The following is a 72,089-nucleotide window of genomic DNA, read 5'->3' on the forward strand; positions in this document are numbered from 1 at the left end:
AGATCTGTGCACCCGACCTCTGACTCGGGTCACTTCACGATGGTGGTCTCCTTTGCCTGGCACTCCTTTTGTCTGGATGAAGATAATGTTGGCCTCGCTCTTGAATCTGCCATTGGTGGTTATTGCTCTCACCTCAAGGTATCACACCTCAATGATCGGGTTTTTTCTTTCACGGTTTCCTGCAAACAAGTGGGGTTTTTCATTCTACATCAACGTAGCTTTGTTTGCAATCATTTCAAGTGCTACTTTCATCTCTGGGGCCATGGCGGTCCAGATTGGGAAAAAGAATTTCGTCTCTGGCAGGTTGAATGCCAGCAGGAATGGACCTTAGTTAGTCCAACCAAACGTAGGGTTTTGCTTGGGATGCAGGCCATGAAACATGTTCCTATTAAACCTTCATTGCGTTCTAGTTCTACCTCTGGCCACCCAAAGAAAAAACTCCATTTTGCTACATTCATCAATTATCCTGCTCGTAAGGAGTATAGTTATCATCCCACGCCCTCTGACGTGTTGACGGTCCGTGAGGCTGGTTATCATGTGTCATCCCAAGAAGCCTCAGGCACCTCATCTCCGGTGATGGCCACGGCCAGCTCGCCGCCTCCGGCGATCCTTTTTGGATCAATCCAACTATCCCCGGATTCTCCACTGTCTGTTGGCGGCAACCCCGGATCTCCTGCTGGTTTGAAGTTTATTGGGACGGATTTTGTGGATATTCCGGATTCTCCACCGTTGGAAGTTCTTGGGCCCACACCTCAGCCCACTTCATCCTCCTCTCAGCCCATTGAAATTTCTGATGATGAAGAGGACAGCTTGGCTCACCGCGACTCCACAGTTTTCGAGCAACTCTCTCCATCGCCACAGGATGTTGTCAGGCATTTACAGAGCTTTGACGAGTTGATGGAAGATTTGGCTGCCACGTTTTGGGACTATCAAAATTGCTTGGGTATGGGCCACCGGACATAGGCTTATTCTAATAGGATTCGGTGTAGAAATTGTTTCCGGTTTGGTCACATTAAACGGGACTGCACCGGCCAACCACCTGATTCTTCCCTCTGGGTGCCAAAAGTCCCATCCAAAGGCTTTGGAGCCCGCGCCAAGATAGACAACTCTCCAGCCTCTTCGGTTTCCCCAAACCAGACACCTTCACCCCCAAAAAAAACCAATCGTCCGCCTCCCACCCATCGCCGCCAAGCTTACGATCTTCACCAGCCGCTCCGGTTCCCACTGCCCCCACAGCAGCATCGCCGTCATCTCCAATGGCAGTCTATGCGATTGACCCGCACCGCTTTGTTCCGGCCGGATATGATATCGTCGGCGGTGGTGAAGATCGGCTCCCAAGGACCTTCTAAACGCCTGCAATCACCCCCCCCTGCAACCATGAGCAATACATGGTGGCCATCGTCGAGCCTCTACCACCAGCCCACTTGGTTGCTATTCGTTGGCAACAGGTTCTTGATTTTCTTAGACAGACCCTGCATATTCCGATGCTTTCTGCTCAGACATGGTTCCAAGGAGTAGGGCTCTTTGAGATGGAAGATCCTGTTGTGCGTGGTTCGTTTACTCAGCATCCCCCTTTCCCCTTGGACTGGACGAAGATGGAGAGGAATTTTTTGTCAGGTTTATTCCACACAACCAGGGGAGGGTTTCAGGGCTATTCATGGCCATCGAACTGGCTGGCTCATGTTTATTGGAGTGCCTCTTGACTATCGCAACACGCAGTGCTTGGCAGAGGTTGTTGGAACTTTTGGTTAGTTTCACTACTGGAACCAAACAGATCGTCGCCTTGTTAGATCCCTGGTTAGAGCCTCTTTTCTAGATAATGCTTTGGTGCCACGCTCTGTGGTTTTTCGGGATTTTGCAAACTGGGGAGGTGCTGTTGTATCTTGGACAGCTGGTTGCTTCATCCTGACTGGAGAATTTGCGGATGCTATGATACCTGCCGATGAAGATCCATTGCCTTTAGACGGCAACCCACATCCTATGACAGGAGTCAACCCACCGCAGCCCTTCTGGGCTATGCCACCGTACCCTGCGCTTGGTTGGAATGCTGTGCCACCTCACCATAATCCGCACCAGGGCAACAACATGGGTGGCTGGGGTGTGGATGCCAACGAGGTCAACAATGTCATCGATGTTGGATGGGGTCCTTGGGAGGAGCAGGTCCAGCACCCACAGCACCAGCATGAGGATGCACCTGATCAACATCAGGATATTGTTCAAGAGCATAATTCCATGGTCCTCAACCCTTCTTTGGATTCTGACAATGACATGGATTTAGAGGAGGTTCAGCAGCCCATCCATCACATTGTGGTGCAGCACCCAGTGGCTCCTTTGGATCCAATTCAGCTTGGAATTGTTCGTGTTGTCTATGGTCCTGTGCTTCCTCCCAATCTTATCTGGGAAAGGTCTTTCCGTTCATTACTGCCTGAATTTTTCATCAGAAAAGTGCATGTTCTGCTGTCAGCACATCATCAATGGCAGTCTCAACTCACCACTTGTGTTTTGTCCGAGCACTGTGGGGTCACTTTTGGAGTTCTGATGCAGCCCAATAATCCATCCATGCCTCACTCGTCTGTTGTTATTGAAGAGATCCTTTCAGATCATGTGGAGCCTGAAGTATCTGACCATGAGCAGGTTGACCCTGTGCATCCTGCTGACGCCGATTCCTCACGGCACCATGATGAATTCATGTTCATGTCTGCTATTCCTCCGGTGCTTGGCAAGCATGGACGTGAGGTCAGGCGAGGCCGTAAGTCGTTAGCTGCAGTTGCTCCAACTCCGGATTTCTCCGTCAGACGCATGACGCGCAGCGCTGCCAAGGCCACTGGTTACAAACCAACTTCAGCCATTCCCACCAAGACCTCTGTGTTGCGCCGCCCGAGGGCCAAGAAGGCCAAGTCATCATCTGACGACTCAGAAGTCCTTGAAGATGCAGTGCAGGCGATACCTCCACCAACACCTATCTCTGATTTACAGGTAGTCGGCGCTCGTCTGGGTATCTCTGCAGAACATCTGACTCTGGAGAAGCTTACGGCTCCTCCGAAGAAATCTTCCTCTGATCCAGTGTCCGATGATGAGTAAACCTAGGTTTCAGGATTGGCGCCAGAGGGGTCTTGCCTGGCATAGTTTTTGCTTCATTAGTGACTATATTTTATCTGAACTTGTTTCTCTGTTTGCTCTTTTGGGTCGTGTGGCTATGGACTATGAAACTGCTAGGTTATGCTTAGCAGTCCTTATTTTATCGTTGCGAGTTCTTTATGGATAGTACAAATTATCGTAATTGGCGTGCACTCTGTTGGAATGTTCGTGGCCTGAATTCAGATGCTCGTCAGCGTGATGTGAGAGCAAATATTGAGGAGAGCCAATGCTCCATTGTTTGCTTGCAAGAAACAAAGTGTGCGGATTTTGGTATTAGGAAAATTAGAACTTTCTGTCCCCGACACTTTGATACTTTCGTGTTTTCCCCGGCCGTTGGTGCTTCTGGGGGCATCCTAGTTGTTTGGAACTCGTCCATCTTCCATGGGACCCTCATCCAAATTCAGAGCTTTGGCATTGTGGTTTCTTTTCAGTCAGTTCATAATGCTGAGAAGTGGACCCTTGTGTCCGTTTATGGGCCCTGTGATGGCCCTCCTCGGGATAACTTTGTTAGTTTGCTTTACCACCTTAATATCCCAACGGATGAGAACTGGTTGCTTCTAGGAGATTTCAACTTCATTCGTTCCATTGATAATAGAAACAGACCAGGAGGTGATGTCAACAACATTTTCCTCTTTAATGAGATCATTGGTCATTTGGGTTTGCTGGAATTGCCTTTAAAGGGTAGGAGTTTCACTTGGTCCAATATGCAAGAGCAGCCATTGCTTGAACAGCTAGATTGGTTTTTTACCACGTCAGATTGGATTTCTATCTATCCCAACACTGTTGTTTTACCCCTGGCAAAAACGTCGTCAGATCATGTCCCCTGCGTGGTTTCAATTGACACCAATATACCTAAATCCAGAGTTTTCAGGTTTGAGAACTACTGGGTTGACATGCCAGGGTTTTTGGACTGTGTCAAGCTTTCTTGGAACCAGCCAGTGTTTGCTGATTTGTCTCCTGCTGCGGTCCTGGCAACCAAGTTTAAGCGCCTGCGTTCTGCCCTCAAAGCTTGGAGCAAGAACCTGTCGTTCATAAAACGACTGACAATGGATTGTTCTCGAGTAATCTTATTCTTTGATAACTTGGAGGAGTTGAGGCCTCTCACCACACCTGAATTTAACTTCGAACAATTGTTAAATTACACCATGAGAATCTGCTTAGAATACACTATATTTATTGGAAGCAGAGGTGTACCATCCGTTATATTAAGGTGGGGGAGGAGAATTCTAAGTTTTTTCATACAATGGCTTCTGAACGTCTGCGCAGGAATACGATTGCAAGTCTCTCTGTTGCAGGTGCTGACCCAGTTTCTGATCATTCCCAAATGGCGGGAATCCTTTGGTCATCTTTTAAAACAGAATGGGACAGGCCCAAGGTATTAATATGGGCTTTGATCTGCACACTCTTATTCAACCTGTTGATGGCTTGAGCAGTCTGTCTGAACCGTTTTCTGCTGAGGAAATCAACACTGTCCTTAAAGATTTACCAACTGATCAAGCTCTTGGGCTAGATGGTTTTAATGGTCTATTTGTTAAGAAGTGTTGGCCTGTCATTGAGAAGGATTTTTTGGCTCTCATTCAGGGGTTTTATGATGGGAGGCTATCTTTGGAGAGTATTAATGGATCCCTTATCACCCTCATACCAAAGATGTTGTCTCCTGAAGGACCTGAGGATTTTAGACCAATCTCTCTTACTAACACATGTCTCAAGTTCCCCACTAAGCTCCTGGCAAATAGGCTTCAAAAGGTCATTCTGTAATGCATCCATAAGAATCAATATGGGTTTTTGAGAAGCAGAGCCATTCAGGACTGTCTGGCTTGGGATTTTGAATATATACATCAATGCAATCAATCAAAATGGCCAATCATCATTTTGAAATTGGATTTTGCCAAAGCTTTCGACACTGTGGAGCATGATCTCATCTTGCAAATTCTCTAGCACAAAGGTTTTGATGCCAAATGGATTTCTTGGATTAAAGAGATTCTTTCCTCGGGATCATCATCCGTTTTGCTTAATGGGGTGCCTGGAAAACAGTTCAAATGCAAATGTGGGGTTAGGCAGGGGGATCCTCTATCCCCACTTTTATTTGTCATAGTTGCTGATCTGCTTCAAACAGTGGTCAATGACATGCTGGATAAGGGAGTTCTAACACTTCCAATCCCATCTCAGGACCCTGACTTTCCTATCATTCAGTATGCAGATGACACAATAATCATCCTTTCTGCAGTTGAAGAACAGTTGGTGGCTCTCAAGAACATGCTCCATATTTTCCAACAGTCTACTTATCTAAAGGTAAATTTTGGAAAGTCTTCAATGGTGACCCTAAATGTTGACCCCATAGAGGCACAGAGGTTGTCTTCCATCCTGGGATGTAAGCTGGAGCAGTTGCCTTTCACATATCTGGGTTTGCCACTTGGCACAACAAGACCTCGAATCATTGATTTCATGCCTCTAGTGGATAGTGTTGAAAGAAGACTATCTGTTAGCTCTGCCATGCTCAACCAAGGATCCAGGTTGCAATTGCTCACATCTATGCTTACTTCAATGCCCATATACTTTCTATTGAGTTTTCATATTCCACCTGGTATTATCAAGCAGTTGGATAGGATTTACAGGCAGTGTTTGTGCAGAGGAAACTCTGATGTGCCAAAGCAATCCTTAGCTGCCTGGGATTTAGTTTGCGGACCAAAGGATAAGGGAGGCCTTGGCATTCTTAACCTCAATGTTCAAAATCAAGGCCTGCTTCTCAAACAAATGCATAAGTTTTACAACAAGCAGCAGGTTCCTTGGGTCCAGTTGATTTGGGATAGTTATTATGATGGAGTTGTGCCCCATGCAACAGTTCTTACTGGCTCCTTGAAAGGACCGATATGGTTGACTAGAGGGGGGGTGAATAGGCAACTACCAATTTTAACTTTTCTTAATCAAATTAAACTTTGCATCAAAGTAGGTTGTCTAGATGTGCAACTAGGTGAGCAACCTATATGATGCAATACCAACAAGCATACAAGCAAACAAGAGAAGTAACACTAAAGAGCTTGCACAAGGTAAGAGATAACCAAGAGTGGATCCGGTGAAGACGAGGATGTGTTACCGAAGTTCCTTCCCTTTAAAGGGAAGTACGTCTCCGTTGGAGCGGTGTGGAGGCACGATGCTCCCCAAGAAGCCACTAGGGCCACCGTATTCTCCTCACGCCCTCACACAATGCGAGATGTCGTGATTCCACTATTGGTGCCCTTGAAGGCGGCGACCGAACCTTTACAAACAAGGTTGGGGCAATCTCCACAACTTCATCGGAGGCTCCCAACAAAACCACGAAGCTTCACCACAATGGACTATGGCTCCGTGGTGACCTCAACCGTCTAGGCTGCTCAAACACCCAAGAGTAACAAGATCCGCTAGGGATGAGTGGGGGAATCAAAAAACCCTTGGTGGAAGTGTAGATCGGGGCCTTCTCAACCACTCCCGAGCAAATCAACAAGTTTGATTGGCTAGAGAGATAGATCGGGCGAAAATGGAGCTTGGAGCATTTAATGGAGCTTGAGCAATAAATGGAGCTTGGGGGAGGAAGAGGTAGGTCAAAGAGAAGAAGGGGACTCCCTTTTATAGTGGGGGCAACAATCCAACCGTTGCCCCTCACCAACCAGCCCTGCACAGGGCGGTACTACCACCAGGTCAACGGTACTGCCGCGCCAGCCAGCGGCACTGCCGCACAGAGGAGATTAGTAGGGAATAGGACCCAACGCGGTACTACCGCGGTGGTAGGGGCGGTACTACCGCTCCTGGAACGGTACTACCGCCTCTACAACCACAACTAGTGCCGCAAAACCCGACACGAGAAAAAGACCCCTCGAGTCGAGGCCGTACGAGCCACACAGCCCAGCGGCACTACGGCAGCGGGGTCACGGGCGGTACTACCGCCGTGGAGCGGTACTGCCGCTTATGACCCTTCGGTCGTACTACCACTGGTAGTGTGGTACTACCACTGGGGCACAGAAGAGAGAGAGAGAGAGAATCTCTCCAAGGAGGCTGAGGACGAGGCGGAGGTGTCAGGCACCCCAGCGGTACTACTGCTGTGGAGCCACGGGCGGTACTACCGCTGTGGAGCGGTACTGCCGCTTGTGGCTCCTCAGCGGTACTACCGCTGGGTTGCGCGGTACTACCGCTTGGACCCAGACAAGACAAGGAAGAGAGGAGAGATCTCTACAATGGAATGGAAAAGCTCGGAGGGTGAGAAGCTGATGTGTACGTGTTGATTCCACCCATGCAATACCCCAACGGACCCCCTCTTGATAGTACAGTGCCCTCTACGCAACTAGTCCACCGAGAAAGAAACGAAAGAGCTACACCGTCTTGAAATACACTCCGAGGGGAAGGAAACGTCTCGTGCCAGGGGAGAATCTGTGAATTATTCAAAGCACAAGATTAGTCCGCAAACATGTTGTCATCAATCACCAAAACTACCTTGAGAGAGATATGCCGTAACAATCTCCCCCTTTTTGGTGGATTGATGATAACTAGGGATTCGCGCAAGGAAAAGAAATAAAAGAAGAAAAACTCTGAACTACAAAATATAGACGGGCTCCCCCAGAATGTGTGCACCTAGATAGTGGAGCATTCGGAGCAAGACACACACATTCGGATCAACACTCCCCCTATATTTTATAGTCCAACAATACTAAGCACAAGATATAAGAGAGAAGAGAATAAAATAGGACAAGCATGCATCTCATAATAAAGTACAGTACTGAATAGACATAAGTAATAAGGTAGCGATAGGGAGCATATGTCTCACACCATATGTCTAGAACTTAGGTCTCACAGGCACCAAACCAAACCAAATAAAGACACCAAGAGAACACACAAGAAACCACAAGACGACTCAAAGCACGGCAATAACACAAATCCCTACACTCTCTCCCCCTTTGGCAGCGAGACACCAAAAAGGGAAAAGAGTGACGCTACGACTCCAGGTGATGGGAAGATGAAGATCTCGAACATCACATCTCTGCATCTTCATCGTGGATCGAAAACTGCTCGGCATCGGAGTCGGTCCAATGGCAATGCTGATGAATCCAGTCCTCCTCTTCAGTGATCTGACCCTCAGACCCACTGGCAACTGTCGCTCCCATCTGACGCATGAGATCCTTGTGGCGCATCCTGGCATGCTTTTCCGCCACATGAGTCATGTACTGACCATGAGACTCCATGCAGAAAAGCTTCTTCATCTTGCGTTTAAGCTTCTGTGCCCACGACGGTTCTGTACTAGGGGACCCAAAGTCCTCCTCATGATCATCAGTAGCAGCCCCACCCTCGGTCCCCATGGCAGCAACAGTAGCAGACGGATCCCCCATGGTAGCAGTAGACGGACCCCCTGTGTGAGGCGCTGGGGTGGCCCAATTGTCCTTCTTCCTCAGACGCTTGATCTCATGAGAAACCAAGTCTCCAGTTTCTAGCAACACTCTGGGATAAGTCTGTGCCCAGGCCCTCTCAATGAGCCTCATGATGAATGGACCATATATAGGGCACTTGCGCTCAGACATGGCAGAGAGAAGTTCAGACCACATGACATGAGAAATATCCAGGCTCTCTCCAGTGCTTGCTTCCTTCTCATGCTGACAGAAAAGGAGCATGTCCACGAGGTAAGAGTGGACCATATCCATATTCCCGATCCGAGGGAAGAGAGTCTCACGGAAGATGCGATGAAGAATGTCCAGATACGGAGACAGCTCATAGGTCTTCTTCTCAGTTACTGGGTGAACTTTCACAGTGCAGTAGGGCCAAAGGGCTTGCTTGTGGGTGGACGTAGCATTGCGGTGAGGGCGGAAACCGACAGGAGTCTCAAGCCCGTTATCCACCACATCAAGTAACTCCATGAAAGCCTTCCACTTGACGGAAAGCAGCTTGCCATTGGTCATCCATGTCAGAGTCCTGTCGACATCCGTCCCAAGATGGACGGTGGCATGGAATTGAGCCACCAAATCCGCATCGAAATCCTTGTTGAATTGCATGATCCTGAGAATGTTTAGCTGAGTGCACATCTAAAGGGCTTCGCCAAAGTACTCCGGGTCCTTCTCCATAGCATCAGTGTCAATGGAGCGAACATCAACAAAGAGATTCTTCTTGGCCTTAATCACATCAAAGTAGATGGCAAACTGAAAACGGTTCCAGAACGGGCGGTTGACCAAAGTGGGTTCTTGTTCCACCGCATAGGGGTTGCGGCGCCGCTTCTCCCAAAACTCCTTGTTGGTCATCTCAGTCACAGTCTTCCCTTTTGGCTTGTTGGCAGATCTCTTCGTGTGCTGAGGAGGTGCAGGAACACTTGCAGAAGTGCTTGCTGGAGGCGGTTGGGTGCTCGAGGAACCACCGGCTGGCTTAGAGGTGCGGTAGAGTTTTGATGTTGCACGCCCGGGGTTGATACGGCGAGCTTGATGCTCAGAAGGGTCATCACCTGGAGCCAAACACAAGAACACGCAAAACAACCAGAAAGAACGAGCATAAGCCAACAAACACAACAAAAAAGATCAAGGTAAAGCAGGAATATGATGGAATTTGACATGCAGCGGTAGTACCGTGACATGCCCGCGGTAGTACCGCCTCAAGCGGTAGTACCACCCCAAAGAGAGCGGTAGTACCGCTCGAGGTCAAGCGGTAGTACCGCTCCATCGAGAGCGGTAGTACTGCTTGAGGCGAAGAAACAACAGTTTCCTACCGCACGAGGCGGAGAAACAGCGGTTTCCTACTACCGTGGTCAGATCCTGCACTACCGGCCTACCAAATTCAAAAATATTCCTACCAAACTCTAATCGAGATAGTCTAGTTGCCTTCTCCAACCAACTCAAGCCTAGATTTAGCCAAAAATCTAGAGATGCAACCACCATTGCCCCTAAGAAACAAGATCTGAAAACGAGACAAAAGGAAAGAAGGAACGGGGGCAATACCGGCATCCATGGCAAGAGAATGAGGTGGGGATCGACTCCACCAAAGGAGATGGAGAGGGACGCCCCGAAGACGGAGATCCGCCGGAGCCCTCCCGCGGCGAGTGGAGGCTGGAGAGAGGAAGAGGAAAGAGGGGGCGAAGTGAATGGGTATGGGGGAGAAGAAACGCCCCCCTGCCCCGACTGACCCCCCTGGTCCCGTCCCTCAGCGGTAGTACCATGCTGGGGGCCGGTAGTACCGCTTATGAGCGGTAGTACCGCGCACCACCAGTGGTAGTACCGCCCAGCACGCCACGGCAACCAAACAAACAATGCTTTTGCTCGAAGGAAAGACAACAACAGCAAGAAAAAGAGCACACCAGCAAACGACCAAGACACACCTCTTCAAAAGAGGGCGGTGGCCGAGGCCACCTATGTTTGAGTCAAAAAGGTATGGCGCCGTGAAGATTTTAACCTTGGGCCCATGACCAAAACTCATCTTTGAAGCACAAGTACCATCAACAATGGCTAAAGTGAAAGACTTGATCAATTTATGCATAATGGGGGGAGGGAGAGTTCATTGAGAGAACAACACTCCCCCTATGTCCATGCCTACACCTAAACTAGACAACAAAATGAGCGTGGTGGGGTGTGCAAGGGTTCAAGCCACATTGCTCGAATCAATGATATTTAGCTCATGCCTTAACTCGTGAAATCTTGCTTCATCCAAGGGCTTCGTGAAAATATCTGCAAGGTTGTCATGAGTGTTGACATAGTTGAGCTCGATCTCTCCTCGCCTAATGTGATCCCGGATGAAGTGATACCGAATCTCAATATGCTTCGTCTTGAAGTGTTGCACCAGGTTGAGAGAGATCTTGATGGCACTTTCATTGTCACACCAAAGAGGCACTTTGTCACAAGTGACATCGTAATCCTTTAAAGTTTGCCACATCCATAGGAGTTGTGCACAACAACTACTGGCGGCAACATACTCCGCCTTAGTGGACGAGAGAGACACACAACTTTGCTTTTTGGAAGACCAACTTACCAAAGAGCAACCAATGAATTGGCACCCTCCAGAAGTGGACTTCCTATCCACTTTGTCTCCCGCCCAATCGGAATCCGAGTACCCTACAAGCTTGAAGTTTGATCCTCTTGGGTACCATAAGCCAAAGTTTGGGGTATGAGCCGAATATCGAAAGATTTGTTTGACCGCCACATAGTGACTTTCCTTAGGTGCGGCTTGAAACCGTGCACAAATTCCCACACTCAACATGATGTCCGGTCTAGATGCACAAAGGTAAAGCAGGGATCCAATCATGGAACGATATACACCTTTTGATCCACCACTTTACCATTGGGATCTAAGTCAAGTTGGCACTTGGTGGGCATTGGAGTGGAAGCCGGCTTGACGTCACTTAGCTTGAATCTCTTGAGCATGTCTTGAGTGTATTTGGATTGATTAATGAAGGTTCCTTCTCTTCTTTGCTTCACTTTGAACCCTAGAAAGAACTTCAACTCTCCCATGGAGGACATCTCGAACTTTGAGGTCATGAGAGCGGCAAATTCCTCATTGAAAGCTTTGTTAGGAGAACCAAAGATAATATCATCAACATATAATTGGCACACAAACAACTCCCCTTTGACCTTCTTAGTAAAAAAAGAGTGGGGTCGATTAGCCCAACTTCAAAACCACGGTCTTGTAACAACTCGGTAAGGTGGTCATACCATGCACGTGGGGCTTGTTTAAGGCCATAGAGTGCCTTATCGAGTTGATACACATGATCGGGAAAGTAGGGATCCTCGAACCCGGGGGGTTGCTTGATGTAAACCAATTCATTAATAGGACCATTAAGAAAAGCACTCTTCACACCCATTTGTTGTAACTTAAAGTTATGATGAGAAGCATATGCAATCAACATGCGAATGGATTCAAGACGAGCAACGGGAGCAAAGGTTTCACCGTAGTCGATACCCTCGACTTCGGAGTAGCCTTGTGCTACCAAACGAGCCTTGTTGTGAATGATAATCCCATGGGCATCTTGCTTGTTCTTAAATATCCACTTGGTTCCTATGACATTGTGATTCCCGGTTGGTCTTGGCACCAATCTCCACACTTTTTTGCGCTCGAAGTTGATGAGTTCTTCATGCATGGCATTGAGCCAATCCGGATCTTCTAGCGATTCATAGACCTTGTGGGGTTCCACACAAGAGACAAACGCGTGGTGCTCACAATAATTTGTTAATTGTCTACAAGTGCTTAGCCCCTTTCTTAAGCTTCCAAGCACATTCGTCATGAGATGATCCTTGGTGGAGAGCTTGGAAGCAACCTTGGCGGCACGACGCTCTAATTCCTCCTCGGGGGTGAGACGAGGAGTGGTCACTTGATCATCTTGAGCGTCGTCTTGGGCTTGTTCTTGTTCTTGAACTTGCTCGGAGGATAGAACTTGACCTTGGGCATCACTTGATGTGTCAACACCGTCTTGAGCGTGATCTTGCCCTTGGTCATGTTCTTGAAGATGAGGGCCTTCATGTTGAACTTCGGAAGTGTGTGGGCCTTGGGTTGGTGATGGCTCCACTTGAGTGGAGCTTTGTCCTTCTCCTTCAGCCAAAAGGGGTTCCTCAATGGGTAGGATAAAGCCAACACCCATTCTTCTTATGGCTTGGGGAGGAATTTCATCACCTACATCACAAGTGCCACTTTGCTCCACTTGGGAGCCGTTATTCTCATCAAACTCCACGTTAGACGTCTCCTCAATAAGTCCCGTGGATTTATTGAGGACACGGTAAGCATGAGAGTTTGTAGCATAGCCAACAAATATGCCCTCATAAGATCTAGCCTCAAATTTAGACAACCGAACACCTTTCTTGAGAATGAAACACTTACACCCGAATACCCGGAAGTACTTAAGGTTGGGCTTGTTACCGGTGAGTATCTCGTATGGAGTCTTGTTCAAGCCCTTGAGGAGGTAGAGCCGATTGGGTGCATGACATGCGGTGTTGATGGCTTCGGCCCAAAAGTTGTACGGAGACTTGAACTTCGCCATCATGGTCCTTGCCGCATCCATCAACGTCCGGTTCTTCCTCTCTGCAACACTGTTTTGTTGAGGGGTGTAGGGTGCAAAATATTTATGCTTGATTCCCTCATCACTAAGAAACTCATCCAAGGTGTAGTTCTTGAACTCGGTGCCGTTGTCACTTCTTATTGTCAAGATCTTTGCATTGTGTTGACGTTGTGCTTCATTCGCAAAGTCAATGATGGTTTGTTCGGTCTCGCTCTTCCTCTTGAAGAAATACACCCACGTGTACCTTGAGTAGTCATCCACAATCACCAAGCAATACTTCCTTCCTCCAAGACTATCGAAGGATGGAGGCCCAAAGAGATCCATGTGAAGGAGCTCCAAAGGCCTCTTTGAATAAATTATAGTCGTGGGAGGGTGAGCCTTCTCATGTAGCTTTCCTTCGATACAGGCACTGCAAGCACGATCTTTAGCAAAACTAACATTCGTTAGTCCACGTACATGGTCCCCCTTGAGGAGACTTTGCAAAGATCTCATATTGACATGGGCTAAACGGCGATGCCAAAGCCATCCCACATCAACTTTAGCCATTAGGCATGTCGCGGTCTTAGTGGGTCGCTCCGAAAAGTTAATCACATATAGACCGTTCTCGACATGCCCAACAAAAGCTACTTTAAGAGTCTTGCTCCACAAGAGGGCCACGGTATCGATATCAAAGAAAGTGGCAAAGCCCATGATTGCAAGTTGACGAACGGAAAGTAAATTGTATGCAAGGGACTCAACAAGCATGACCTTCTCGATCGTGAGATCATGAGAGATGACCACCTTGCCAAGTCCCAATACCTTAGAAGATGAGGCGTCACCCCACTCGACATTGGTGGGCATAGATGGAACCTTGTGCACGTCCACCACCAAGTCCTTGCTTCCGGTCATATGATTTGTAGCTCCGCTATCGAGCAACCATGATCCCCCAGCGGAAGCAAACACCTACAAGAGATCAATGCTTGGTTTTAGGTACCCATTTTGTAATGGGTCCTTTGATGTTAGTAACAAGGGTTTTTGGAACCCAAATAGACCATTCAATGTATTCATGAGGAGAACCAACAAATTTGGCATAAACATGCCCATCACTAGCACGGCATAACACATAAGGATTAAAATCGCTGGCTTTGTTGGGAGGGGTGACATTGTTCTTCTTCTTCTCCTCGGAGGCACTCTCTCCCTCCTTCACAAAGGTTTGCATGAGAGGAGGAGGTCGTTTGGTCTTGTCATTCTTCTTCTTGTTCTTGGAGTCGGGCACGTACCCAACCCCTTCCTTAGCCACAACTCCCTTTTGGTTGATGAAGATATCGTTGAGGTTCTTCTTGCCTTGTATGCAAGTTGCAAGACCTCTCTCAAGTTGCCCCTTTAGCTTAGCGTTCTCCTCAACGATATGCACATGCTCACAACACATGTTAGTAGCATTTGCATTATCAATTAACATCATACGAGGGAAAGTGGCTTTTTCCTTGGTTAGCTTTACTTGAAGTTGATCATGAGACTCTTTGAGGCTAGCATGAGCACCCTTCAAGACCTTGTGAGACTTGTCAAGTAGATCAAACTCCTCTTTGAGTCTAGCAAGATCAACCTAAAGTTCGGCCTTCTCGGAGTTTAGCACATGAGAAACTATGAGGACATGATCATAATCTTTCTTTAACTTAGCATGATCGACGTTGTGTGACTCCTCAAGAGCCAAACGAAGACCACGCTCTTCCTCAAGAGCATTGGAAAGATCCGAAATCTCATCGGCATAGTCACGACTATGCCCTTCCATCTTAGTGATGGTGTCTTCGTGAGCCTCGATCATGTCATTGGCTTCACCAAGTTGTTCCAAGAGAGCAACAAAGTGCTTCTTGGATTTTCCCTTGAGTTTGCCCATAAAGGCCTCAAACTCGTTAGCCTCCACATTAGCTCCCTCAAGTTCATTAATGCTATCCGTCGGAGAAGGATGATTAATGATGGTAGTTTTGATATTGGGGGTTACCTTGTGGGTGGCTTTAGCCATGAGGCACTTGGCTATGATGCTCTAATTGGGTTAGTCGAAGAGAGACACCCGTGAAGTCATCGCAATGGCAACGGAGGCCATGGCAACCGACTCATCATCTTCATCATCGTCATCATCCTCATTGTACTCTTCTTGCACAACCAATGCCTTGGGAGGAGTCTTCTTGGCGAAGTTGTTCTTGTTGGGGAACGACTTGGCCTTGTCCTTTCGGATGAGCTTGCCACCATTGTCTTCCCTCTTCTCATACGGGCATTCCGTAACAAAATGACTCACGTTGCCGCAATTGTAGCAAGTCCTCACATGTTGCTTGCCCCTCGTGCCACTCGAGTTGTTTTTGCTAAAGTTTGGCCTTGAGTTTTTCTTGCTCCAAAATTGCCTTGAAGCAAGTGCCATGTGTTCATGATATGCATACTTCGTGTCTTCAGGGTTGCTCTCCTCTTCTTCCTCTTCTTCTTCTTCAACGGTGAGCTTGGCCTTCAATGCAAGGGTAGGCTTCTTTGCCCGTTGAGAACGGAGCACCGCATTGTCGGCGGTATTTTCCAAAATGTTCATGGCCACAAACTCATCCAACACTTTGCTTGAGGTCAAAGTGTGGAAGTCCGGTCTTTGACAAATGATGGAGGACATGGCCTTGTGATAGGGCATCATTGCCTTGAGGAATTTGCGCTTGATCCAATTGTCATCCGTGTCCTTGCTCCTGTGATCTCGTAGTGAGACCGCGAGTTTGGTTACTCGCCGATAAAGCTCACGAGGTTCTTCATCTTCTTTCATTGCAAACTCATCGGCCTCATCTTGTACCACTTCATAGTTGGAGCGTTGAATGCTTGTGCTTCCCCAGTAGAGAGAGACAACACAATGCCATGCATCTTTGGCCAAGGCGAAGGGACGAAGATGAGGTAGGTCTTCGGGTGGAATTGCATCTTGAATGATGAAGAGAGCATTCTCATTGAATTGATTGTCCGTGGCTTCTCGAGGAGTGAAGTTGCTTGGATCATGTGGATAGAAACCTTCTTCAATGATTCTCCAAAGGTTAGTGTTCACATGATTTAAGTTACGTTTAAAGCGGTAAACCCAAGAATCAAAATCCTCATTTTTCACAATCTTAGGGGGAGGACCGGCATGATTCAAATGAGTGGAAGGAACCGGTCCACCATAAACAAGTGGTGGTTCCACATGGGCAAAGATGTCGGTGCCATTCTTACCACTAGAAGAAGGAGCCTTTTCACTACTAGCTTCCCCCTTGTCGGGGATAGCATCCGTCACCTTGTTGGCGGGGTCACCCACTTTCAACGGTGCGGTGGATAGTTTAAGCCCCTCAAGAAATTTAGTAAACATGCTTTCAACTTCGGTCGTCATGGAGGTTTTCAATGTCTCCAAGGCCACATTGAACTCCTCACGAGAGACCGAGGTTCCCCCATCTCCCTTAGACGAGATCGGATTCACACTGGAGTGTTCCTCCACACCGTCTACGGTATCAACCATACTCTTTGGACGATAAAGTCCTTAATAAAGAGACGAGGCTCTGATACCAATTGAAAGGATCGATATGGTTGACTAGAGGGGGGTGAATAGGCAACTACCAATTTTTAACTTTTCTTAATCAAATTAAACTTTGCATCGAAGTAGGTTGTCTAGATGTTCAACTAGGTGAGCAACCTATATGATGCAATACCAACAAGCATACAAGCAAACAAGAGAAGTAACACTAAAGAGCTTGCACAAGTAAAGGTAAGAGATAACCAAGAGTGGATCCGGTGAAGACGAGGATGTGTTACCGAAGTTCCTTCCCTTTGAAGGGAAGTACGTCTCCGTTGGAGCGGTGTGGAGGCACGATGCTCCCCAAGAAGCCACTAGGGCCACCGTATTCTCCTCACGCCCTCACACAATGCGAGATGCCGTGATTCCACTATTGGTGCCCTTCAAGGCGGCGACCGAACCTTTACAAACAAGGTTGGGGCAATCTCCACAACTTCATTGGAGGCTCCCAACAAAACCACGAAGCTTCACCACAATGGACTATGGCTCCGTGGTGACCTCAACCATCTAGGGTGCTCAAACACCCAAGAGTAACAAGATCCTCTAGGGATGAGTGGGGGAATCGAAAAACCCTTGGTGGAAGTGTAGATCGGGGCCTTCTCAACCGCTCCCGAGCAAATCAACAAGTTTGATTGGCTAGAGAGATAGATCGGGCGAAAATGGAGCTTGGAGCATTTAATGGAGCTTGAGCAATAAATGGAGCTTGGGGAGGAAGAGGTAGGTCAAAGAGAAGAAGGGGACTCCCTTTTATAGTGGGGGCAACAATCCAACCGTTGCCTCTCACCAACCAGCCCCGCACAGGGCGGTACTACCGCTGAGAGGGAGCGGTACTACCGCCAGGTCAGCGGTACTGCCACGCCAGCCAGCGGCACTGCCGCGCAGAGGAGACTAGTAGGGAATAGGACCCAACGCGGTACTACCGCGGTGGTAGGGGCGGTACTACCGCTCCTGGAACGGTACTACCGCCTCTACAACCGCAACTAGTGCCGCAAAACCCGACACGAGAAAATGACCCCTCGAGTCGAGGCGGTAGGAGCCACACAGCCCAGCGGTACTACGGCAACGGGGTAACGGGCGGTACTACCGCCGTGGAGCGGTACTGCCGCTTATGACCCTTCGGTCGTACTACCGCTGGTAGTGCGGTACTACCGCTGGGGCACGGAAGAGAGAGAGAGAGAGAGAGAGAGAGAGAGAATCTCTCCAAGGAGGCTGAGGATGAGGCGGAGGTGCCAGGCACCCCAGCGGTACTACTGCTGTGGAGCCACGGGCGGTACTACCGCTGTGGAGCGGTACTGCCGCTTGTGGCTCCTCAGAGGTACTACCGCTGGGTTGCGTGGTACTACCGCTTGGACCCAGACAGGACAAGGAAGAGAGGAGAGATCTCTACAATGGAATGGAAAAGCTCGGAGGGTGAGAAGCAGATGTGTATGTGTTGATTCCACCCATGCAATACCCCAACGGACCCCCTCTTGATAGTACGGTGCCCTCTACGCAACTATTCCATCGAGAAAGAAACGAAAGAGCTACACCGTCTTGAAATACTCACCGAGGGGAAGGAAACGTCTCGTGCCAGGGGAGAATATGTGAATTATTCAAAGCACAAGATTAGTCCGCAAACATGTTGTCATCAATCACCAAAACTATCTTGAGATAGATATGCCGTAACACTCCTTTTGGTGGAAGTACATTCTCAAGCTTGCTGACACTTATAGGTCAATTGCTTCAGTGCAAGTTAATATGGGTGATTCTGCTCTTTTCTGGTTGGATGCTTGGCATATAGGTGGCTCTTCAAGGCCACTAAACCTCATATTACCAAGGCTTTTCTCTTTTGTTTTGGATGATAAGGTTTCTGTCAGAGAGTTTATGAAAACTCAGGACTTGTACTCAATGTTCCACCTGCCAATTTCTCAGCACACGGCAACAGAATTGCAAACCTGGGAAGGATGGTTTTTCTATCTTCAGAGAGATCCAACATTGCCTGATGTTTGGACTTGGCCTGGCAAATCTGGACAATTTACAGCAAAGAGCTTCTATGACATCATGCATACACACCTCCCAACTATTCAACCCTGCAGGTGGCTATGGCAGAGCAGATGTACTATGAAAATTAAGGTTTTTGGCTGGCTCCTCTTTTTTGACAGGCTCAACACAAAGGACATGCTGGTACGCAGGCACTGGAGGCCTGCTACGGCTGATAATCTATGTGTCATCTGTAATGCCTTTGTTTTGGAGGACAGGGCCCATCTTTTCTTTGAATGTAATTTCAATGCCAGGGTTTGGAACTACCTGCAGATCGATTGGTCACATGGTTCTAATATTCAGCAATGTATATCTCAAGCAAGGCAGAGATTTGGGCATCCTTTCTTCTTTGAAGTTATGCTAACAGCTTCTTGGAATATATGGATTTTGAGAAATGGGAGAACTTTCAGGGGGGGTACAGGCTACTTTTGCTGCCTGGAGGGGCAGCTTTGTACATGATATTCTCCTTCTGTCTCATAGGCTTAAGGATAGCTCTAAGTCTAGACTTGTAGATTGGGTTAACTCCCTCATGTAACTGTAAGTTCTTCTTTTGTTTTAGTTTAGGGCTGTAATCCTTTTCTTTCCCTGTACAGTTTGTTTTTGAGACTGCAATAAAGGGCTGTGGGGTTTTTACCCTACAGTAAATATTCAAAAAATATTTGTTGAGAACTTCTCAAAGATTGCTAGGCCTCTTTCCAACCTCCTCCAAAAGCACGTCAAGTACTCCTGGACTCCTGAGTGTGACATTGCTTTCAACAATCTCAAAGATAAACTCGTCACAGCTCCAGTCCTAACTCCTCCTGATGAGTCCAAACCCTTCGAAGTTTTCTGTGATGCCTCGTTGCAAGGTCTCGGTGTTGTGTTAATGCAAGAGAAGAAAGTTGTGTCCTATACTTCTTGTCAGTTGAAGCCAAATGAAAGGAACTGCCCCACTCAAGATCTTGAGTTGGCAGCAGTTTTCCATGCTAATAACATGGAGACACCTCTTGTTGGGAAGGCAAGTGGACATCTTCACCGATCACAAGACCCTCAAATATATCTTCACTCAACGCAACCTCCACCTCCAGCAGACTCGATGGGTCGAAATGATTCAAGAGTACAATCCAAGCATTGAATACACTCTAGGTGTCAACTTACTCAAATGAAGTCTACGATATAAAGATAGAGGCATAACACTAACACCGGCTCCAAGATCACATAAAGCAGTTTTAACATAGTTTATTTTAATGGAGTATGGTATAGTTGGTACTTCGGGATCTCCTAGTTTCTTTGGTATTCCACCTTTAAAAGTATAATTGGCAAGCATGGTGGAAATTTCAGCTTCTGGTATCTTTCTTTTATTTGTAACAATATCTTTCATATACTTAGCATAAGGATTCATTTTAAGCATATCATTCAAACGCATATGAAAAAAAGATAGGTCTAATCATTTCAGCAAAGCGCTCAAAATCCTCATCATCCTTTTTCTTGGATGGTTTAGGAGGAAAAGGCATGGGTTTCTGAACCCATGGTTCTCTTTCTTTACCGTACTTCCTAGCAATGAAGTCTCTCTTATCATAAGGCTGGTTCTTTGATTGTGGGTTATCAAGATCAACAGCAGGTTCAATCTCTACATCATTGTTATTGCTAGGTTGAGCATCAACATGAACATCATCATTATCACTAGGTTCATGTTCATTACCAGATTGTGTTTCAGCATCAGAAATAGAAATATCATTAGGATTCTCAGGTGTGTCAACAACAGGTTCACTAGAAGCATGCAAAGTCCTATCATTTTTCTTTTTCTTCTTCTTAGAAGGGCTAGGTGCATCAACATTAGTTCTCTGAGAATCTTGCTCAACTCTCTTAGGGTGTCCCTCAGGATACAAAGGTTCCTGAGTCATTTTACCCCCTCTAGTCATAACTCTAATAGCATTATTATTTTTCTTATTATTTAATTCATTGAGCAAATCATCTTGTGCTTTAAGCACTTGTTCTACCTGAGTGATAACCATAGAAGCATGTTTACTAATAAGTTTAAGGTCACCTTTAACTCTAGACATATAATCACTCAAGTGTTCAACCATATAAGCATTATGTTTCAATTGTCTACCAACATAAGCATTGAAGTTTTCTTGTTTAACAATAAAATTATCAAACTCATCCAAGCATTGGCTATCAGACTTATTATGAGGAATATCACCTTCATCAAATCTATAGAGAGAATTTACCTTTACTGCTTGTGTCGGGTTATTAAGACCATGTATTTCGTCAATAGGTGGTAAATTCTTAACATCTTCAGCTTTAATACCCTTTTCTTTCATAGATTTCTTTGCCTCTTGCATATCTTCAGGACTAAGAAATAGAATACCCCTTTTCTCCGGAGTTGGCTTAGGAGTTGGTTCACGAAGTGTCCAATCATTATCATTACTCAATATATTATTCAATAGCATTTCAGCTTGCTCAACAGTTCTTTCCCTGAAAACACAACCAACACAACTATCCAGGTGGTCTCTAGAAGCATCAGTTAGCCCATTATAAAAGATATCAAGTATTTCATTTCTCTTGAGAGGATGATCAGGCAAAGCATTAAGCAATCGGAGAATCCTCCCCCAAGCTTGTGGGAGACTCTCTTCTTCAATTTGCACAAAATTGTATATTTCCCTTAAGGCAGCTTGTTTCTTATGAGCGGGGAAATATTTAGCAGAGAAGTAATAAATCATATCCTGGGGACTACGCACACAACCAGGAGCAAGAGAATTAAACCATGTTTTAGCACCACCGTTTAATGACAATGGAAATAACTTAAGGATATAGTAGCAACTAATTTTTTCCTCATGAGTGAATAGGGTGGCTATATCATTCAATTTAGTAAGATGTGCCACGATAGTTTTAGATTCATAGCCATAAAAAGGATCAGATTCAACCAAAGTAATTAACTCAGGATCGACAGAGAAATCATAATCCTTATCAGAAATACAGATAGGTGAAATAGAAAATGCAGGGTCATATTTCATTCTAGCATTCAAAGACTTTTCTTTCAGCTTAGCTAACAGTTTCTTAAGATCATATCTATCTTTGCAAGCAAAAAGGTCTCTAGCAGTTTCTTCATCCATAACATAACCCTCCGGCACATCAAGCAATTCATAACTAGGGGGAGAATCTTCATCATCACTTCCATTAATATTATCTGTTTCAATAATTTCATTTTCTCTAACCTTAGGAAGTTGTTCATCAAGAAATTCACCTAATGGCACGGTATTATCAAGCATAGAAGTAGTTTCATCATAAGCATCATGCATAGTAGAAGTGGCATCATCAATAACATGCGACATATAAGAATCAATAACATGTGTAGGAGTCGCAAATTTACTCATAACAGAAGGTGAGTCAAGTGTAGAGCTAGATGGCATTTCCTTACCTCCCCTCGTAGTTGAGGGAAAAATCTTGGTTCTTTCATCTTTCAAGTTTCTCATAGTGATCAACAGATATAAATCCCAAGTGACTCAAAGAATAGAGCTATGCTCTCCGGCAACGGCGCCAGAAAATAGTCTTGATAACCCACAAGTATAGGGGATCGCAACAGTTTTCGAGGGTAGAGTATTCAACCCAAATTTATTGATTCGACACAAGGGGAGCCAAAGAATATTCTCAAGTATTAGCAGTTGAGTTGTCAATTCAACCACACCTGAAAGACTTAATATCTGTAGCAAAGTATTTAGTAGCAAAGTAGTATGGAAGTAACGGTAACAGTGGCAAAAGTAACAGTAGTAGTTTTTGTAGCAATCGTAACAGTGGCAACGGAAAAGTAACTAAGCAAAGATCAATATGTTAAAAGCTCATAGGCAATGGATCAATGATGGATAATTATGTCGGATGCGATTCCTCATGCAACAGCTGTAACATAGCGTGACACAGAACTAGCTCCAGTTCATGAATGTAATGTAGGCATGTATTCCGAATATAGTCATACGTGCTTATGGAAAAGAACTTGCATGACATATTTTGTCCTACCCTCTCGTGGCAGCGGGGTCCTATTGGAAACTAAGGGATATTAAGGCCTCCTTTTATGTAACACCCCGGATGTAACTTTCCCTATTTGTATCCAACTCTTGCCCTTTCCGGTGTTAAGTTATATTTATTTCTCGGGTTCGGGTCTTTGTCTCCGTGTGTGTTTTTATTTTCCGTGCATCTCTTATCATGTCATCTCGTGCATTGCATTTGCATACATGTTCATCTCATGCATTCGAGCATTTTCCCCGTTGTCCGTTTTGCATTCCGGCGCTTCGTTCTCCTCCGGTGGCTATTTCGAGCTTTCTTTCGTGTGTGGGGATTAAACATTTCCGGATTGGACCGAGACTTGTCATGCGGCCTTGTTTTACTACCGGTAGACCGCCTGTCAAGTTTCGTATCATGTGGACTTCGTTTGATACTCCAACGGTTAACCGAGGGACCGAAAAGGCCTCGTGTGTGTTGCAGCCCAACACCCCCCAAATTTGGCCCAAAACCCACCAAACTCTGCTCCATGTCCTAGAGCGTTCGATCACGATCGCGTGGGCGAAAACCGCACCTCATTTGGACTCTCCTAGCTCCCTCTATGCCTATATATACACCCCCCTCCGAAATCCACGGCTCTCCTCCCCCCTAACCCTAGATCCAACTCCTCCCGCCGCCGCCGGACAGAAAAATCACGCGCCGGACATGTCCGCCCGGCTCCGCGGGACGAATCCGCCGCCGCCACGTGTCCCGGGGCCGGTCCCCAGTTCGCCGCCGCCAGCGGGCCCGCGAGGCCCGTGCGGGGCCCTCCCGGCCCGCTCCGCCGCCCGCCTCCTCCTCCAGTCGCCACCCCCGCGCCCGGCGACGCTCGCCCGCTCCGGCCGCCGCGGCGCCATTGCCGGCCGCCGCCCGGAGCACCTCGCCCCGCCGCCCCAAGCCCTCGCCGGCGCCCGCGCCAGGGAGAGGAGCTCCCGGCTCCGGCGACCGCCCGCCGAGCCGCTTCCTCCTCGCCGTCCGGCCCCCCCTCCCCGCTCCGGCCACTTCCTCTCCGGCCGCCGCCGTCGTCTACAGGAATCCCGGCGGGATCCGCCGCCGTCTCGGGCCGCGTGCCCGAACCCTAGATCTGGATCCTGGGGTAGTTTTTTTTTTCACTAAGTCCCTAGATTTTTACTCCATATGCTCCTGTTCGAGGACCCGTATCTCCGCATCCGTAACTCCGTTTTGGGCGTATAATATATCAAAATCTTCGTCTCGACATGTAAATCATTTCATTCCATTGAATCATTTGCATTTGAGGTCATCTTGTTTCCCAAAATGCTGTTAGAAGGAGGCTTCGTGAGTTAAGTTGCAGATCCGTTAGTTCATCATGCACTTTTGTCATTTTTGCCATGTTTAATCCGTGCATGATATGCCTGTGCCCCTTTGGGATGATTTGTTAAGCATTTTGTCTTCTTTCCAGAGGTGCCACCCATGCATTTTTAGGATGTGTGTGTTGTCTTGTGCAAGCTTGCGAAGAGAGGTACCTGAGATTGCTGATTTCAGGGACTTAGTGATTTTCACTAAGTCTGGGATATTTTAGTCCATGATGCTATATGTCCAGCTTGTTTCCTAGTGATCCGTGCCTCTTTTGAGGATGATTAGTAAGCGAGTTTTGATATTTATGTTATGCTCTATCCGTCCATGTCTTTGTTTGCATATGTGGAGTGCTCTAGGTTGACTCAATCGAGCTCAACTTTTGCTTCGTTGTTAATCTGGGCAGATCGTCAACTTGTTTGCGATTTTGCCGATGCTACCGTTAGTGTTCCATGCATGCTATGCCTTTGTTCTTTCCATGTGTAGCTAGCATATTGTGTCTTCTTTCTGGATATATGCTTTCCTTGCCATGACTTGCACCGTAGTGAGTGCATCGAGCTCATTTACATGCCTTCGTGAGTTATAATTCCAGCATGTCTCAGTTTTCACTAAGTCTGAAAACTGATTGTGTTCGAGCTATGTTCGTGAGCTCGGTAGAGTATTTTGTGAACCCTTTTGACCCCAGGTCACTTTGGGTCTTTTGTTAAGCTTGTTGAGTATCTCCATGCCATGTTCTTACTTGTCATTTTCAGGTCATTTATCATGTTGTTTTGCTGCTCCAAAGTGAGCATCGTGATCTGAAATTTCAGGCTAGTGTTAATTTCACTAAGTCTGGAATCTGTTTTGCATATTCATTTTTTCCATGCTTGTTTGAACCCCTTAATGGATGAATTTGCCTATGGCTCAGTGCTAGTGTTTTGTTAACCATCTTGTGTACATCGCTGCCATGTATTTTGTTTTCATGTTTGGTGGCTGTAGCATGTTCATTTCATTGCATTTAGATGCCTACTTGCTAGGAATCGCAGACCGGTGTCATATCTTAAAACGCTTGCCATTTCCAAACCATAACTCCGATTCCAATGATCTTTATATCGTTTTCAAGCGATTTCATCCCCTCTATCAAGTGGAACACTTGGTTTGCCAAGTTGAGGCCAGGTTCATGCATTTCCTGTCATATCTTGCATTTTGCATCCCGCATCGCATCCCGCATAGCATATCATCATTTCATCATATTGCTTGGTCTCGCACGTGGTTGATTGTATCCTTGTTGCTTGTTTGTATTGTTGGGTAGAGCCGGGAGACGAGTTCGCTACCGAGGAGCCCGTTGAGTTTGCTTGTGAGGATCCAGTCAACTCTGACAACTGTGCAGGCAAGATGATCATACCCTCGAAATCACTACTATCTTTGCTATGCTAGTTTGCTCGCTCTTTTGCTTTGCCACTGCTACGGTGCCTACCATTTTCTTGTCAGCCTCCCAATTGCATGATTGAACCTTTAACCCACCTTGTCCTAGCAAACCGTTGATTGGCTATGTTACCGCTTTGCTCAGCCCTTCTTATATCGTTGTTAGTTGCAGGTGAAGATTGGAGCCATTCCTTATTGGAACATTTATTTACTTGTTGGGATATCATTATATTGCCATGTTATATTAATGCATCTATATACTTGGTAAAGGGTGGAAGGCTCGGCCTCTCGCCTAGTGTTTTGTTCCACTCTTGCCGCCCTAGTTTCCGTCATATCGGTGTTATGTTCCCGGATTTGCGTTCCTTACGCGGTTGGGTTATAATGGGAACCCCTTGATAGTTCGCCTTGTTTAAAGCTTTTCCAGCAATTCCCAACCTTGGTTTTACCATTTGCCTCCTAGCCTTTTCTTCCCTTGGGTTCTGCAGACTCAAGGGTCATCTTATTTTAACCCCCCCCCCCCGGGCCAGTGCTCCTCTGAGTGTTGGTCCCACTGAGCGATGTCCGAGGCTACCAGGGGCAACTCTGGGCTGGCTTACCCGACGTCTGGCTCATCTGAGTGTGCCCTGAGAAAGAGATATGTGCAGCTCCTATCGGGATTTGTCGGCACATTCGGGCGGTGTTGCTGGTCTTGTTTTAACCTGTCGAAGTGTCTTGAGTTACCGAGATACCGAGTCTGATCGGAACGTCTTGGGAGGAGGTCTTTTCCTTCGTTGACCATGAGAGCTTGTCATGGGCTAAGTTGGGACTCCCCTGCAGGGATTGAACTTTCGAAAGCCGTGCCCGCGGTTATGGGCAGATGGGAATTTGTTAATGTCCGGTTGTAGATAACTTGAACCTTAATCAATTAAAATGAATCAACTGAGTGTGTTGCCGTGACGGCCTCTTCTCGGCAGAGTCCGGGAAGTGGACACGGTGTTGGAGTAATGCTTGCGCAGGTTGTTCCTTTAGCTTCTCGCTCGTGCTTCGCCTTCTCTTCTCGCCCTCTTTTGCGTATAAGTTAGCCACCATATATGCTAGTCGCTTGCTGCAGCTCCACCTACACTTGCCTTGTCCTTCCTATAAGCTTAAATAGTCTTGATCGCGTGGGTGTGAGATTGCTGAGTCCCTGTGGCTCACAGATACCACAATTCCAGATGCAGGTCCAGGTGATTCCGCTCCAGGTGACGAGTACGAGCTCAAGTGGGAGTTCGACGAGGACTCTCAGCGTTATTATGTTTCCTTTCCCGATGATCAGTAGTGGTGCCTAGTTGGGGTTCGATTCAGGGCCTTGTCGCATGTTGGGTTCTTTTCCATTTTGGCGCCGTAGTCGGGCCATGAGTGATTTGTATGATGGATGTTATTTATGTACTTTGATGTGACGTGGCGAGTGTAAGCCAACTATGTACCTCCCCTTTATATTATTTATGTACATGGGATGGGTGACGATTTCCTGACTTGCGACATTGCTTTCAATGCGGTTATGCCTCTAAGTCGTGCCTCGACACGTGGGAGATATAGCCGCATCGAGGGCGTTACATTTTAATAGAGTACCAAACCAAAGCATTAACACTTAGTGAATACATGAACCCTCAAACTACGGTCATCACCAGGAGTGGTCCCGATTATTTTCATTTCGGGGTTGCCGGATCATAACACATAGTAGGTGACTATTGACTTGCAAGATAGGATCAAGAACTCACATATATTCATGAAAACATAATAGGTTCAGATCTGAAATCATGGCACTCGGGCCCTAGTGACAAGCATTAAGCATAGCAAAGTCATAGCAACATCAATCTTAGAACATAATGCATACTACTGTTCAAACCTTAACAAAACTAACTCGATTACATGGTAAATCTCATCCAACCCATCACCGTCCAGCAAGCCTACGATGAGATTACTCACGCATGTCAGTGAGCATCATGAAATTGGTGATGGAGGATGGTTGATGATGACGATGGCGACGGATTCCCCTCTCCGGAGCCCCGAACGGACTCCGGATCAGCCCTCCCGAGGAAGATTAGGGCTTGGCGGCGGCTCCGTATCATAAAACACGATGAATCCTTCTCTCTGATTTTTTTTCTCCCCGGAAGTGAATATATGGAGTTGGGGTTGAGGTCGGTGGAGTCCCAGGGGGGCCACGAGGCAGGGGGCGCCCTGCACCCTCGTGGATAGGGTGTGGGCCTCCTGATGCTGATTCTTTCACCAGTATTTTTCATTAATTCCAAAACGTGTCTTCATGGATTTTCATGTCATTCCGAGAACTTTTATTTCTGCACAAAAATAACACCATGGCACTGCTGCTGAAAACAGCGTCAGTCCGGGTTAGTTCCATTCAAATCATGCAAGTTAGAGTCCAAAACAAGGGCAAAAGTGTTTGGAAATGTAGATACGTTGGAGATGTATCAGGAATGTATCAGTGATGAAGGTGGAGAAGGGGAAGGTATCAGTGATGAAGGTGGAGAAGGGGAAGGTATCAGTGATGAAGGTGGAGAGTCATGCGATCAGGGAGGAGAAGAAACCGTAGGAGAGGACGATGTCAGCTCTGCAACAGCAGGACGAGGAATGGGAATACTGGGCACAGAAGGAGGTGCATCCAGAAATGGAAGAAAAGAGATGTCCTCCGCTGAAAAAGCCGAGGAGGATGGACGCAGGTAGAAGGGACGAGACTCATCAAAAGCCACATCCCGGGAAATACGCATCCGGCGGCCGACGGGATCCCAACACCGATAGCCATTATGCTCATCACTGTATCCGAGAAAGACACACTCAATAGAATGAGCGATCAGTTTGGTGCGTTCACGAGGGGCGAGCAAAACATAGCAAACGCAACCAAACAAACGAAGCACCGAATAATCAGGAGGATGACCAGAAAAACGCTCAATATTAATACCACCCTGTAGAGAAGTATAAGGCTAGATGTTTCTGAGATAGGTGGAAGTGGTAACAGCCTCAGCCCAAAAGTGAGGTGGAAGAGAGGCAGCGATCATCATCGCACGCGCTGTCTCAAGAAGGTGACGATGCTTGCGCTCAGCCACACCATTTTGAGCATGAGCACCAGGACAAGAGAACTAAGTAAGAGTACCCTATTCAGCAAGAAATCTTCGCACTACATGAGAGATATATTCACCAGCTGAATCTGCACAAAAAACACGAATAGGAGTGGATGAAAGCACAGGTGCTCCTAGGGTGATTTTGGTAATTAATGTCAACATATCTCTTGTTGGACTAATACTTTTATCTAGTATATTTCAGACTGTTCAACAAAGGCGTGGCATGGACAAGAGGATGTGGAACCCCTTCAAGATGCTAAGGACAAACATTGGCAAAAGCTCAAGACTCTACATTTTCATTTTATAGGTCCAAGATCACATTGAGTCCGTAGGAAAAGCCAATACTATTAAAAGGGGATGAGGTGTTGCTTAATGGCTTGCTTGCTCAAAATGCTCGGTGATATTCTCCAAAGCCCTCAACCACTTTCTCATTTCCACATATGTCCCAAACCTAAAGTCAAACTCGGCCCCACCGATTTGATCTATCCGGCACCATCGAGTTCACTTCACATAGCCACTGCCAGAAACCCTAATCAGTTTGGTCTCACCGATGGGATCTCGGTCCCACTGAGATGGGCTTGCAAACTCTCTTTCAGCTGTTGCAATTATCTCGGTCTCACCGAGATATGTAATCGGTCCCATAGAGTTTGCTTGACCAGCTCTTTGTTTGCTTATTACCAAAATCGGTCTCACCAAGTTTGTAATCGGTCAAACCGAGTTGGGGTTTTACCCTAACCCTAGCACACCGGTCCCATCGAGTTGATCATATCGGTCCAACCGAAAACTCTAACGTTCACATTTTGAACTAAATCGGTCTGACCGAGTTTAACGATTCGGTCCCACCGAGTTTGGTAAATTGTGTGTAACAGCTAGATTTTGTGTCGAGGCTATATATACCCCTCCACCCATCATCCATTCATTGAGAGAGCAATCAGCACGTGCCTACACTTCCACTACTCATTTTCTCAGAGAGAACCACCTAATCATGTGTTGAGACCAAGACATTCCAATCCAACCACAAGAATATTGATATCTAGCCTTCCCTAAGTTGCTTTCCACTCAAATCATCTTTCCACCATATCCAAATCTGTGAGAGAGAGTTGAGTGTTGGGGAGTATCATTTGAAGCACAAGAGTAAGGAGTTCATCATCAACACACCATCTATTACCTTTTGGAGAGTGGTGTCTCCTAGATTGGTTATGTGTCACTTGGGAGCCTCCATCAAGATTGTGGAGTTGAACCAAGGAGTTTGTAAGGGCAAGGAGATCGCCTACTTCGTGAAGATCTACCAAGTGAGGCAAGTCCTTCGTGGGCGATGGCTATGGTGGGATAGACAAGGTTGCTTCTTCGTGGACCCTTCATGGGTGGAGCCTTGATACGTCTCCAACGTATCTATAATTTTTGATTGTTCCATGCTATTATATTATCAACTTTGGATGTTTATGGGCTTTATTATACACTTTTATATCATTTTTGGGACTAACCTATTAACCCAGAGCCCAGTGCTAGTTTCTGTTTTTTTTCCTATTTTAGGGTTTCGAAGAAAAGGAAAATCAAACGGAGTCCAATTGACCTGAAACTTCACGGAACTCATTTTGGAAGGAAAGAATCCCAGAAGACTTGGAGTCTATGTAAGGGAAGCTTCGAGGAGGCCACGAGGTAGGGGGTGCGCCCACCCCCCCTGGGCGCGCCCTCCACCCTCGTGAGCCCCTCGTGGCCCCCCTGACGTACTTCTTCCGCCTATATATCTCCATATACCCTAGAAACATCCGTGAGCAAAATAGATCGGGAGTTCCGCCGCCAGAAGCCTCCGTAGCCACCGAAAACCAATCTAGACCCGTTCCTGCACCCTGCCGGAGGGGGCAATCCTTCTCCGGTGGCCATCTTCATCATCTCGGTGCTCTCCATGACGAGGAGGGAGTAGTTCTCCCTCGGGGCTGAGGGTATGTACCAGTAGCTATGTGTTTGATCTCTCTCTCTCTCTCGTGTTCTTGAGGTGATATGATCTTGATGTATCACGAGCTTTGCTATTATATTTGGATCCTATGGTGTTTCTTCCCCCTCTACTCTCTTGTAATGAATTGAGTTTCCCCTTTGAAGTTATCTTATCGGATTGAGTCTTTAAAGATTTGAGAACACTTGATGTATGTCTTGCCGTAGATATCTGTGGTGACAATGGGATATCACGTGATCCACTTGATCTATGTTTTGTGATCAACTTGCGGGTTCCGGCCATGAACCTATGCATAGGGGTTGGCAAACGTTTTCGTCGTGATTCTCCGGTAGAAACTTTAGGGCACTCTTTGAGGTTCTATGTGTTGGTTGAATAGATGAATCTGAGATTGTGTGATGCATATCGTATAATCATGCCCACAGATACTTGAGGTGACATTGGAGTATCTAGGTGACATTAGGTTTTGGTTGATTTGTGTCTTAAGGTGTTATTCTAGTATGAACTCTAGGGCTATTTGTGACACTTATAGGAATAGCCCAACGGATTGATTGGAAAGAATAACTTTGAGGTGGTTTCGTACCCTACATAATCTCTTCGTTCGTTCTCTGCTATTAGTGACTTTGGAGTGACTCTTTGTTGCATGTTAAGGGATAGTTATGTGATCCAATTATGTTAGTATTGTTGAGGGAACTTACACTAGTGAAAGTATGAACCCTAGGCCTTGTTTACTATCATTGCAATATCGTTTACGCTCACTTTTATCATTAGTTACCTTGCTGTTTTTATATTTTCAGATTACAAAAACCTTTATCTACCATCCATATACCACTTGTATCACCATCTCTTCGCCGAACTAGTGCACCTATACAATTTACCATTGTATTGGGTGTGTTGGGGACACAAGAGACTCTTTGTTATTTGGTTGCAGGGTTGTGTTATGGCGCTGCTAGAAGGAGGGCGCAAGAAGGCCGGCCGGGGGCCTTTTGCCCACGGCCGGGCAAGATGGAAGGATTTCCTTCTTAATTCTTGCTTGATTAGATTGATACATCTCCTCTCTTTATATAGAGAGGTTTACTTGACTCCTAAGCAAGACTTACTTGACCCCTAAGAAAGCGACCCTTATCTCTAATTAACTCTAAGACTAACGGGTTATACCGCCAGCCCAGGCCATTAGGCCCATTACGTACTCTAACACTATACCCCACCTGAACATGCAGTTTGTCCTCAAGCTGCAGCCTAACCAACTTATAACCATGACTCGACGCAACACAAATCTAACACCTAAAAACAAGCCTTTTACATCTCGGCTTGTTTTATTACTCAACCTGAAATCGACTGGGATGCTTTATTTTGGACCTCTTAACAAAAAAAGTGGACACCATCCGCACGTCGGACGTGCACGTGTACAGCCACCTGGATCCCATGGACACCATCTGGACAAAAGAAGTGCATGTGTATGGCCACTTGGAAGTGGTCGCAAGAGCGACCTGCGGAGGCGCCCTCGCGGCGGCCGGCGGCGGAATGCAATGGTGCTACGCGGTGCGCTCCTGTCGGTGACACCATGCCTTCTCCCCACCGGACGGCTGTTGGTCGGCACCGGACATAGAAGAGTGGAGGGCTGTCGATGGAGAATGGCGAGGAGGGGTGCGCCTCCCCAACCCCCGATGTCGCAGACTTTGAGGGCGCTGTTCATGGGGAAAACAGCATGCCCAAGATCCCCGACGCAGCGGACGAGATCGAGGTCCTTTGCGCAACGAAGCGCAACTGGGAGGAGCAGCAGCTGCAGACCACGCATCTCCCGCACACGCCGACGCGCTAGGAGGCGGCGCACAGCAGCCTGCAGCCTCACCGCCGCCGACATGTGGCGGGTAGTGATCCAAGCTACAAGCGGTGATGGCGATGGCGGGAACTTGATCTGCTGGATGGGGACGCCCTGGGGAAGCGGTGATGGCGACGGCGGGAACTTGATCTGGTGGATTGGGACTCCCGTCGACGCGGTCGATGCGGGGCCGGAGCTGACCGGCGATGGCTACTGCAGTTGCAGCGGCTGCTGCGGCGGAGTACCGGGCGCGGCAGAGGTCGCCAGGAGCGGTGGTTGCCACTGCAGCCAGGGCGGGGCAATGGTGGCGGTGGATGGCAGCTGCAGCGGCTACTGCAGCAGCCCGGCGAGCGCGGCGGACGCCACCTGGTGCGGCGGCTGCCACGGCAGCCAGGACGAGGCGATGGATGGCAGCTGCAGCGGCTGCTGCAACAGCCCAGCGAGCGCGGCGGGGGCCGCCTGGTGCGGCGGCTTCCACGGCAGCCACGGCGGCGCGGTGGTGGTGATGGGCGGCGCAGCTGGGTGCGGCCTGTAGGACCCGGCCAAGAACAGGCGGATCTCCTGGACCGCCTGTGTTAGGTCCCGCAGCGCCCCGGACACCTCCGGGGTGAGGACGACGGGGGCGGGCACGACGGAGGATCCCGGCGCGGGCAGGAGCGGGGCGATGGTCGTGGTGGTCGCCGGAGGCGACGAGGTGACCAGCAGCAAAAGAGACGGGTTGGGCGGCGGTGAAGACATGATCGAACCGAAACTAGATGATACCAAATTGTTATGGCGCTGCTAGAAGGAGGGCGCAAGAAGGCCGGCCGGGGGCCTTTTGCCCACGGCCGGGCAAGATGGAAGGATTTCCTTCTTAATTCTTGCTTGATTAGATTGATACATCTCCTCTCTTTATATAGAGAGGTTTACTTGACTCCTAAGCAAGATTTACTTGACCCCTAAGAAAGCGACCCTTATCTCTAATTAACTCTAAGACTAACGGGTTATACCACCAGCCCAGGCCATTAGGCCCATTACGTACTCTAACAGGTTGCTTGAGAGAGACCATCTTCATCCTACGCCTCCTACGGATTGATAAACCTTAGGTCATCCACTTGAGGGAAATTTGCTACTGTCCTACAAACCTCTGCACTTGGAGGCCCAACAACGTCTACAAGAAGAAGGTTGTGTAGTAGACATCAAGCTCTTTTCTGGCGCCGTTGCCGGAGAGGTGAGTGCTTGAAGGTATATCTTTAGATCTTGCAATCGAGTCTTTTAGTTTCTTGTTTTATCACTAGTTTAGTTTATAAAAGAAAATTACAAAAAAATGGAATTAAGGTTACCTCATATGCTTCATCTTTTTAATGTCTTTCGTGAGAATAAGGATTCCGATAATTGTGCTCAAGTGCTAGAAGAAGAATGTATTAGAATGTTTGGCACTAAATATTTGAATTATGAGCATGATTGCAATGTTGTTAGTATGAATTCCTTGAATATCCATGATGCTAATGATATGCAAAGCCACAAGCTTGGGGAAGCTATGTTTGATGAAGATGATATTTTTTTTGTCCCCTAAGTTTTGATGAGCAAATTTATTATGATGAAAGCATGCCTCCTATTTATGACAATTATATTGATGAAAGTGGATTTGAAGAGGTCATGACTTTATTTTGTAATGAATCCACTATTCCGGAAGAGGTTCCAATTGATTATGAGAACAAAGTTGCTATCTATGATGATTATTGTGATGAATTTTATGCTATAAAGAATAATGATATCCATGAAACTTTTCATCATGATTTTAGTTTTCAATTGGATTATGCCTCACATGATAATTATTATTTTTAGTTTGCTCCCACTATAATTCATGAGAAGAATTTTGCTTGTGTGGAGAGTAGTAAATTTTCTGTGCTTGTAGATCATGATAATAATGCTTTAGGTGCTGGTTATATTGTTGAATTCATTCATGATGCTACTGAAAATTATTATGAGGGAGGAATATATGCTTGTAGGAATTGCAATAATATCAAGTTTCCTCTCTATGTGCTTAAAGTTTTGAAGTTATGCTTGTTTTGCCCTCCTATGCTAGTTGATTCTTGTTCTCACAAGTTGTTTGCTCACAAAATCACTATGCATAGGAAGTGGGTTAGACTTAAATGTGCTATTAATATTCTTCATGATGCTCTCTTTATGTTTCAATTATTATCCTTTATGTGAGCATCGTTGAAATCATCATGCCTAGCTAGGGGCGTTAAACGATAGCGCTTGTTGGAAGGCAACCCAATTTTATTTTAGTTCCTTACTTTTTGTTCCTGTTTAGTAATAAATAATTCATCTAGCCTCTGTTTATATGTGGTTTTATGCTTTTAATTAGTGTTTGTGCCAAGTAGAACCTTTGGGAAGACTTGGGGAAAGTCTTATTGATCATGCTGTAAAAAACAGAAACTTTAGCGCTCGCGAGAATTGCTGCCATTTTTATTTGGAGAGTGCTATTTAGTTAATTATTTTTGCAGATGATTAATAGATAAATTCCTCAGGTCCAGCAATTTATTTGAGAATTTTATAAGTTCCAGAAGTATACTTTTGATCCAGATTACTACAGACTGTTCTGTTTTTGACAGATTCTGTTTTTCATGTGTTGTTTACTTATTTTGATGAATCTATGGCTAGTAAAATAGTTTATAAACCATAGAGAAGTTGGAATACAGTAGGTTTAACACAAATATAAATAAAAAATGATTTCACTACAGTACCTTGAAGTGGTGTTTTGTTTTGTTTCGCTAACAGAGCTTACGAGTTTTGTGTTAAGTTTTGTGTTGTGAAGTTTTCAAGTTTTGGGTAAGGATTCGATGGAGTATGGAATAAGGAGTGGCAAGATCCTAAGATTGGGGATGCCCAAGGCACCCCAAGGTAATATTCAATGATAGCCAAGAGCCTAAGCTTGGGGATGCCCCGGAAGGCATCCCCTCTTTCGTCTTTGTTCATCGGTAACTTTACTTGGAGCTATATTTTTATTCACCACATGATATGTGTTTTGCTTGGATCGTCAATTTATTTTGTTAAGATTTGATTTCTGTTATTTAGAACAATGTTTTTCATCTTTTATTTCAATAAAAGTGGCATTGATAGCCTTTACTATGCCTATTTTAGAAGTCCACATGTTGCTGTTTGAAAACAGAAAGTTTACCGCTGTTGCAATAATTCCCTAGAAAAGTCAGAATGTGATAAAATATTTAAACCTTTTGCATATTAATCTCTGATAAATTTACTACAGTGGTAATCTTCTTTCATAATTTTTGGAGCTAGGGAAGTATGGATGTTGCTGCATTCTTTACAGACTGTCCTGTTTAGGCAGATTGATGTTATGTTTGCATTGTTTGCATATGTTTGCTTTTTTAATGATTCTATTTGAGGATAGGACTATTAAATATGCAGAGGCATTTAGTATGCAATGTTGAATAATAATTTTAGTGATTTGCTACAGTAGAGTATGATAAGGTTTTTGCAATGGTTTATACTAACTTATCTCACGAGTCCTTGTTGAGTTTTGTGTGGATGAAGCTTTTGAGATTTAGGGAGACCGTGATATGAGAGGAATTAAGGAGACACAAAAGCTCAAGCTTGGGGATGCCCAAGGCATTCCAAGATAATATTTCAAGAGGTCTCAAGCGTCTAAGCTTGGGGATGCCCTGGTTGGCATCCCACCTTTCTTCTTCAACAACTATCGCTTAGTTTCGGTTGATCCTAAGTTTTTGCTTCTTCACATGATGTTTGCCATTCTTAGAATGTAATTTTATTTTGCTTTACTTGCTGTTTGAATAAAATACCAAGATCTGAAATTATTAAATATTAGAGAGTCTTCACATAGTTGCATACTTATTCAACTACTCATTGATCTTCACTTATATCTTTCGGAGTAGTTTGTTGTTGCTCTAGTGCTTCGCTTATATCTTTTAGAGCATGGTGGTACTTTTATTTTGAAGAAATAGATGAACTCTCATACTTCACTTAGATTATTTTGAGAGTCTTAAACAGCATGGTAATTTTCTTTGGTTATGAATTTAGTCCTAATATGATGGGCATCCAAGAGGGATATAATAAAAACTTTCATATAGAGTGCATTGAATACTATGAGAAGTTTGATACTTGATGATTGTTTTGAGATATGAAGATGGTGATATTAGAGTCATTCTAGTTGAGTAGTTGTGAATTTGAGAAATACTTGTGTTGAAGTTTGTGATTCCCATAGCATGCACGTATGGTGAACCGTTATGTGATGAAGTCGGAGCATGATTTATTTATTGATTGCCTTCCTTATGAGTGGCGGTCGGGGACGAGCGATGGTATTTTCCTACCAATATATCCCCATAGGAGCATGCGTGTAGTACTTTGTTTTGATAACTAATAGATTTTTTTAATAAGTATGTGAGTTCTTTATGACTAATGTTGAGTCCATGGATTATACGCACTCTCACCCTTCCACCATTGCTAGCCTCTCTAGTACCGCGCAACTTTCTCCGGTACCATAAACCCACCATATACCTTCCTCAAAACAGCCACCATACCTACCTATTATGGCATTTCCATAGCCATTCCGAGATATATTGCCATGCAACTTTCCACCGTTCCGTTATTATGACACGCTTCATCATTGTCATACTGCTTTGCATGATCGTGTAGTCGACATCGTATTTGTGGCAAAGCCACCATTCATAATTCTTTCATGCATGTCACTCATGCATCATTGCACATCTCGGTACACCGCCGGAGGCATTCATATAGAGTCATATTTTGTTCTAAGTATCGAGTTGTAATTGTTGAGTTGTAAGAAAAATAAAAGTGTGATGATCATCATTATTAGAGCATTGTCCCAGTGAGGAAAGGATGATGGAGACTATGATTCCCCCACAAGTCGGAATGAGACTCCAGACAAAAATAAATAAATAAAAGAGGCCAAAGAAGCCCCAAAAAGAGAAAAGAGGCCATAAAAAAGAGAAGGCCCAAATAAAAAAAATAAAAATGAGAGAAAAAGAGAGAAGGGGCAATGCTACTATCCTTTTACCACACTTCTGCTTCAAAGTAGCACCATGATCTTCATGATAGAGAGTCTCCTATGTTGTCACTTTCATATACTAGTGGGAATCTTTCATTATAGAACTTGGCTTGTATATTCCAATGATGGGCTTCCTCAAAATGCCCTAGGTCTTCGTGAGAAAGCGAGTTGGATGCACACCCACTTAGTTTCTTTTGTTGAGCTTTCATATACTTATAGCTCTAGTGCATCCGTTGCATGGCAATCCCTACTCACTCACATTGATATCTCTTGATGGTCATCTTCATAGCCCGTTGATATGCCTAGTTGATGTGAGACTATCTTCTCCCTTTTTGTCTTCTCCACAACCACCATTCTATTCCACCTATAGTGCTATATCCATTTTCTCATTTCCACATATGTACCAAACCTAAAGTCAAACTCGGCCCCACCGATTTGATCTACCCTGCGCCACTGAGTTCACTTGACATAGCCACGGCCAGAAACCCTAATCAATTCGATCTCACCGATGGGATCTTAGTCTCACCGGGATGGGCTTGCAAACTCTCTTTCAGCTGTTGCAATTATCTCGGTCTCACCGAGATATGAAATTGGTCCCACCGAGTTTGCTTGACCAACTCTCTGTTTGCTTATTACCAAAATCGGTCTCACCAAGTTTGTGTAATCGGTCATCCGAGTTGAGGTTTTACCCTAACCCTAGCACATCGGTCCCACCAAGTTGATCATATCGATCCCACTGAAAACTCTAACATTCACATTTTGAACTGAATTGGTCTGACCGAGTTTAATGATTCGGTCCCACCGAGTTTGGTAAATTGTGTGTAACGGCTAGATTTTGAGTGGAGGCTATATATACCCCTCCACCCATCCTCCATTCGTTGAGAGAGCAATCAGAACGTGCCTACACTTCCACTACTCATTTTCTGAGAGAGAACCACCTACTCATGGTTGAGACCAAGACATTCCAATCCAACCACAAGAATCTTGATCTCTAGCCTTCCCCAAGTTGCTTTCCACTCAAATCATATTTCCACCATATCCAAATCTGTGTGAGAGAGTTGAGTGTCGGGGAGAATATCATTTGAAGCACAAGAGCAAGGAGTTCATCATCAACACACCATCTATTACCTTCTGGAGAGTGGTGTCTCCTAGATTGGTTAGGTGTCACTTGGGAGCCTCCGTCAAGATTGTGGAGTTGAACCAAGGAGTTTGTAAGGGCAAGGAGATCGCCTACTTCGTGAAGATCTACCAAGTGAGGCAAGTCCTTCGTGGGCGATGGCCATGGTGGGATAGACAAGGTTGCTTCTTCGTGGACCCTTCATGGGTGGAGCCCTCCATGGACTCGCGCAACCATTACCCTTTGTGGGTTGAAGTCTCCATCAACATGGATGTATGATAGCACCACCTATCGGAACCACGCCAAAAATCTCTATGTCTCCAATTGCGTTTGCACACTCCAATCCCATCCCTTTACTTTCTTGCAACTTGCATGCTTTACTTTCCGCTGCTCATATACTCTTGCCATGCTTGCTTGAAATGTATTGTGAATGTTTAAACTTGTGCTAACTCCACCTTAACTTAAAGAAATTAAAAACTGCTACTTTTCTTTGTTGAGGGTCTAATCACCCCCCTCTAGACACCTCTTCTCGATCCTTTTAGTGGAAAATTGGGTGTGAACCATGGCAGCAAATTTTTTGTATATAGATAAGACCTCACTACGAGAAGACATGAAATATATTCAAGTGTACCGAGAAAAATCATCTATAAATATAATATAGTAGCGATGACCCCCTTTCGAAGCGAAGGGAGCCGGACCCCAAACATCAGAGTGAACGAGATCAAAAGGACGCTCAGACACTGACTCACTATGACGGAAGGGCAGCTGAATCTACTTACCAAGTCTACAACCCAGACAATCCAATGAAGCGTTACCGGACACAGACCCCAAAACACCGCGATGAACCAAAGACAAATGATGAGAACCACATAAATGGCCAAGACAATGATGCCACTATTGAAAAGAGTTAGTAGATGCAGCTACAGGGGCTTCAAGACTAGCGGCGGTGGCAGCGGAGGGAAGACGAAGCCATGTCAAGATCCCAAAGACCATCAGAGCATCGAGGGCCAGCACCAAGCAGAGCACCGGAGCGATGATACGTCTCCATCGTATCTACTTTTCCAAACACTTTTGACCTTGTTTTGGACTCTAACTTGCATGATTTGAATGGAACTAACCCAGACTGACGATGTTTTCAGCAGAATTGCCATGGTGTTATTTTTGTGCAGAAATAAAACTTCTCGGAATGACCTGAAACTTCACGGAGAATATTTTCAGAATTTATAAAAAATATTGGCGAAAGAATCAACACTAGGGGGCCCACACCCTGTCCACGAGGGTGGGGGCGCACCCACCCCCCTGGGACTCACCCCCTGTCTCGTGGGCCCCCTGAGGCTCTACCGACCTCAACTCCAAATCTATATATTCACGTTCGGGGAGAAAAAAATTAGAGAGAAGGATTCATCGCGTTTTACGATACAGAGCCGCCGCCAGGCCCTAATCTCTCTCGGGAGGGCTGATCTGGAGTCCGTTCGGGGCTCCGTAGAGGGGAATCCGTCGCCATCGTCATCATCAACCTTCCTCCATCACCAATTTCATGATGCAAACCGCCGTGCGTGTGTAATTCCATTGTAGGTTGCTAGACGGTGATGGGTTGGATGAGATTTATCATGTAATCGAGTTAGTTTTGTTAGGGTTTGATCCCTAGTATCCATTATGTTCTGAGATTGATGTTGCTATCACTTTGCTATGCTTAATGCTTGTCACTAGGGCCCGAGTGCCATGATTTTAGATCTGAACCTATTATGTTTTCATGAATATATGTGAGTTCTTGATCCTATTTTGCAAGTCAATAGTCACCTACTATGTGTTATGATCCGGTAACCCCGAAGTGACAATAATCGGGACCACTCCCGGTGATGATCATAGTTTGAGGAGTTCATGTATTCACTAAGTGTTAATGCTTTGGTCCGATACTCTATTAAAAGGAGGCCTCAATATCCCTTAGTTTCCAATAGGACCCCGCTGCCACGGGAGGGTAGGACAAAAGATATCATGCAAGTTCTTTTCCATAAGCACGTATGACTATATTTGGAATACATGCCTACATTACATTGATGAACTGGAGCTAGTTCTGTGTCACCCTATGTTATAACTGTTGCATGAGGAATCGCATTCGACATACTTATCCATCACTGATCCATTGCCTACGAGCTTTTCACATGTTGATCTTTGCTTAGTTACTTTACCATTGCCATCACTACAGAACCAATACTGTTACTTTTGCCACCGTTACCGTTACTTCCATATTACTTTGCTACTAAATACTTTGTTTTAGATATTAAGTCTTTCAGGTGTGGTTGAATTGACAACTCAACTGTTAATACTTGAGAATATTCTTTGGCTCCCCTTGTATCAAATCAAGAAATTTGGGTTGAATCCCCTATACTTGTGGCTTATCAAGACCATTTTCTGGCGCCGTTGCCGGGGAGAAAAGCTCTATTCTTTGAGTCACTTGGGATTTATATCTGTTAATCACTATGAGGAACTTGAAAGATGAAAGAACCAAGATTTTTCCCTCAACTACGAGGGGAGGTAAGGAACTATCATCTAGCTCCGCACTTGATTCACCTTCTGTTTTGAGTAAACTTGCAACACCTACATGTGCTATTGATTCTAAAATGTCGCATGTTATTGATGATGTCACTTCTGCTTTGTATGATACTTATGATGAAACTACTTCTATGCTTGATAATACTATGCCATTAGGTGAATTTCTTGATGACTAGGGTTAGGGAGAATGAAATTATTAAAACTGATAATATTTATGAAAGTGATGATGAAGATTCTCCCCCTAGATATGAACTGCCTGTTGTTCCTGAGGGTTATGTTATGGATGAAGAAACTGCTAGAGATTTTTTATCTTGCAAAGATAGATATGATCTTAAGAAACTGTTAGCTTAGCTAAAAGAAAAATCTTTGAATGCTAGAATGAAATATGACCCTGCTTTTGCTACTTCACCTATCTGTATTTCCGATAAGGATTATGAGTTCTCTTTCGATCTTGAGTTAATTACTTTGGTTGAATATGATCCTTTTATGGCTATGAATCTAAAACTGTTGTGGCACATCTTACTAAATCAAATGATATAGCCACCCTATTCACTCATGAGGGAAAAAATTTGTTACTACTATATCCTTAAGCTATTTCCGTTCTCATTAAAGGGTGATACTAAAATATGGTTTAATTCTCTTGATCTTGGTTGTGTGTGTAGTCCCCAGGATATGATTTATTATTTCTCTGCTAAATATTTCCCGACTCATAAGAAACAAGCTGCCTTAAGGGAAATATATAATTTTGTGCAAATTGAAGAAGAGGGTCTCCCACAAGCTTGGGGGAGGCTTCTCCGATTACTTAATGCTTTACCTGATCATCCTCTCAAGAAAAATGAAATACTTGATATCTTTTATAATGGACTAACCGATGCTTCCAGAGACCACCTGGATAGTTGTGCTGGTTGTGTTTTCAGTGAAAGAATTGCTGACCAAGCTGAATTGCTATTGAACAATATGTTGAGTAATGATAATGATTGGACACTTCCTAAACCAACTCCTAAGCCAACTCCGAAAAAGGGGTATTCTATTTCTCAGTCCTAAAGATATGCAAGAGGCAAAGAAATCTATAAAAGAAAAGGGTATTAAAGCTGAAGATGTTAAGAATTTACCACCTATTGAAGAAATACATGGTCTTCATAACCCCTACACAGGTAGTAAAGGTAAATTCTCTCTATAGATTTGATGAAGGTGATACTCCTCGGTATAAGTCTGCTAGCCAATGCTTGGATGAGTTTGATAATTTTATTGTTAAACAAGAAAACTTTGAGTGATTATATGTCTAGAGGTAAATCTGAGCTTAAACTTATTAGTAAACATGCTTCTATGGTTACCACCCAAGTAGAACAAGTGCTTAAAGCTCAGAATGATTTGCTCAATGAATTAAATAATAAGAAAATGATAATGTTGTTAGAGTTATGACTAGAGGGGGTAAAATGACTCAGGAACCTTTGTATCTTGAGGGCCACCCTAAGAGAATTGAGCAAGATTCTCAAAGGACTAATGTTGATGCAGCTAGTTCTTGTAAGAAGAAGAAAAAGAAAAATGATAGGACTTTGCATGCTTCTAGTGAACCTGTTGTTGACACACCTGAGAATCCTAATGATATTTCTATTTCTGATGCTGAAACACAATCTGGTAATGAACATGAACCTAGTGATAATGTTAATGATGATGTTCATGTTGATGCTCAGCCTAGCAATAACAATGATGTAGAGATTGAACCTGTTGTTGATCTTGATAACCCACAATCAAAGAATCAACGTTATGATAAGAGGGACTTCATTGCTAGGAAGCACGGTAAAGAAAGAGAACCATGGGTTCAGAAACCCATGCCTTTTCCTCCTAAACCATCCAAGAAAAAGGATGATGAGGATTTTGAGCGCTTCGCTGATATGATTAGACGTATCTTTCTGCGTATGTGTTTGAATTATGTGCTTAAAATGAATCCTTATGCTAAGTACATGAAAGATATTGTTACAAATAAAACAAAGATATCGTAAGCTGAAATTTCCACCATGCTTGCTAATTATACTTTTAAAGGTGGAATACCCAAGAAACTAGGAGATCCGGGAGTACCAACTATACCATGCTCCATTAAAAGAAACTATGTTAAAACTGCTTTATGTGATCTTGGAGCCGGTGTTAGTGTTATGCCTCTCTCTTTATATCGTAGACTTGATTTGAATAAGTTGACACCAACTGAAATATCTTTGCAAATGGTTGATAAATCAACTGCTATACCTGTCGGTATTTGTGAGGATGTGCCTGTTGTGGTTGCAGACATTACTATTTTAATGGACTTTGTTATTCTTGATATTCCTGAAGACGATAGTATGTCTATTATTTTTGGTAGACCCTTTTTGAATACTGCAGGGGCTGTTATCGATTGCAACAATGGCAATGTCACTTTTCATGTTAATGGTAATGAGCATGCGGTACACTTTCCGAGGAAACAACCTCAAGTCCACAGTATCAATTCTATTGGAAAAACTTCAACGATTTCTATTGGAGGTTTTGAATTTCCTCTTCCTACTGTCAAGAAGAACTATGATATTCTTATTGTTGGGGACGTGCATATCCCCGTTGAGGTAACCTAGTGTTATTCGAAAATTCTCCGGTTTCATGTTATTCAAAAAGAGTTTGTTAACAAGACTTGATCAACCTTGTTAGTGGATTCATTTTGATGAGCATGAGATGGATGAAGTTAGAAAGCACAACTCTCTGTACCCTCCTTTTATTTTCTGTTATTTAGATCAAATAAAGCAAAATTAGTATTTTCTGTCTGTTTTCTGAATTATCCTTGCAATAAAAAATACCCCGAAAATAAAAGTTCTCCAAATGTCCTGAAAATGAAATATGATTTTCTTCTAGAATATTTAAGAATTATTGGCACTAAGAACACACCTGGGGGCCACACCACCTGGCCACGAGGGTTCAGGGTGCACCCCTGCCTCGTGGACCCCACGTGGGCCCCCTCCACTTATTCCAGCAACCACACACTTCGTCTTCCTCTAGAAAAAATCCTCCACAGCTCAAACCCGTGTTCTAGCTCATCTTGCTGCCATTTTCGATCTCCTAGCTCAAAGCTTCATTCACAAAAATGCTTTGGGGGATTGTTCCTTGGCATGTGACTCCTCAAATGGTCTAATTAGTTTTTGTTCTAGTGCTTGATTTATTGCAAATTTTTGCTTCTTAGGTGACCCTATTCTTGAGCTTGCATGTCAAATTTATGTGGTCAAAGTAGTTTTAATGCATGATATGTCCTCTAGGGACTTGTAGGAGTAGTTGCTATCAATCTTGTTGAGTTTTTCCACTTTTATTTTGAGCCACTAAAAATTTCAGAATTTTTTTAGAGGGATAAAAATGTTTAGGAAAATGTACCAAGGTGGTTCCTCAAGGAAGCAAGGACCAAGGCTCGTGATATGTGAGCAGGACGATGAACCACCAAGGGAAGCTCAAGTGCGGCCTTGTGAATGGCCGTCAGAGGAGTTTATGGTCCAGGCAGGCATCAAAGATGAATTTGACGCGTATGTGCGTAACGCTGATCTTGAGGGCTTCATGTCAGATAAGTGCCGGCAATACCGCTATCTAACTGATTCCTTTGTGAGAAGGTTTAAATTTACATCCTCGCGCAATTCTCACACTGTTTTATTTGATCTTTATGATAAATCATATACCATGGACCTAGAAGATTTTAATACTGCTTGTAAACTCCCGCACTAGGGCAATGTTGGTGAACCTCGCAAATTTGAATATAAAGACTTTCTTGCTAGTATTGATGTGGGGGAGTTTAGAGAAATCACACAAGCTACCATAGGGAGCATTCACTTTCCTTCCATACATTATTTTGCTCTCTTTATAGGTAGACGCATTAACGGTAAATATGAAGCTTGTCACATGTGCGTTCCAGATCTTTGTGTCCTCAAAAGTGCGGTATTAGGTGATAAACAATATAACTTGGGGGCCATTGTTGCACGAAGGTTGCATCACAATAGTATAAGTGGAGATTTGTTTGGTGGAATTTATGCAACTCGTGTAGCTAATTATCTTAATATACCCATCCATGGAAATGATATTGAGTCGCCCCCTGCTTATCTAGATTATGATGCTATGGTTCGCCACCAGTTTCTTGAGAGGAACGATCAGTTCCTTCAGTACCGACTAATCTTTGACAGACGGCGCACCATCCATGTTGCTCTCCCTACTTCTACTTCCTTTGACTTTCAGGCAAAAATGAGATATGTTATAACTAGGGAGGAGGCGAATGAGTATGAGAGGAGGACGGAGGCAGCTCGCCTCCAAGATGCAGCTCGTCAGGCAGTAGCTGCTGCATCTCAGTACAACCCCAGTTACAACTTTGGATATATGCCAGGCCAGCAGTGGCCCTAGACCAACTTAGGCCAAAAGCCTAAGCTTGGGGAGTATGTATTTCTCACCGACATTACATTCATGTTCACACACTCATTCTAGTTGTCGGTGCTCATACTTTTTCATTGTACTATCCATGCTAGTTTATTTTCTTTTCCAACATTCTTCTATTGTGTTTGAAAAACCTTAAGAAAACCCCAAAAAAATTAGTTGTAGCTTTTAGCTAGTTTACTTTCCATGCTTGTAGTAGTAGTAATGATTAAAGGAAAACCCAAAAAGATTTCTCGTTCTTCTTTTACTTGTTGGGAGCTTTCCCGTGTAAATAGTTTTATTTCTTTTCTTTGGGGGTCGAGAGGAGAAGACCATGATGAAAATGTTGAGTGGCTCTCATATGCATTATTGTTGATCTAACAAAGAGCCCATATTACCTTGTCTTCTCCCTTGTATTGAATGCTTGCAGATTCTAGCTTAGTCCAATGCACATTCACTATTATTATTATCCACACCATTTGGTCGTGCAAGTGAAAGGCTATAATGATGATATATGATGAACTAATTGAGATGAGAGAAGCTGGTATGAACTCGACCTATCTTGTTTTTGTAAATATGATTAGTTCATCGTTCCTGATCCAGCCTATTATGAATGAAACATGTTTGCAATGACAATTGGAGATTATAGTTGCTCATGCCATGCTTAATTAGCTAGGGGTTTATAATGGTTTACCTTGCGTGCCAACATGCTATTAAAATAGTTGTGATATGGTATGATAGGGTGGTATCCTCCTTTGAATGATTCGAGTGGCTTGACTTGGCACATGTTCAAGCTTGTAGTTGAAACAAAATCAACATAGCCTCCACGATATTTATGTTCATGGTGAATTATATCCTACTCATGCTTGCACTCAGTGTTGATTAATTTTAATGCATGTTCATGACTGTTGTCGCTCTCAAGTTGGTCGCTTCCCAGTCTCTTTCTAGCCTTCACTTGTACTAAGCGGGAATACTGCTTGTGCATCCACTTCCATAAACCCCAAAAGTTATTCCATATGAGTCCACCATACCTTCCTATATTCGGTATCTACCTGCCGTTCCAAGTAAATTTGTATGTGCCAAACTCTAAGCCTTCAAATAAAATTCTGTTTTGTATGCTCGAATAGCTCATGTATCAACTAGGGTTGTCTATATCTTCCATGCTAGGTGGGTTATTCTCACGAGGAGTGGACTCTGCTCCTCATTCACAAGAAAATGGCTGGTAACCGGGATGCCCAGTCCCATGCTTAAATTAAAATAATTGCGAACAAAACTCCCCCGGGATTGTTGTTAGTTGGAGGCACCCGTTGTTTCGGACAAGCCATGGATTGATGTTTGTTGGTGGTGGGGGAGTATGAACTTTACCATTCTGTTTGGGAACCGCCAATAATGTGTGTAGCATGGAAGATATCAAGATCACTTGGTTATTATGTTGACAATGAGAGTATACCACTCAAAATATTATTTATCTCTATTTCAAAAATCGAGCTCTGGCACCTCTACAAATCCCTGCTTCCCTCTGCGAAGGGCCTATCTATTTACTTTTATGTTGAGTCGTCATTCTCTTATTAAAAAGCACCAGTTGGAGAGCACCGCTATCATTTGCATGCATTACTATTAGTTTACATTGAGTATGACTGTGACGGGATCTTTTTTACCATGAATTACAATGTCTAGTCAGTCCTTGGTCTTCAGAGGTGCTCTGCATTTATGTTTTGCGGTCCCGGAAAGGGCTAGCGAGATACCACTTGTTATATCATATTATGATTGCTTTGAGGAAGTGTTGTCATCCGACATATATTATTATTGCTCGCTAGTTGATTATGCCATTGATATGAGTAAATATGAGACCTAAATATTATTATGAATATGGTTAGTTCATAATCTTTGTTGAAAACTTGAATGCTGGCTTTACATATTTACCACAACAAGATCAAGCAGAGTTTGTAAAAGTTTTTCTTTATCACTTTCAGTTTCTCAACTGAATTGCTTGAGGACAAGCAAAGGTTTAAGCATGGGGGAGTTGATACGTCTCCATCGTATCTACTTTTCCAAACACTTTTGACCTTGTTTTGGACTCTAACTTGCATGATTTGAATGGAACTAACACAGACTGACAATGTTTTCAGTAGAATTGCCATGGTGTTATTTTTGTGTAGAAATAAAAGTTCTTGAAATGACCTGGAACTTCACGGAGAATATTTTTGGAATTTATAAAAAATACTGGCGAAAGAATCAACACCAGGGGGCCCACACCCTGTCCACGAGGGTGGTGGGCGTGCCCCCTATCTCGTGGGCCCCCTGAGGCTCCACCAACCTCAACTCCAACTCTATATATTCACGTTCGGGGAGAAAAAAATCAGAGAGAAGGATTCATCGCGTTTTACAATACGGAGCCGCCGCCAAGCCCAAATCTCTCTCGGGAGGGCTGATTTGGAGTCCGTTCGGGGCTCTGAAGAGGGGAATCCGTCGCCATCGTCATCATCAACCTTCCTCCATCACCAATTTCATGATGCTCACCGCCATGCATGAGTAATTCCATCGTAGGCCTTGCTGGACGGTGATGGGTTGGATGAGATTTATCATGTAATTGAGTTAGTTTTGTTAGGGTTTGATCCCTAGTATCTGATGACCCACAAGTATAGGGGATCTATCATGGTCCTTTCGATAAGTAAGAGTGTCGAACCCAACGAGTAGCAGAAGGAAATGATAAGCGATTTTCAGCAAGGTATTCTCTGCAAGCACTGAAATAATAGGTAACACATAGTTTTGTGATAGGATAATTTGTAACGAGTAACAAGCAACAAAAGTAAATAAAGTGCAGCAAGGTGGCCCAATCCTTTTTGTAGCAAAGGACAAGCCTGGACAAACTCTTATATGATGTAAAGCGCTCCCGAGGACACATGGAAATATCATCAAGCTAGTTTTCATCACGTTCATATGATTCGCGTTTGGTACTTTGATAATTTGGTATGTGAGTGGACCGGTGCTTGGGTACTGCCCTTACTTGGACAAGCATCCCACTTATGATTAACCTCTATTGCAAGCATCCGCAACTACAACAAAATTATTAAGGTAAACCTAACCATAGCATGAAACATATGGATCCAAATCAGCCCCTTACGAAGCAACGCATAAACTAGGGTTTAAGCTTCTGTCACTCTAGCGACCCATCATCTACTTATTACTTCTCAATGCCTTCCTCTAGGCCCAAATAATGGTGAAGTGTCATTTAGTCGACGTTCACATAACACCACTAGAGGAGGGGCAACATACATCTCATCAAAGTATCGAACGAGTACCAAATTCACATGACTACTAATAGCAAGACTTCTCCCATGTCCTCAGGAACAAACGTAACTAATCACAAAGCATATTCATGTTCATAATCAGAGGGGTATTAATATGCATATAGGATCTGAACATATGATCTTCCACCAAATAAACCAACTAGCATCAACTACAAGGAGTAATTAACACTACTAGCAACCCACAGGTACCAATCCCGGGCTTAGAGACAAGATTTGGATACAAGAGATGAACTAGGGTTTTGAGAGGAGATGGTGCTGGTGAAGATGTTGATGGAGATTGCCCTCTCCCGATGAGAGGAGCGTTGGTGATGATGATGGCGATGATTTCCCCCTCCCGGAGGGAAGTTTCCCCGGCAGAATAGCTCCGCCAGAGCCCTAGATTGGTTCTGCCAAGGTTCCGCTTCGTGGCGGCGGAGTCTCGTCTGGAAAGATGGCTTTTGATTTTTTTTCTCATCGAAAGACTCCATATAGCAGAAGATGGCCATTGGAGGGCCACCAGGGGGCCCACGAGGTAGGGGGCGCGCCCAGGGGGTAGGGCGCACCCCCCCACCCTCGTGGGCAGGGTGTGGCCCCCCTGGTGAACTTCTTGCGCTCGGTATTTTTTATATATTCTGAAAACGTCTTCTGTGAAGTTTCAGGACGTTTGGAGGTGTGTAGAATAGGTCTCTAATATTTGCTCCTTTTCCAGCCCAGAATACCAGCTGCAGGCATTCTCCCTCTTTATGTAAACCTTGTAGAATAAGAGAGAATAGGCATAAGTATTGTGTCATAATGTGTAATAACAGCCCATAATACAATAAATATCGATATAAAAGCATGATGCAAAATGGACGTATCAACTCCCCCATGCTTAGACCTCGCTTGTCCTCAAGCGAAAGCCGAAATCGAAAAATATGTCCACATGTTTAGAGATAGCGGTGTCAATAAAAAATAAAATACGGACATGAGGGCATCATGATTATTCTTAGAACAACAGCTTATATAATTCTTGTCATATGATTTCTTATGCTAGAGTAACAATTCAATCACAATTTCATGTATTAATCATAAACTTCATTGAAAACTAACAAACTATAATCTCAGTCATTGGAGCAATTGCAATTTATCATAACATGGGAAAGAGTCAATATAAGAGCTTTCCAACAAGTCCACATACTCAACTATCATATAGTCTTTCATAATTGCTAACACTCACGCAATACTTATGGGTATAGAGTTTTAATCGGACACAAAGAAATATAGGGGCTTATAGTTTTGCCTCCCAACGTTTTACCTCAAGGGTAATGTCAACAATAATAGTTCATGAAAACTCACATCCAATTAGCCATATATACCAGGATCTTTCCAACATGTTGTGCTTGCCAAAAGATAAAATGTAAAAAGGAAAGGTGAAGATCACCATGACTCTTATGTAAGGTAGAAGATGAAGGTAAAAGATAGGCCCTTCGTAGAGGGAAGTAGAGGTTGTCATGCGCTTTTATGGTTGGATGCACAAAGTCTTAATGCGAAAGAACGTCACTTTATATTACCACTTGTGATATGGACCTTTATTATGCAGTCTGTCGCTTTTATTTCTTCCATGTCACACAATCGTATAAAGCTTATTTCCAACACACCAATCAATCATACATATTTAGAGAGCAATTTTTATTGCTTGCACCGATGACAACTTACTTGAAGGATCTTACTCAATCCATAGGTAGGTATGGTGGACTCTCATGGCAAAACTGGTTTAAGGGTATTTGGAAGCACAAGTAGAATCTCTACTTGGTGCAAGGAATTTGGCTAGCATGAGGGGGAAAGGCAAGCTCAATCATGTTTGATGATCCATGACAATATAATTTATCTCAGATGTAAGAGAACATAACCCATTACATTGTCTTCCTTGTCCGACGTCAACTCTTTAGCATGTCATATTTTGATGAGTGCTCACAATCATAAAAGATGTCCAAGATAGTATATTTATATGTGAAGACCTATCTTTCTTTATTTGATGACCAAGACTATGTTTGTCAACTCTCAACAATTGTTATTCATCATGCTTTTTTCTATGTGAGCTCATTACTCTCCATAAGATCCATATGATCTCTTTTATTCTTTTTATTCTTTCTCTTTTCTTTTATTCACTCTAGATCATGGCAAAATAATCAAGCCCTTGACTCAACACTAATCTTTATTATATATAGCTCACGGACTCGATTACATAGAAGGATCATAAAGCAAAACTCACAACTAGATCATACTAAAACTTTATTCTACTAGATCAAGATATTATCAAAAGGATCGAAGTAACAAAAGCGGTAAAGATAAAAGTGATGGTGATACGATATCGGGGCACTCCCCCAAGCTTGGCAGTTGCCAAGGGGAGTGCCCATACCAGATACTCAATTCTTCTTTGTTGGTGGAGAGGATGATGGTTTTGTTGATGGCGTAGGCTTGTCGTCCTTCTTCCAAGGCATAGGCTCACCATCATAGAAGGATGATTGAGTCTCCTGAAACCTCAAATCTGCAGCCAAACTCATCCTCTTGAATCTATATTCATATTCATAGTTTTGATTTTGTAGGTCATAGATCTGGGCTTGGAGGTGCTCGATTTTCTCATGAAGCTTGAAGATGGCCTCCCCAATGTCCTTGACGTCCAGCTTGTGGTTGTTGGTGAACTCCGTGATCATAATGTGATTGGAATCGAGTTCACGCTCCACCATCTCCTGACACTTGAAAACTTCTTGCTCCAATGCCTCGAGCCTTCCCTCCGTGCTTCTGGTCTTCCTTGGTCCCTCAACATCACAGATGTGCAACAACCCCTCACGCATCTCAATGGTTTGAGGGTGTTGCAGCACTTCCGCGAGGTAGGGGTTGATGACCTTCTCGAAGAACTGGTCCTTGGGGGCACTTGAAGACGACATGACGACCTGGATCTGTCAGAAAAATAGCTCGAAACAAAGACACGAGATTTTTGCGTGATACGGTGGTCAAAACCTTCGGGATATTATATAATGAATTTTTACCGACCAAAATACGCGTCGTGTACGAAAACGGAGTCCGGAGAGCACACGAGGTGCCCACGAGGTATGGGGCGCGCCCTCCACCCTCGTGGAGCCCTCGTGTCCTTCCCAGACTGCTTCTTATTTTTCTATTTTTCTAAATATTCCAAAACGGAAGAAAATTGCCATTAGAACTATTTTGGAGTCGGTTTACTTACCGTACCACATACCTATTCCTTTTCGGAGCCTGAAACGTTCCGGAAAGTGTCCCTTATGTATTCCTCCGGGGTTACAGTTTCAGTAACATTGGTTTCAACATTCATAGGATTACCTGAGATATAATGTTTAATTCTTTGACCGTTCACCACCTTCGGATTTGTGCCTTCGAAGTTGTAGATTTTTATGGCACCGGAACAATAGACCTCCTCGATAACGTAAGGACCTTCCCATTTAGAGAGAAGTTTTCCTACAAAAAAACTTAAATGAGAGTTGTATAGCAATACATAATCACCTACATTAAACTCACGCTTTTGTATCCTTTTGTCATGCCATCTTTTAACTTTTTCTTTAAATAATTTGGCATTCTCATAGGCTTGGGTTCTCCATTCATCAAGAGAGCTAAAGTCAAACAACCTCTTCTCACCGGCAAGTTTGAAATCATAATTGAGCTCTTTAATAGCCCAATAAGCCTTATGTTCTAATTCGAGAGGTAAGTGACATGCTTTTCCATAAACCATTTTATACAGAGACATACCCATAGGATTTTTATATGGAGTTCTATAGGCCCATAATGCATCATCAAGTTTCTTGGACCAATTCTTTCTAGATCTATTTACAGTCTTTTGCAAAATTAATTTGAGTTCTCTATTTCTCAATTCTACTTGACCACTAGACTGTGGATGATAAGGAGATGCAATTCTATGATTAACATCATATTTAGCAAGCATTTTACGGAAGGCACCATGAATAAAATGTGAACCACCATCAGTCATTAAATATCTAGGAACTCCAAACCTTGGAAAAATAACTTCTTTAAGCATTTTAATAGAAGTGTTATGATCAGCACTACTAGTTGGAATAGCTTCTACCCACTTAGTAACGTAATCAACAGCAACTAAAATATGTGTATACCCATTAGAGGAAGGAAAAGGTCCCATATAATCAAAGCCCCAAACATCAAATGGTTCAATAACAAGTGAATAATTCATAGGCATTTCTTGACGTCTACTAATATTACCAATTCTTTGACATTCATCACAAGATAAAACAAACTTACGGGCATCCTTGAAGAGAGTAGGCCAATAAAAACCGGATTGCAATACCTTATGTGCAGTTCTATCTCCAGCGTGGTGTCCTCCATAAGCTTCGGAGTGACACTTGCGTAGGATCTGTTCTTGTTCATGCTCAGGTACACAATGTCTAATAACACCATCTACTCCTTTATAAATATGTGGGTCATCCCAAAAGTAAAGTCTCAAATCATAGAAGAACTTTTTCTTTTGCTGGTATGTGAAACTAGGTGGTATAAATTTAGCAACGATGTAATTAGCATAATCAGCATACCATGGAGCAGTATGAGAAGCATTTATGACATTTAATTGTTCATCAGGAAAGCTATCATCAATAGGTAGTGGGTCATCAAGAACATTTTCTAACCTAGACAAGTTGTCTGCAACGGGGTTCTCAGCTCCCTTTCTATCAATGATATGCAAATCAAATTCTTGTAGCAAGAGAACCCATCTAATAAGTCTAGGTTTAGCATCTTTCTATTCCATAAGATATTTAATAGCAGCATGATCAGTGTGAATAGTTACTTTAGAATCAACAATATAAGGTCTAAACTTATCACAAGCAAATACAACTGCTAGGAATTCCTTTTCAGTAGTAGCATAATTTCTTTGAGCATTGTCTAGAGTTTTACTAGCATATTGAATAACATTTAATTTCTTATCAACTCTTTGCCCTAGAACAACACCTACAACATAATCACTAGCATCACACATAATTTCAAAAGGTAAATTCCAATCAGGTGGCTGAACAATAGGTGCAGAGATTAATGCTTTCTTAAGTATTTCAAATGCTTCTATGCAATCATCATCAAAAACAAATGGTATATCTTTTTGTAATAAATTAGTCAAAGGCCGAGAAATTTTTGAGAAGTCCTTAATGAACCTCCTATAAAAACCGGCATGACCAAGGAAACTTCTTATACCTTTGATGTCCTTGGGACATGGCATCTTTTCAATAGCATCAACCTTGGCTTTATCAACCTCAATACCTCTTTCAGAAACTTTATGCCCCAAGACAATACCTTCATTAACCATAAAGTGGCACTTTTCCCAATTTAAGACAAGATTAGTTTCTTCACATCTCTGCAAAACTCGGCCAAGGTTGCTTAAGCAATCATCAAAAGAGGATCCATAGACAGAAAAGTCATCCATGAAACCTCACAAATCTTTTCACAAAAGTCAGAGAATATAGCCATCATGCATCTTTGAAAGGTAGCAGGTGCATTACATAAACCAAAAGGCATACGTCTATAAGCAAAGGTACCAAAAGGGCAAGTAAAAGTAGTCTTTGATTGATCATTGGCTGACACAGGTATTTGAGAGAAATCAGAATAACCATCTAGAAAGCAAAAATGTGTATGTTTGGATAATCTTTCTAGAATTTGATCGATAAAAGGTAAGGGGTAATGATCTTTTTAGTAGTTTTATTTAATTTGCGGAAATCAATTACCATCCTATAACCTGTAATAATTCTTTGCGGAATCAACTCATCTTTATCATTAGAAACGACAGTAATACCTCCCTTCTTAGGGACACAATGGACAGGACTTACCCACTGACTATCAGCAATGGGATAAATTATACATGCCTCAAGAAGTTTAGTATTTCCTTTCTTACCACTTCCTTCATCTTAGGATTCAGTCGTCGTTGATGATCACGAACTGGTTTGGTATCTTCCTCCAAATTTATTTTGTGTTGACACAGAGTGGGACTAATGCCCTTAAGATCATCAAGAGTATATCCAATAGCAGCACAGTGCTTCTTTAGAGTTTTCAATAATCTCTCTTCTTCATGCTCTAAAAGGTTAGCACTAATAATAATAGGATATATCTTTTTCTCATCAAGATAAGCATATTTAAGAGTATCAGGTAACTGTTTAAGCTCAAACACGGGATCACCCTTGGGTGGAGGAGGATCCCCAAGGATTTCAACAGGCAAATTGTGTTTCGGGGTGGGTTCCTATTTAAAGAATACTTCATCTATTTCCCTTCTTTCATTCATAAACATATCATTTTCATGGTCTAGCAAATATTGTTCTAAAGGATCACTAGGAGGTATGGCAATAGAAGCAAGACCAATAATTTCATCTTTACTAGGTAATTCCTCTTCACGGTGTTGTCTACGAAATTTAGAGAAATTAAATTCATGATACATATCACCTAAACCAATAGTAACAACATCCTTTTTGCAATCTATCTTAGCATTAACAGTGTTCAAGAAGGGTCTACCAAATATAATGGGACAAAAGATATCTTGTGGGGAACCAAGAACAAGAAAATCAGCAGGATATTTAGTTTTCCCACACAAGACTTCAACATCTCTAACAATTCCAATTGGTGAAATAGTATCTCTATTGGCAAGTTTAATTGTGACATCAATATCTTCTATCTCAGCAGGTGCAATATCATGCATAATTTCTTTGTATAAGTCATGAGGTATAGCACTAGCACTAGCACCCATATCACATAAGCCATGATAACAATGATCTCCTATTTTAACAGAAATAACAGGCATGCCTACCAAAGTTCTAGGTTTATCTTTAGCACAAGGTTTAGCAATTCTAGCAGTCTCATCACGGAAATGAATAACATGCCCATCAATATTATCAGACAATAGATCTTTAACAATAGCAATATTAGGTTCAACTTTAATTTGCTCAGCAGGTGTATAAGTTCTAATATTGCTTTTACGAACCACAGTTGAAGCTTTAGCATGATCTTTTATCCTAACAGGAAAAGGTGGTTTCTCAACATAAGCAGTAGGAACAATAGGATTATTATAAGTGATAGTCTTTTCTTCAACTTTAATAGGTGTAGCTACTCTTACTTCTATGGGAGGATGATATTCAAACCACTTCTCCCTAGGGAGATCAACATGAGTAGCAAAAGATTCACAGAAAGAAGATACTATCTCAGAGTCAAGTCCATATTTAGTGCTAAATTTATGGAAAACATCGGTATCCATAAAAGATTTAACAGAATCAAACTTAGGTGTCATACCTGACTCCTTACCTTCGTCGAGGTCCCAATCTTCAGAGTTGGGTTTAATTCTTTCCAATAAATCCCATTTGAATTCAATAGTCTTCGTCATAAAAGAGCCAGCACAAGAAGTATCGAGCATGGTGCGATTGTTATCAGAAAGCCGAGCATATAAATTTTGAATAATCATTTCTCTTGAGAGCTCATGATTGGGGCATGAATATAACATTGATTTAAGCCTCCCCCAAGCTTGAGCGATGCTTTCTCCATCGTGAGGCCAAAAATTATATATATAATTGCGATCACGATGAACAAGATGCATAGGATAAAACTTCTGATGAAATTCCAATTTCAATCGTTTGTAGTTCCATGACCCCGTATCATCACATAGCCTATACCATGTCAATGCATCTTCCTTCAAAGATAAAGGGAAGACCTTCTTCTTAATAACATCTCCGGGTACACCTACAAGCTTAAATAATCCACAAACTTCATCCATATATATTAAGTGCTCATCAGGATGCGTTGTTCCGTCTCCTGCAAAAGGATTAGCTAGCAGTTTTTCTATCATACCCGAAGGAGTTTCAAAGCAGACATTTTCATTTTCAGTAGGTTCAGTAGGTTGAGGAGAAACTCTTTGCTCTACTGGTCGGGGTGAAGATACCCCGAACAAGCCCCTCAGAGGATTACTTTCCATAGTAACAAGTGACAGTAAATTCAGCACACTATATAAATTTTTCCTTACCAAATTCCACCTACCAAAGGCGCTTCACTCCCCGGCAACGACACCAAAAAAGAGTCTTGATGACCCACAAGTATAGGGGATCTATCGTAGTCCTTTCGATAAGTAAGAGTGTCGAACCCAACGAGGAGCAGAAGGAAATGATAAGCGGTTTTCAGCAAGGTATTCTCTGCAAGCACTGAAATAATAGGTAACAGATAGTTTTGTGATAGATAATTTGTAATGAGTAAGAAGTAACAAAAGTAAATAAAGTGCAGCAAGGTGGCCCAATCCTTTTTGTAGCAAAGGACAAGCCTAGACAAACTCTTATATGATGTAAAGCGCTCCCGAGGACACATGGGAATATCATCAAGCTAGTTTTCATCACGTTCATATGATTCGCGTTCGGTACTTTGATAATTTGGTATGTGGGTGGACCGGTGCTTGGGTACTGCCCTTACTTGGACAAGCATCCCACTTATGATTAACCACTATTGCAAGCATCCGCAACTACAACAAAAGTATTAAGGTAAACCTAACCATAGCATGAAACATATGGATCCAAATCAGCCCCTTACGAAGCAACGCATAAACTAGGGTTTAAGCTTTTGTCACTCTAGCAACCCATCATCTACTTATTACTTCCCAATGCCTTCCTATAGGCCCAAATAATGGTGAAGTGTCATGTAGTCGACGTTCACATAACACCACTAGAGGAGGGACAACATACATCTCATCAAAATATCGAACGAATACCAAATTCACATGACTACTAATAGCAAGAGTTCTCCATGTCCTCAGGAACGAACGTAACTACTCACAAAGCATATTCATGTTCATAATCAGAGGGGTATTAATATGCTATAGGATCTGAACATATGATCTTCCACCAAATAAACCAACTAGCATCAACTACAAGGAGTAACTAACACTACTAGCAACCCACAGGTACCAATCCCGGGCTTAGAGACAAGAATTGGATACAAGAGATAAACTAGGGTTTTGAGAGGAGATGGTGCTGGTGAAGATGTTGATGGAGATTACCCTCTCCCGATGAGAGGAGCGTTGGTGATGACGATGGTGATGATTTCCCCCTCCCATAGGGAAGTTTCCCCGGCAAAACAGCTCCGCCAGAGCCCTAGATTGGTTCTGCCTCGTGGCGGCGGAGTCTCGTCTGGAAAGATGGCTTTTGATTTTTTTTCTCATCGAAAGACTCCATATAGCAGAAGATGGCCATCGGAGGGCCACCAGGGGGCCCACGAGGTAGGGGGCGCGCCCCCACCCTCATGGGCAGGGTGTGGCCCCCCTGGTGAACTTCTTGCGCTCGATATTTTTTATATATTCTGAAAACGTCTTCCGTGAAGTTTCAGGACTTTTGGAGCTGTGCAGAATAGGTCTCTAATATTTTCTCCTTCTCCAGCCCAGAATCCCAGCTGTCAGCATTCTCCCTCTTTATGTAAACCTTGTAGAATAAGAGAAAATAGGCATAAGTATTGTGTCATAATGTGTAATAACAGCCCATAATACAATAAATATCAATATAAAAGCATGATGCAAAATGGACGTATCAGTATTCATTACGTTCTGAGATTGATGTTGCTATGACTTTGCTATGCTTAATGCTTGTCACTAGGGCCTGAGTGCCCTGATTTTAGATCTGAACCTATTATGTTTTCATGAATATATGAGAGTTCTTGATCCTATTTTGCAAGTCAATAGTCACCTACTATGTGTTATGATCCGGTAACCCCGAAGTGACAATAATCGGGACCACTCCCGGTGATGACCGTAGTTTGAGGAGTTAATGTATTCACTAAGTGTTAATGCTTTGGTCTGGTACTCTATTAAAAGGAGGCCTTAATATCCCTTAGTTTCCAATTGGGCCCCACTGTCATGGGGAGGGTAGGACAAAAGATGTCATGCAAGTTCTTTTCCATAAGCACGCATGACTATATTCGGAATACATGCCTACATTACATTGATGAAATAGAGCTAGTTCTGTGTCACCCTATGTTATAACTGTTGCATGAGGAATCGCATCTGACATAATTATCCATCACTGCTCCATTGCCTACGATCTTTTCACATATTGATCTTTGCTTAGTTACTTTACCGTTGCCACTGTTACAATCACTACAGAACCAATACTGTTACTTTTGCCACCGTTACCGTTACTTCCATATTACTTTGCTACTAAATACTTTGCTGCAGATATTAAGTCTTACAGGTGCGATTGAATTGACAACTCAACTGTTATTACTTGAGAATATTCTTTGGCTCCCCTTGTGTTGAGTCAATAAATTTGGGTTGAATACTCTACCCTCGAAAACTGTTGTGATCCCCTATACTTGTGGGTTATCAAGCGATGATCCTGAATAGAACACGAATTAAAGTCGAGAACGACCCTACAACTAGAGTCAACAATCTGACAACCACATATGAGTTGCATGGTAAGCCGAGGAACATGTGCGACAGAGGGAACATGAAATGAAGAAGTGCTAAGAGTGCTTTGACTAGCTACAGGGAGGGAAGTGCCATCAGTCGTAAGAACACGAACAATAGACTCGACAAGTCGAACGGAGGTCAAAGTGGAAGAATCATAAGTCATATGAAAAGACGCTCCGGTATCAAGAATCCATGGAGATGTACCTGAATGAGTTGAAGGTGGTTTCTCAATGCCAGAAGAGTTAGTCACAGAAGCTGCAGAAACTATCGGTGAAAAATCCCAAGCATCAAGCAGGCATCATAGCTGTGCAATCTCACGCGCAGACAGGGACACAACAGAAGCTTCGGCAGAAGAGGTCGACATAGAAACATCTGATGATGATGAGTAGCCACAACCACCCATGGAAGCCGCGTGTAGAGTCGACCGAGAGTAGTGAGTCGGTGTAGAGCCACATGTGAAAGTCACATGGGGATTCCACGTAGAGTGGTCAGCGCCGTGCGCGAAAGCCGCGAGAGGAGTCAGCGTAGAGTGGTCACCGTCGCGCGTGAAAGCCGCGAGAGGAGTTGATGTAGAGCGGTCATTGACGCGTGCGGAAACTGCGAGAGGAGTCGATGTAGAGCAGGCACCACCATCACGGGCAAAAGCCATGAGAAGAGTTGACAAATAATGACCGTCAAAGCCCGTTGAAGACGCCGTAGAGGACAACGTCACAGACGGACGAGCACCAAGCACCGAGCGACGGCGCATGTGCGAGATAAGATCAATATACGAAAGAAGTCTACAGGCAATGATGGAAATGCAGGCCCGCCGTAAACGCCATATCAGTTTTTTCTTTCTTTCTTTTTCTTCTTTCTTTTTTTACACTAAGGGACAACCAACAGAATCAGCCCAAAAGGCAGACGTGCACCCAGCAGGCCGAACAAACAGCAGCGTACTCATGCGTGAGGCAAGCAGCCAACACTCACATGCGAGGCAAGCACCAGCGGGCGAAACCAGAAGAAGCAGCGCCGACCAGGGCGCTCGATCCAGAGGACGAGCACGATCAAGAGCGCCCTGATATGTCTCCAACGTATCTATAATTTTTTATTGTTCCATGCTATTATATTATCTGTTTTGGATGTTTATGGACTTTGTTATACACTTTTATATTATTTTTGGGACTAACCTATTAACCCAGAGCCCCGTGCCAGTTCTGTTTTTTTCCTTGTTTTAGAGTATCGCAGAAAAGGAAAATCAGACGGAGTCCAATTGACCTAAAACTTCACGGAACTTATTTTTGGAAGGAAAGCAACCCGGGAGACTTGGAGTCCACGTCAAGGAAGCCTCGAGGAAGCCACGAGGCAGGGGGACACGCCCACCCCCCCTGGGCACGCCCTCCACCCTTGTGGGCCCCTCGTGGCCCCCCTGACGTACTTCTTCCGCCTATATATATCCATATACCCTAAAACGATCGGGGAGCACAATAGATCGGGAGTTCCGCCGCCAGAAGCCTCCGTAGCCACCGAAAGCCAATCTAGACCCGTTCCGGCACCCTGCCGGAGGGGGAATCCCTCTCCAGTGGCCATCTTCATCATCCCGGTGCTCTCCATGACGAGGAGGGAGTAGTTCCCCCTCGGGGCTGAGGGTATGTACCAGTAGCTATGTGTTTTATCTCTCTCTCGTGTTCTTGAGGTGTTACGATCTTGATGTATCGCGAGCTTTGCTATTATAGTTGGATCTTATGATGTTTTCTCCCCCCTCTACTCTCTTGTAATGGATTGAGTTTTCCCTTTGAAGTTATCTTATTGGATTGAGTCTTTAAAGATTTGAGAACACTTGATGTATGTCTTGCCGTGCGTATCTATGGTGACAATGGGATATCACGTGATTCACTTGATGTATGTTTTGGTGATCAACTTGTGGGTTCCTCCCATTAACCTATGCATAGGGGTTGGCACATGTTTTCATCGTGATTCTCCGGTAGAAACTTTGGGGCACTCTTTGAGGTTCTATGTGTTGGTTGAATAGATGAATCTGAGATTGTGTGATGCATATCGTATAATCATACCCACAGATACTTGAGTTGACATTGGAGTATCTAGGTGACATTAGGGTTTTGGTTGATTTGTGTCTTAAGGTGTTATTCTAGTATGAACTCTAGGGCTGTTTGTGACACCTATAGGAATAGCCCAACGGATTGATTGGAAAGAATAACTTTGAGGTGGTTTCGTACCCTACCATAATCTCTTCGTTCGTTCTCCGCTATTAGTGACTTTGGAGTGACTCTTTGTTGCATGTTGAGGGATAGTTATGTGATCCAATTATGTTATTATTGTTGAGAGAACTTGCACTAGTGAAAGTATGAACACTAGGCTTTGTTTCAATGCATTGCAATACCATTTACGCTCAATTTTATCATTAGTTACCTTGCTGTTTTTATATTTTCAGATTAAAAAAACCTATATCTACTATCCATATACCACTTGTATCACCATCTCTTCGCCGAACTAGTGCACCTATACAATTTATCATTGTATTGGGTGTGCTGGGGACACAAGAGACTCTTTGTTATTTGGTTGCAGGGTTGCTTGAGAGAGACCATCTTCATCCTATGCCTCCTACGGATTGATAAACCTTAGGTCATCCACTTGAGGGAAATTTGCTACTGTCCTACAAACCTCTGTACTTGGAGGCCCAACAACGCCTACAAGAAGAAGGTTGTGTAGTAAACACCAAGCTCTTTTCTGGCGCCGCTGCCGGGGAGGTGAGTGCTTGAAGGTATATCTTTAGATCTTGCAATCGAGTCTTTTAGTTTCTTGTTTTATCACTAGTTTAGTTTATAAAAGAAAACTATAAAAAAATGGAATTGAGTTTGCCTCATATGCTTCATCTTTTTAATATCTTTCGTGAGTATGATGAAAAGGAAAATTGTGCCAAAGTGTTAGAAGCAGAATGCATTAAAATGTTTGGCACTAAATATTTGAATGATAAGCATGATTGCAGTGTTGTTAGTATGAATTCCTTGAATATCCATGATGCTAATGATATGCAAAGCCACAAGCTTGGGGAAGCTATGTTTGATGAAGATGATATTTTTTGTCCCCCAAGTTTTGATGAGCAAATTTATTATGATGAAAGCATGCCTCCTATTTATGATGATTATATTGATGAAAGTGGATTTGGAGAGGTCATGACTTTATTTTGTGATGAATCCACTATTCCGAAAGAGGTTCCAATTGATTATGAGAACAAAGTTGCTATATATGATGATTATTGTGATGACTTGTATGCTATAAAGAATAATGATATCCATGAAACTTGTCATCATGATTTTAGTTTTCAATTGGATTATGCCTCACATGATAATTATTCTGTTGAGTTTGCTCCCACTATTATTCATGAGAAGAATTTTGCTTATGTGGAGAGTAATGAAATTTCTATGCTTGTAGATCGTGAAAAGAATGCTTTAGGTTCTGGTTATATTGTTGAATTCAATCATGATGCTACTGAAAATTATTATGAGGGAGGAATATATGCTTGTAGGAATTGCTTTCCCTCTCTATGTGCTTAAAATTTTGAAGTTATGCTAGTTTTACCTTCCTATGCAAGTTTATTCTTGTTCCCACAAGTTGTTTGCTCACAAAATCCCTATGCATAGGAAGAGGGTTAGACTTAAATGTGCTAGTCATATTCTTCATGATGCTCTCTTTATGTTTCAATTCTTATCATTTATGTGAGCATCATTGAAATCATCATGCCTAGCTAGGGGCGTTAAATGTTAGCGCTTGTTGGGAGGCAACCCAACTTTATTTTTGTTCCTTGCTTTTTGTTCCTGTTAGTAATAAATAATTTATCTAGCCTCTGTTTAATATCTTTCGTGAGTATGATGGAAAGGAAAATTGTGCTCAAATGCTAGAAGAAGAATGCATTAAAATGTTTGGCACTAAATCTTTGAATAATGAGCATGATTGCAATGTTGTTAGTATGAACTCCTTGAATATCCATAGTACTAATGATGATTGCACTAGTTATGATGAAAATGTATCCTATAAACATGTCAATTTTTGTGGAGTGCATTGGTTTTGCAAGTACACACCAATTAGGGAAGATAGATTTTGCAAGAGGCATAAGTACTTAGAAACTAAATTGTTGCAAGAAAGGCTAGATGTTTGTGCTGAAAATTTAAATTTTCTTCGCCATACTTGTGAGCTTTGCAATGAGCGTGGTCATTTAACCATCCTATGCAAATTGTTTCATGATCTAATCGTTTCCAAAAATTGTGATGACTTGATTTCTCTTGCACATAATAATGAACTTAGTTTCCTTATGGGTTACGAAGAAATGAAACGTATAACTAACTATCTTCCAGTATTTTCCCGTGATAAACTTCTTGGCTTTGATCTAGAGGAAATTTATATGTATTGTGCGGTGAATTGTATTGAAAATCCTTATATAGCCAACTATATAAAGAAAAGAAAACAAATAGAAGATGAAGAGAATACTAATGAAAGGGAAGAGACTTCCCAGTACCCTCCTATTATTTCTTATGATGAATCAGGTAACGAGGAAGAGCCTCCTATTCAACCAATCTCATTAATAAGGAGCTCCAAAAAGAGGATTGAACCCACACATGATGTGGTGAAGAAGAAGAAAAGAAAAAGGAAGAGAGGTAAAAAGATATCTCCCCCAAATAATGCTGCTCCTATTACTATTGTGTCCCATGAAAATATAATTGTGGAAGATAATGATACTTCTTATGATCTTGAAAATCTTTTTGGCACTTGCTTGGAAGAATATGATAATTGCTATACTATTGGTGCTATCCATACTATTAATGATGAGAGTGATTATGCTTATGATATGAAAAGGCCCAAGCTTGGGGATGCTATGTTTGATGAAGATGATGTTTTTGAGAATATATTTGCTGCAATTAATGTTTGTCCCAAGCTTGGGGAAGCTATGTTTAATGAATATGATATTTTTAGTTTCCCAAGTTTTGACATGCAAATTTATTATGATGATAGCATGCCTCCTACCTATGTTGATTATTGCGATGATACTTATGCTATAAAAAGTAGTGATTATATTTATAAAACTTGTAATGATTATGATTACCCTTTTTCTGAACATTACTCTTTTTAATGTGGAAACAATTTATAGTATTCGAGTCTCTTATGATACTCCCACTATTCCGATTGAGAAGAATTTTGCTTATGTGGAGAGTAGTAAATTCTCTATGCTTGTAGATCATGAAAAGAATGCTTTATGTGATGGTTATATTATTGAATTCATTCATGGTGCTACTGAAAATTATTATGAGAGAGGAATGTATGCTTATAGGAATTGCAATAATACCAAGTTTCCTCTCTATGTGCTTAAAGTTTTGAAGTTATGCTTGTTTCACCTTCCTATGCAAGTTTGTTCTTGTTCCCATAAGTTGTTTGCTCACAAAATCCCTATGCATAGGAAGTGGGCTAGACTTAAATGTTCTAGTCATATTCTTCATGATGCTCTCTTTATGTTACAATTCTTATCTTTTATGTGAGCATCGTTGAAATCATCATGCCCAGCTAGGGGTGTTAAACGATAGCGCTTGTTGGGAGGCAACCCAATTGTATTTTTGTTCCTTGCTTTTTGCTCCTGTTTAGCAATAGATAATTTATCTAGCCTCTATTATGATTGAGTTTTTATGTTTTAATTAGTGTTTGTGCCAAGTAGAACCTTTGGGACCTCATACGCTTCATCTTTTTAATATCTTTCGTGAGTATGATGGAAAGGAAAATTGTGCTCAAATGCTAGAAGAAGAATGCATTAAAATGTTTGGCACTAAATCTTTGAATAATGAGCATGATTGCAATGTTGTTAGTATGAACTCCTTGAATATCCATAGTACTAATGATGATTGCACTAGTTATGATGAAAATGTCTCCTATAAACATGTCAATTTTTGTGGAGTGCATTGGGTTTGCAAGTACACACTAATTAGGGAAGATAGATTTTGCAAGAGGCATAAGTGTTGGGGATCGTAGCAGAAATTTAAAATTTTCTACGCATCACCAAGATCAATCTACGGAGTAATCTAGCAACGAGGGGAAGGAGAGTGCATCTACAAACCCTTCTAGATCGCTAAGCGGAAGCGTTGCAAGAACGCGGATGAAGGAATCGTACTCGTAGCGATTCAGATCGCAGTTGATTCCGATCTAAGCGACGAACCACGGCGCCTCCGCGTTCAACACACGTGCAGCCCGGTGACGTCTCCCACGCCTTGATCCAGCAAGGGGAGAAGGAGAGGTTGGGAAGATTCCGTCCAGCAGCAGCACGACGGCATGGTGGTGGTGGAGGAGCGTGGGACTCCAGCAGGGCTTCGCCAAGCACTACGAGAGACGAGGAGGGAGAGGGGTAGGGCTGCGCCAACAGGGAGATCGAATCGTGTGTTGGGCTGCCCCTTTGCCTCCACTATATATAGGGGGAGAGGGAGGGCTGCGCCCCCACCTAGGGTTCCCACCCCAAGGGGTGCGGCAGCCCTAGATCCCATCTAGGGTGGCGGCCACAAGGGGGAGAGGGGGAGGCGCACCTAGGGTGGGCCTTAGGGCCCATCTGCCCTAGGGTTTGCCCCCTTCCCCTCTTGGAGGCGCCTTGGACCTTGGTGGGAGGCGCCCCAGCCCACCTAGGGGCTGGTCCCTTCCCACTATTGGCCCATGTAGGCCTCCGGGGCTGGTGGCCCCACCTGGTGGACCCCCGGACCCCTCCGGTGGTCCCGGTACACTATCGGTGATGCCCGGAACACTTCCGGTGGCCAAAACCATACTTCCTATATATCAATCTTTACCTCCGGACCATTCCGGAACTCCTCGTGACGTCCGAGATCTCATCCGGGACTCTGAACAACATTCGGTAACCGCGTACATACTTTCCCTATAACCCCAGCATCATCGAACCTTAAGTGTGTAGACCCTACGGGCTCGGGAGTCATGCAGACATGGCCGAGACAACTCTCCGGTCAATAACCAACAGTGGGATCTAGATACCATGTTGGCTCCCACATGCTCCATGATGATCTTATCGGATGAACCACGATGTCAAGGATTCAATCAATCCCGTATACAATTCCCTTTGTCTATCAGTACGATACTTGCCCGAGATTCGATCGTCGGTATCCCGATACCTTGTTCAATCTCGTTACCGGCAAGTCTATCTACTCGTTCCGTAACACATCATCCCGTGATCAACTCCTTGATCACATTGTGCACATTATGATGATGTCCTACCGAGTGGGCCTAGAGATACCTCTCCGTTTACACGGAGTGACAAATCCCAGTCTCGATTCGTGCCAACCCAACAGACACTTTCGGAGATACCTGTAGTGTACCTTTATAGCCACCTAGTTACGCTGTGACGTTTGGCACACCCAAAGCACTCCTACGGTATCCGGGAGTTGCACAATCTCATGGTCTAAGGAAATGATACTTGACATTAGAAAAGCTTTAGCATACGAACTACACGATCTTTGTGCTAGGCTTAGGATTGGGTCTTGTCCATCACATCATTCTCCTAATGATGTGATCCCGTTATCAACGACATCCAATGTCCATGGTTAGGAAACCGTAACCATCTATTGATCAACGAGCTAGTCAACTAGAGGCTTACTAGGGACATGGTGTTGTCTATGTATCCACACATGTATCTGAGTTTCCTATCAATACAATTCTAGCATGGATAATAAACGATTATAATGAACAAGGAAATATAATAATAACCAATTTATTATTGCCTCTAGGGCATATTTCCAACAGTCTCCCACTTGCACTAGAGTCAATAATCTAGTTCACATCGCCATGTGATTAACACTCACAGGTCACATCGCCATGTGACCAACATCCAAGAGTCTACTAGACTCAATGATCTAGTTCACATCACTATGTGATTAACACTCAAGAGTTCTGGGTTTGATCATGTTATGCTTGTGAGAGAGGTTGTAGTCAACGGGTCTTGCCATATTCAGATCCCTATGTATTTCGCAAAACTTTATGTCATATCGTAGATGCTGCTACCACGTTCCACTTGGAGCTATTCCAAATTGTTGCTCCATTATACGTATCCGGTATCTCTTCCCAGAGCTATCCGGATAGGTGTTAAGCTTGCATCGACGTAACTCTTTACGTCCAACTCTTGTCACCTCCATAACCGAGAAACATTTCCTTATTCCTCTAAGGATAATTTTTTTGACCGCTATTCGGTGATCCACTCCTAGATCACCTTTGTACCCTCTTGCCAGACATGTGGCAAGGCACACATCAGGTGCGGTACTCAGCATGGCATACTATATAGAGCCTATGACAAAAGCATAGGGGACGACCTTCGTCCTTCCTCTTTCTTCTGCCATGGTCAATCTTCGAGTCTTACTCAACTTCACACCTTACAACTCAGGTAAGAACCCCTTCTTTGACTGATCTATTTTGAACTCCTTCATAAACATGTCAAGGTGTGCATTCATTGAAAGTATCATCAGGCGATTTGATCTATCTCTATAGATCTTGACGCCCAATGTGTAAGCAGTTTTATCCAGGTCTTCCTTTGTAAAAAATTCTTCAAACAACCATTTATGCTTTCCAGAAATTCTACATTATTTCGGATCAACAATATGTCATCCACATATACTTATCAGAAATGTTGTAGTGCTCCCACTCACTTTCTTGTAAATACAAGTTTCCAGCAAACATTGTATAAACCTAAAAGCTTTGATCACTCCATCAAAGCATATATTCCGACTCCGAGATGCTTGCTCTAGTCCATAGAAGGATTGCCGGAGCCAGCATACCTTTTAGCATCCTTAGGATCGACAAAACCTTTTATTGTATCACATACAACTTTTTCTTACGAAAACTGGTAAGAAAATTTGTTTTGACATCCATCTGTCAGATTTCATAATCGAAAAATACAGCTAATGCTAACATGATTCCGACGGACTTAAGCATCGCTACGGGTGAGAAATTCTCATTGTAGTCAACTCCTTAAACTTGTGAAAAGACTCTTTCCCACAAGTCGAGCTTCATAGACGGTAGCATTACCGCCCACGTCCGTCTTCTTAAAGATCCATTTATCTCAATGGCTTGCCGATCATCGGGCAAGTCCACCAAAGTCCATACTTTGTTCTGATACATGGATCCTATCTCGGATTTCATGGCTTCTAACCATTTGTCGGAATACGGGCCCACCATTGCTTCTCCATAGTTCGTAGGTTCATTGTTGTCCAACAACATGATATTTAAGACAGGATTACCGTACCACTCAGGAGTAGTACATATCCTTGTCGATCTACGAGGTTCGATAGCAACTTGATCTGAAGCTTCATGATCACTATCATTAACTTCCTATTCAACAGACGTAGGTGCCACAGAAAACATCTTTCTGTGTTGCATCACTCTCTGGTTGAAGTAAAGGTTCGACAACCTCATCAAGTTCTATCTTCCTCCCACTCAATTCTTTCGAGAAAAAACTCCTTCTCGAGAAAGGACCCGTTCTTAGCGACAAACAATTTGCCCTCGGATCTGAGATAGAAGGTATACCCAACTGTCACCTTTGGGTATCCTATGAAGATGTGTTTGTCCGCTTTTGGGTTCGAGCTTCTCCGGCTAAAGCCTTAAGCATCGCAGCCCCAAACATTAAGAAACGACAACTTTGGTTTCTTGCCAAACCAATGTTCATACGACGTCGTCTCAACGGACTTATATGGTGTCCTATCTAAAGTGAATGCAGCTGTCTCTAATGCATAACCTCAAAATAATAGCGGTAGATCGGTAAGAGACATCATAGATCGCACCATATCTCATAAGGTTTGATTATGACGTCCAGACACACCATTACGCTGTGGTGTTCCAGGTGGCTTCAACTACGAAACAATTCCACAATGTCTTAAGTGATTGCCAAACTCATAACTCAGAAAATCCCCTTTTGATTAGATTGTAGGAACATGATCTTCTTTGTTATGATGATTCTTAACTTCACTCTGAAATCGCTTGAACTTTTCAAACGTTTTGGACTTGTGCTTCATTAAGTAGATATACCTATATCTACCCAAATCGTCAGTGAAGATGAGAAAATAGTGATATCCACCACACGCTTCAATTCTCATTGGATCACACGCATCAGCATGTATGATTTCCAACAAGTCACTTGCCCGTTTCATTGCACCTGAAAACGGGGTCTTAGTCATCCTGCCCAAGAGGCATGGCTCGCATGTGTCAAGCGATTCAAAATCAAGTGACTCCAAACATCCATCGACATGGAGTTTCTTCATGCATCTTACGCCAATATGACCTAAGCGGCAGTGCCACAAGAAAGTGGTACTATCATTATTAACTCTACATCTTTTGGCGTGAACATGTGTATTACTACGACCGAGATTCAATGAACCATTCCATAGGGTTCGTGACCACGAAAGGTATTATTCATGTAAACAGAATAACCATTATTCTCTAACTTAAATGAATAACTGTATTGCAATGAACATGATCTAATCGTATTCATGCTCAATGTAGACACCTGATAACATTTATCTAGGTTTAATACTAACCCCGAAGGCAGATGGAGCGTGCGATGGTGATCTCATCAACTTTGGAAACACTTCCAACACACATCGTCACCTCGCACTTAGCCAGTCTCCGTTCAGTCCGTAGCTTTTGCTTCAAGTCACCAATAATAGTAACTGAACCGGTATCCAATACCCAGGTGCTACCAGGAGTACTAGTGAGGTACACATTAATAACACGTATATACTTTGTTGAAGTTGCCAGCCTTCTTATCTACCATGTATTTGGGGTAGTTCCGCTACCAGTGACCGTTCCCCTTACAATAGAAGCACTTAGTCTCGGGTTTGGGTTCAACCTTGGGTTCTTTCACTGGAGCGGCAACTGGTTTGCCATCCATGAAGTTTCCCTTCTAGCCCTTGCCCTTCTTGAAAACAGTGGTCTTGTTAAACCATCAACACTTGATGCTCCTTTCTTGATTTCTACCTTTTGCGGTCTTAAGCACCGCGAACAGCTCCGGGATCAACTACATCCCTTGCATGTCATAGTTCATCACGAAGATCTAGTGGCTTAGTGATAGTGGCTAGAGAACTCTATCAATCACTATCTTATCTGGAAGTTTTAGCTCCCACTTGATTCAAGTGATTGTAGCACCCAGACATTCTGAGCACATGCTCACTAGCTGAGCTATTCTCCTCCATCTTGTTGGCAAAAGAACTTGTCAGAGGTCTCACACCTCTCAACACGGGCATGAGCCTGAAACCCCAATTTCAGCTCTTGGAACATCTCATATGTTCTATGGCATTCAAAACATCATTGGAATCCCGATTCTAAGCCGTAAAGTATGGTGCACTAAACTATCAAGTAGTCATCAGGATGTGTCTGTCAGGTGTTCACAACATCCACAGACGACGTTGTAGGGGTTTTCACATCGAGCGGTGCATCAAAGACGTAAGCCTTCTGTGTAGCAGTGAGGACACTCCTCGGACTACGGACCCAGTCCGCATCATTGCTTACAATATCTTTCAACTTGGTCTTTCTCTAGGAACGTATTGAAACAGGGAGCTACAACGTGAGCTATTTATCTACAACATATTTGCAAAGACAATTTAGACTATGTTCATGATAATTAAGTTCATCTAATCAAATTATTTAATGAACTCCCACTCAGATAGACATCCCTCTAGTCATCTAAGTGAAATATGATCCTAGTCAACTAGATCGTGTCCGATCATCACGTGAGACGGACTAGTCAACATCGGTGAACATCTTCATGTTGATCGTATCTTCTATACGACTCATGCTCGACCATTCGGTCTTCCGTGTTCCGAGGCCATGTCTGTACATGCTAGGCTTGTCAAGTCAACCTAAGTGTTTCGCATGTGTTCCGAGGCCATGTCTGTACATGCTAGGCTCGTCAACACCTGTTGTATTCGAACATTAGAATCTATCACACCCAATCATCACGTGGTGCTTCGAAACAACGAACCTTCGCAACGGTGCACAGTTAGGGGGAACACTTTTCTTGAAATTTTAGTGAGGGATCATCTTATTTAAGCTACCGTCGTTCTAAGCAAATAAGATGTAAAACATGATAAACATCACATGCAATCAAATAGTGACATGATATGGCCAATATCATTTTGCTCCTTTTGATCTCCATCTTCGGGGCTCCATGATCATCGTTGTCACCAGCATGACACCATGATCTCCATCATCATGATCTCCATCATCGTGTCTTCTTGAAGTTGTCTTGTCATCTATTACTTCTACTACTATGGCTAACTCTTTAGCAATAAAGTAAAGTAATTACATGACGTTTATGTTGACACGCAGGTCATAAATAAATTAAGACAACTCCTATGGCTCCTGCCGGTTGTCATACTCATCGACATGCAAGTCGTGATTCCTATTACAAGAACATGATCAATCTCATACATCACATATATCATTCATCACATCCTTTTGGCCATATCACATCACACCAATTTGGGAAGATAGATTTTGCAAGAGGCATAAGTACTTAGAAACTAAATTGTTGCAAGAAAGGCTAGATGTTTGTGCTGAAAATTTAAATTTTCTTGGCCATACTTGTGAGCTTTGCAATGAACGTGGTCATTTAACCATCCTATGCAAATTGTTTCATGATCTAATCGTTTCCAAAAATTGTGATGACTTGATTTCTCTTGCACATCATAATGAACTTAGTTTGCTTATGGGTTATGAAGAAATGAAACGTATAACTAACTATCTTCCAGTATTTGCCCATGATAAACTTCTTGGCTTTGATCAAGAGGAAATTTATATGTATTGTGCAGTGAATTGTATTGAAAATCCTTATATTGCCAACTACATAGAGAAAAGAAAACAAATAGAATATGAAGAGCATACTAATGAAAGGGAAGAGACTTCACAGTACCCTCCAATTATTTCTTATGATGAATCAGGTAACGAGGAAGAGCCTCCTATTCAACCAAT

This window comes from Triticum urartu, chromosome 5A (genome assembly GCF_056163025.1).
Source record: "Triticum urartu cultivar PI428250 chromosome 5A, HENAU_Tu73, whole genome shotgun sequence".
NCBI classification, from domain to species: Eukaryota; Viridiplantae; Streptophyta; class Magnoliopsida; order Poales; family Poaceae; genus Triticum; species Triticum urartu.